Genomic DNA, 71,789 nt, shown 5'->3' with positions numbered 1-71,789 from the left:
AATTTCCCCATATTTTTGCCAGCACTAGTTATCTTTTGTCTTTGATAACAGCCCTTTGGCCAACTGTGCAGTGACATCTTATTTTGAGGTGAAAATGTTTTAATTTGCATCTCTGTGACAATTAGTGAGACTGAGTATCTTTTCATGTACCTGTTGGCCATTTATATGTCTTCTTTGAAGAAATGCCTATTTAAGCCCTTTAATTGAACCATTTGATTTTTTGCTAATGAGTTGTATGAGTGTGTATTTTGGATATCAATCCCTAGTCTGATATATGGTTTGCAGATATCTGCTCCCCTTCTGTATGCTGTCCTTTTATTTTCTTCTTTCCTTTACTGTATAGAAACTTTTCAGTTTGGTGTAGTTCCAGTGTGTCTAATGTTGCTTTTGTTCCTTGTGCTTGTCGTATCCAAAGAGTCGTTGCTAAGCCCAGGGTCATAAAGCTGTTCCCTGGGCTTTCTTCTAGGAGTTTTGTAGTTTCAGGTCTTACTTTTATATCTTTAATCAATTTGATGGATTTTGCGTATGGTGTAAGATAGGGGTACAGTTTCATTGCTTTGCATGAGGATATCCAGTTTTCCCAACGCTGTTTATTGAAGAGACCAACCCTTCCCCTGTGTGTGGTCTTGGCACTCCTGTATGATCAGTTGAATTTAAATGCATGGACCTATTTCTGGGCTCTAATTTCTCTTCCATTGGTCTTATATTTCTGTCAGTCTGCCCCTTTCCCTACATAACTACTCCCTTTTTTTTTTTTTTTTTTTTTTTTTTTGGCTGCACCCATGGCGTATGGGAGTTCCCGGGCCAGGGATCAAACCAGTGCCATAGCAGTGACCCAAGCCACTGCCCTGACAATGTTGGAGCCTTAACCTTCTGCACCACAAGAGAACTCCCCTAATTGACTGCTCTTGAAGAATCTCTAGGGATATTTTCTCAGATATCTCTAGATATATTCCTATCTTTAATTTTTAGTATGTTTTGTATTTGGGGATCTTTAAAGTTCAGAATCACTTAAATTTGGTTTGGGCTAATTAACCATCTTTTTTCTTTGTGAATTTTGCTTTAGTATATTGCTTAGAAAGACTATCAATATGTAAAATTTAAAATAAACATATGTTCTTTACATTCAAGTAGAGTTAAATTTCAACATTTAAATCATTACCTGTATTGAATATAATATTTGTATGAAAAAAGGTAGAATTTAGCTAGACTTTTGCATTGCTTCAAATCTCTTTATTAATTTCTTCTTGTAAATAATGTTCCTGGATATTATGTTTCAATGATTTGTCTAATACAAATATACTAGACCTAAAGCATGTTTAAATAGACTATAAAATATTTTCATATTATAAATTATATAATATAGTATGATATTATAAAATATTTTAATATATGGCCATATACATATTCCTTCCTTTATTTTTTCCTTTAATGTTCTTGGCATTTGCCGTCTCTTTTATTCACTTATATTAGAATCATTTCATCAAGTTTCAAACAGAACCATTGGGATTTTGCTCTAGAATTACATTAAGTGTTTTTAATAATTTGGTAAGGATTCATATTTTTATAATACTATTTCTGTAGTCATGAACTCAATGTGATAATTTTTGAAAAGGATTTTATAACATTTTATAATGGTTTTGGGTATTCCTAAGTAGAATAGTACACATTTCTTGATAATGTTTATTCCAAGGTTTTTGCATTTTAATGATAATGTGGAATTTATTTTTGACAATTTTCTTTGTATATAGGAGAGATATTGATTTTTTTACATCTATTATAAACCCATCAAATTTCTTAGCTTTAATAACTATTCTTTTGTAATGATAACTTTATATTCTCCATTTAAATATTTTGCCTTATTTATTCTTCTTGTCACAATGCATTGACCAGAATTGTCAAAACTAGTAGTGGTCTTAAAACCCCAGCATTATCTTTAGATGGTCCTTGGGATATTTGTGACTCCCCTCAAATATATGCAAAATTGTGTACGTATATTTGGGGATCAGAAAGAGTTCATAGCTTTTATCAGGGTATAAAAATATTTCATAATCCCCAAATTTTCAGAACAATTGCTGTAATATTATACTCTTACCCTCACAATTGACTATCATTTTAATACATATTCACTTTGTATTAAGAAAGTACTATTTTATTTGGAGTTATTAAGACTTTGGTTGAATTTTTTAAAACTAAGGATAGATGCTCAATTCATCAATATTTTCAGGATCTGCTGAGGTTGACATATATTCCTCAATTGAATTTTTGATGGAATTAATTAAAATTATAAGCCGTATTTGCATCCTGGAATAAATAGGCTCTACAGAAGTAGTTTGGGATTAGCGAGATCTCCTTTTACTTGGTATTTTTGCACTTGAGTTCATAAATAAGATTCATCATTGGGATTTTTGTGTGCATATTATATTTGCAATTTTTGAAAAGAAGAATGTATAATTGTCATAATATAAATCGGGAAATACTGCATCTTTTCTTTGTTCTGAATCACAATATTTATCTGTTCCGTGAAGCAGTGAATTACTTCATGCATTAAAATATTCCAGCTGATGGCCCTTTTCGTATACTTTTATAAAATTACTTCAGCCACTCATATTTATCCTAAAACATATTAATAGAAAATTATCAACTTTAAATTATCATTTTAAAATAGTATTTATTAATGTTAAGTGTACTATTTTAATTGAAAATTTTTTCTTCTCTTTCTAAGGTTATCTTTAATTTCACATTCCTATTATTGCATATTTTTGTTTTATCCGGGCATTTCTTTATTTGATTTCCCAATTTTTTATCCCTACTTTTTAATTTTTCCAAGGATTGACTTTTAAAGTTTACAGTTTTAAGTTTTAAATTTTATTTCTGGCTTTTAACTCTATTTCCTCATTTGTGTCTATTTTCTAAGTTGATTGGAAAACCAAGTTAATTTTTTCATTATTTTTTATGTGATAATAATAAAAGTCATAATTTTCCCCTCAAAATTTTAAAACCTGAATCTACTGTATTTAGTCATGTGTGTTGTCAGCAGAAATCTGATCTTCTTGTGAGTTTTTTATTCCATCTTTGAGATGTAATTGGCATTTAACATTCTTTAAGTTTAAGATATGCAACAATTGATTTGATACACATATATGTTGTTATTGCTCTTATTATAGTTGCTATTGAGTTGTATGAGTTCCTCGTGTATTTTGGATATTAACCCCTTATCAAATATATGGTTTGGAAATATTTTCTCCCATTAGGTATCTTGCCTTCTCATTTTGTCGATGGCTTCCTCTGCTGGGCAAAAGCAGTTTGGTGCAGCCCCCTTCATATTTTTACTTCTGTTGTTTGTGCTTTTAGTGTCATATCCAAAAAATATTGTTGCTATGACCAGTCTCAAGATTTTTTTCCTACATTTTGTTCTAGGAATTTTACAGTTTTAGGTAATACATTTAAGTTTTAATCCATTTGGAGTTAGTTTTTTGAGTTGTGTAAGAGAGAGTCCTTGTGTTTTTGTACATAGCCTGAAAAATCCTTTGGTTGTGGCTTGTGTGGTTTTACTTTTTCATTTTTATTTGTTTTCTATCTGAATGGTTAAAGGGAATTTTCCCTATTCTCAACTTTAAAAGAAAAATGACATGAAGATCAGGACATAGTGTTATATTTCCATTTATTTTGTTGTGTGCTGAGGAATACTCTCAGTTCAATTGTTAGCTCAGTGATTTTTTTCCTAGTGTTGTGTTCTTGATAATATTTTCATAATTTCATATAGTACCCTAGACATTTTGCCCATCTTTTGGCCAAGTTCATAGTCATCCCTGTTGCCTAGAAAAGCCTTCATAGACTGTTATTAGGTTTCCTATTATATGAGACCTAAGATACTATATATTTCTTATATCATGATGTGAGACCTAAGATACTATATATTTCTCATATCATGACCTACATTGTGATTGAATATAATTGACTAAATATCTCTTTCATTAGAGTCTGAGCTTAAAGGGAGCAATCAACTGTCATACCTTAGTGCCTCAGTAGAAGTGGGATGTTGTAGTTCCTGCTGTGGCTCAGCAAGTTAAGGACCTTGGAGTTAAGGACGTTGTCTCTGTGAGGATGCAGCTTCGCTCCCTGGTGTTGTTCAGTGGGTTAGTGGTCTGGCATTGCCTCAAGCTGCAGCAAGGTCACAGATACAGCTCAGATCTGGTTTGCCATGGCTATGGTGTAGGCCTGCACCTGCAGCTCTGATTCAGCACTTAGGCTGGGAACTTCCACATGCCACAGGTGCAGCCATAAAAAGAAAAAAAAATAGAAGTGGGATATTGAATTTTTTCATATCACTTAAGATTTCATCTATTTCATATAAACCACGTTAAGTTGTTTATTCATAATTGTTTTCCTTTGAATATTCACTCTACGGTTCCTCATATTTTTCACAGAATTTTTGTGGGAATCTGTATATTTCTTTATATATTTATTTTTAATTTACCCACTCTTGAAAGAAAAGCAGTTGGAATCTCCTGGGACACACTCGCTATCTCCTTAGTGGTACCACAGAACTCCTCTCAGATCTTAATTGTGAAAGCAAGTGAACATGATGGGTCCTGACTGTCCATTGTCAAAGTTTTGTTGGACTGAGGAGAAAGCTCCTAAGGTCGTTGCCTCATAACCTGATTAGGCAGGAAGGAATAAGTATTATATGACCTGAAATACTCCTCAGTTCTTACATTAAAGGGGGGTGCCTTAAAACTACCACATTCTGTAGGAATCTTTCCCGTGACTACATGCCATTTGCTCTCTTGCTTGTACTCTGGTCACCTCAGTACAAAATATGATACAGAAGCTCATGTTTTCCACTGTACACCACCTCACATTGTTTCAGGACTACAGTCCCGACATGCATACGAAAATTCTGGCAGCAGATGGGATGGATAATCACCATGAATCTTTGAAGGTGGATATATAACAGGTAAAAATGGAAAAATTCTATTTCTTTTACTTCTGACTCCACTCCATTGCCTCAGGACCCCTTTCACATAGCCCCACCTCAAAAGTATTAAATATTCAGCAGAAAATGAGTGTATGTGACAGAGAGAGAGAGAGAGAGAGAGAGAGAGAGAGAGAGAGAATATGAGCGATTTGTTTTAGCAACTATGGTAACAAAGTAGAAAATGGATCATAAAGAATACTAGTAAGAAAGGATGAGCCATTGCCCATTTCAGGCCATTCTTCCTTGTGTTTTTATCAGTAGACCACACAAGGCCCTTCCTCTCCCACTGAGATCCTGATCTTGCCTCTTTCACTAACACTGCGAAGGAGTCTGAAAAACAAATCCAGAATCTGACCCTTCCAATTAAGAATCTCGCTCCATGACCACAGCTGGGGATTCCTTCCCGTACCGTTTCTATGGCTGAAGGCAACTGGACAAGCGTTGGTGCATTTATCCTCACGAGTTTCTCTTCCCTCCCTCCTGGAGTACAGTCCTTTCTCTTCCTGACATTTCTGTCCGTCTACCTGGTCACCCTGATGGGGAACGGCCTCATCATCCTGGTTACCTGGGCTGACCCCATGCTGCACAGCCCCATGTACTTCTTCCTCAGGAACTTGTCCTTCTTGGAGATTGGCTTCAACCTGGTCATTGTGCCCAAGATGCTGGGGACCCTGATGGCCCAGGACACAGCCATCTCCTTTCTTGGCTGTGCCGCTCAGATGTATTTCTTCTTCTTCTTTGGGGTTTCGGAATGCTTCCTCCTGGCCACCATGGCCTATGACCGCTATGTAGCCATCTGCCATCCCTTGCGCTACCCGGTCATCATGAACCCAAGGACACGGGCCAAACTGGCTGTTGCCTCCTGGTTTCCAGGCGTTCCTGTAGCTACGGTGCAGACCACGTGGCTCTTCAGCTTTCCATTCTGTGGCACCAACAAGGTGAACCACTTCTTCTGTGACAGCCCAGCGGTGCTCAGGCTGGTCTGTGCAGACACAGCATTCTTTGAGATCTATGCAATTGTTGGAACCGTTCTCGTTGTCATGATACCCTGCCTGCTGATCCTTTGCTCCTACACTCGCATTGCCGCTGCCATCGTCAGGATTCCGTCGGCCAAAGGGAGGCACAAAGCCTTCTCTACCTGCTCCTCCCACCTTCTTGTTGTCTCCCTTTTCTATGTATCTTCAAGCCTCACCTACTTCCGGCCCAAGTCCACTAATTCCCCTGAAAGCAAGAAGGTGCTGTCCCTGTCCTACACTGTTGTGACCCCCATGTTGAACCCCATCATCTACAGCCTGAGAAATAATGAGGTCAAGAATGCTCTTGGCCGGACCTTCCGTAAAACGTTAGGCATCAGAAACTGCATTCTATAGACATGCTGAGGGACAACTAAAGTTTATTAAATGTGGAACTACCAGTTCCATGTTTGGGATTCATCTCTGCCTCTCTTCCCATCTCCATAGCACCAAACCCCAGCTGCTGAAATGGCTATCGCAAAGCCCAGTTGAGAGAAAACAACACAGACGAGGATTGGATGCATCATCGCATGTGCCAGATGCTCTGCTTGCTTATTATACACTTATATTCTTCATTTGTTCACTTGAAATCTTGGCACTTCTGTGACCCACACATTTCAGATGTTTGCTGTGTTAATACGCACCAATGTAACATGCATTGAGAACAGTATGAAACTTCTTGTAAGGGGGACTTTGGGACACAAAATCATCTTGTCACCTTATCTGGTTTTGGACAAAGCCAGTGGGGGATGGGCTGGGGGGAAGGCTAGAGTCCCACCTCCAAAAAATTCTTCTCATTCATTCACTTCATTTTGCATGCCTCTGAGGCAGTGTTGGCTCAAATTTGTTGGTATTTAGGATGGGTACAGAAGCGTGGATCACCAATACCAGTGACTTTTCCTTTATAACCCCAACATCCTTAGTCAACTCCTTTCAGTCTTTTTTCCCCAGGTAGAATCATCTGAGTTTCCAAATTTCTCTCTCTTAGTTCTGTTTTCAGGTTCTTAAGCTTTGTTGAAGTAATTTCAGATTTTCAAACATAATTTCGATTATGGCACTGCTTTCCTCAAGGCTTCCAGTGGATCCCAGCTACTCCAGCAGAAGTCTTATTAACAGCTCTGTTATGGTTTGCTGAGTGCCTTTTAATTTTAAAACTTTGTGTTTGTTGATGTGAAAGTGCAAAGACCATAAAACGCAATTACTGCCTTCAGAAGTTTATCATTTCATCAACAATAGAAATTAGGAAAGAAAAAAAACTGTAAACTCCTGGAGTAACAAAATAATAGTACATCAAGGGACCTCGCCTGTTTTCATATTCCACTCTGCCATTTACTAGCTAGGTGACCATGGGAACGTGAATTAAACTGTTTTTGCCTCCTTCTTCCTCTGTAAAATGATGCAAATAATAATAGCATCTATCTTAGAGGTTTGTTTTTAAGAGTAAATGTTGCAAGATAGCACTAAGCATATTGTAGATCCATATATAGGTGTTTGCTCTTAGCAATTACCTCATCTGAGTCCCTCATTCGATAGCTAAGGAAAGCAAGTTTCAAAGACATTTGATCATAGGTAATTGAAGCAAATTTCAGGTGCCTTGAATCTCAATTTTCTACTTTTTTTTCAGTACCATGCAATGCATGCCTAATTAATCAATTAACTCAGATTCAGAGTAAAAGAATATTTTTAAAAGAGCAGATGGAGTTCCCGTCGTGGCACAGTGGTTAACGAATCTGACTAGGAACCATGAGGTTGCAGTTTCGATCCCTGGCCTTGCTCAGTGGGTTAAGGATCCAGCGTTGCCGTGTGCTGTGGTGTACGTTGCAGACGCGGCTTGGATCCCGCGTTGCTGTGTCTCTGGCATGGGCCGGTGGCTACGGCTCCGATTCGACCCCTAGCCTGGGAACCTCCATACGCCTTGGAAGCAGCCCTAGAAAAGGCAAAAAATAAAATAAAAATAAATAAAAGAACAGAATGGGGAAGACCTGCATAGGCATTAGCATATGGGAAAAAGATGGGGGGAACATGGCTTGAATCCAGTGCTACTATGTTCAACCCACTGCAGTAGAGACTAGATGAAATGGTTAAATCACTAAAACAGACACCAAACAGGATTATCTGTGCAGTTCATTGGTGAGATAGAAATACATGCATATAATTAGGGTCCTGAGTGATAATACATGCAAAGTGATTAGAGTAGTAAGGAACAGGAGTGGAAGATAAAGTAGAGGCAGAGGTTTTGAGCTGTGTGCAGAGATGGAGTCTAGGACAAAGAAGCAGTGTTTCAAAAATGAAGAGGCCAAATTACTATAATGGATCCAATAATATCGGGTGTGCACCAGGAGTCAGCAAGCTCCGTCTGCAAAGGGACAGATAATTAATACTTTAAGCTTTGTAGGGCAATTGTACAGGTAGTTACAAAACAAAGATAAAATTTTTCAAAGATTTTATTGGTGGGCTTTAAAATGTAATATTGAATACCGTTTCTTGTAATACCGTTCTTCTACTAATGACATTCCTTTTTGGGGGACAGCATTTCACTTAACTGAGATGCAGTCATCAAAATCAGTTACAGGTGTTCACGTGTCAATGCTACTCTGTAACGAGATTTTACACGTTGCGTCTTTGAAAAATGTCTTTTCACACAAGTGTATGCTGCCAGACACTGTTATCACCTACAATTTAATATTGCATGTTCATTTTTTTGGACTACATTTATACATTCTCTTAGATTCTTCTAATATTTGTTTTTAGCATGTCCCTCATTGCAGATGAATCATCTTCAACTGTAGGTTAGATAGGAGCTCTAATTTCCCAGTTAAACATATCTCGAAATGTGGAAATCTTTACTATTGTGTCAAGGTCTAAAAACACTTGCGGAACTCCACCTTGAACTCAGAATATATATTTGCCGTAAATGTGTATAAGAATGGAGATCTTGCTTCTTTAATTTTTGACAGCATGGGAAGGATATAAAACACTTGGCTTGTAAGTCAAACGACATCATCAAAATGATCTCACTGCAGAATAAGTTTCCCACATCTGTTTCGCTTTGTCATTTTTGCTTGAATAAGAAACAATATCCTATCGGCACTGAAAGATTATTTCCACAGTCATTTATTATCCCAAGATTGAGAAAATCTCTTCCTGCTCAGAAAAAGTTTAATCTTGTCCCTGCACTCAAAAAAATTGCAATAAAATTTACCAATGCTGAGGTATCAAACCGCTCTGTGGTAGGGCAATTTGGGATATTCAGCTTCTATTTCTGATGAAAATTTATGGAACTGATAGCTCTATCCACAAAAGTGAATTCAGTTTACTGCTGACACTACTAGTTTAATAATAAATGATAGATTCATATACTTTCCTTTAATTACCTGATGATGAACAAGTCAATGAACACGCATAGGTTTTAAATAATTTACGTATTCACAAACTGTAAATTTTCTAACTAAGCCTTTTTCTGCCCCCCTTATATTTTTACCACGATCTGTTGCAACACATCTCAGCAGATTCCACATCGAGTTCTACTGCATTAATATCCTCTCAGCAGCCCTGAATATGTTTGGATGGTCAGGCACTCAAGATGGCTGTTCTCTTGCTCTCTGTACATCCTCTGCTGGCCCAGCGCCTGCTTCACAGACCCCTACTCACATGAGCGACCTTCCTGCGAACTCGCCCCAGGCCCCAGCTAGTGATCGTTTTACATCCAAGGGGCAGTGAGGGGCGTGCTTCTCTGCCCTTTTCCCTGGTAATTGCCGAGCCATCCAGTTCCCCTTTAACTGGTGACCTCCCCCTGCCCTCTGAGCTGCGCCCGCCGCCCTGTCCTGCTGCTCAGTGGTGCCCAAGGTGAGGACTCTCCAGGACCTTGCTTCAGAAACGTGAGCGCCCCTGATCCCTTAAACCCTTGCCGTCTCTGTCGCTGACCCTGGGCTCTTTCTTCAGTCTTGAAGTGGGGCAAGGACGAGGCTTGCAGACCTGCAGCTGCCACCCCCCCAGTTGTTCTGGCCTCCTGCTGCTCCAAACAGGGATTAAGCCTTTAGTCACTTCAAATTCAGTGTTAACTCTGAATAACAACTGAGTAGGACCAGTAACACCGGTCAGTTCCTCCGGAGCCCCAGAAAACCCCTTGTAATCACGTGCCTTATTTTTTTAACCGACTGGCATTGATATTGCTCCCAACATCTTCAGCTCCTCAAGGATCAGTTCTTCTCAAAATGCTCACGGTCATAAAAGCAAGATTATTTTCTCAGGACACATTTGTTTTGATTGTTCCAATCAAGATGCTTTAATCAACAGGTCATTGGTAAAAGGCTTTCCTTGTTTAGCTAACAAATGAGCCACCTGGAAATTTAATTTGTTTGCAGCCTCACTTTAATTTTTTCTTTTTAGTAAAGACATTCTGCTATGATGAGAGTTCGTTAAATTTTCAAATTTCTCTGACTCTGAGTTGGAAATATTCCAGCGAGTACCTAGTCTAGTGATGTCTGCATATATTGTACACTTTTGGCACAGCTTGAGTGTTGCTGAGTTATAAACCCAGTGATTTACCATTTAATTGGGTTTCAGAATATTCTACATTCCTTGTTCTTTAAAATGTGATGTTTGATGTGTTTGATGTCAATTTTTTCCTCATTTTGACTTGATGGATGTGCCCTGGCAAAAAAAATACATAAGTAAATGTTACAGGATACACGTCGCCCAAGATGCTGTCGAGTGATAACTGTATCACTGTGCTTTTTAAAATATTTTATATTTATTTTTTACAAGAATAATTCACTCTTAGCAGACAGGACCATGAACATACTTTCTTATAATTTGACAACAGCTACAAAAATTATTGACCAATTGAACTGTGACCACTACTCGCCTATGTTCACCTGTCTTGGCTCCTAGAAACTTTTTTTCCCCAGTTTTACTAAGATGGAATTGACATATAACATTGTGTAAGTTTAAAGTGTACCAGGTAAGGATTTAATACTGTATATGTTATGAAATGATTACCGTGATAAGTTTGATTAACATGTATCCCTCACACAGATACAATTTTATTCTTGTGTATGAAGCTGGTTTTTAGTGCCCCAAGCAGCAGGTGCAAGTACTGCTAATATGTGAACGTCATACAGCTGTGCAGCTTTGCTGTTACCAAGTGGCCAGATATGTAAATGATGAGCATGGCTGTGTTGCAATAAAACTTTATTTCTAGTTGCTAGAATTTGAATTTTAAATGCTTTTCATATGCCAAAGAATATTATTCTTATTTAGATTTTTTTTTTTTGTCTTTTTTTTTTGTATGTTTTCTAGGGCGGCTCCCATGGCATGTGGAGGTTCCCAGGCTAGGGGTAGAATCGGAGCTGTAATCACGGGCTTACGCCACAGCCACAGCAATGCAGGATTTGAGCCACGTCTGTGACCTACACAGCTCACGGCAACGCCAGATCCTTAAGCCACTGAGCGAGGCCAAGGATCAAACCCCCAACCTCATGTTTCCTAGTCAGATTCTTTAACCACTGAGCCACGACGGGAATTCCCTTATTTTGATTTTTTTTTAACCAGTTAAAAAACCATGAAAATCATTCTTAACTCATGAACTACATAAGACCAGTGGAGGGCTAAATTTGGCCCATAGACAGTAATTTGCCAGACCTGGGTAGGAGCACAAGTCCTGAAGTGGAAATGCTTGGGTTTCATCCTGCTTCTGTCTTGTAACTACTCTGTGCTATTGGGCAAGTTACTCGGCATCTCTGTTGCTGTGTCTCCTCTTCTGTAAAGTGAAGATCATCATAACACCTCTTTCACATCTTGGCTGAAAGTATTAACTGAGTGAATACATGTACATGACTAAAAACAAGGCTGGCACCTGGTAATTTCTGTAGAAAAGTTAAGCGTTTTAATGCTGCTGATGGCAGTGGCAGTGATCTGATGACAATGATGAAAGTAAAAAACTAACGTAGAAGGGAAAACTGGAGGGCCGTACGGGTGGGGGGGTCAACGGGAGTTGCATCTTGAAAGGCCTTCTATGCCAAGGTGTCTGCACACTATTTTGTGAACTGTACAGATTAACTGGAGGGGTTTCAGTATGAAGAAACAATCAAATCTGTACTTTGGGACATGACTTTGATAGTGGCATGGAGAATGAGTTGTTTATAAACCACAGTCTTGGCACAACACAAAATTACTTCTTGGCATATGAACGTTCCCTGACTAGCGGTTGAATCAGAATGGCAGCTTCAGGAGTTCTGTCCTGGCTCAGTGGTCAACAAACCCGACTAGCAACCATGAGGATGCAGGTTCGATCACTGGCCTTGCTCAGTGGGTTAAGGATCCAGCGATACCGTGAGCTGTGGTGTAGGTCACAGACACAGCTTGGATCCTGAGTTGCTGTGGCTGTGGTATAGGCCAGTGGCTACAGCTCTGATTCTATACCTAGCCTGGGAAACTCCATATGCCATAGGTGCCGCCCTAAAAAGACAAAAAGACAACAATAACAACAACAAAAAAGAACAGTAGCTTCAGGCCTACACCACAGCTGCAGCAACACCAGATCTGAGCCAGATCTGTGACTTATGTTGCAGCCCATGGCAACACCAGATCCTTAACCCAGTGAATGAGGCCAGAGATTGAACCTGCATCCTCACAGAAACAACATCAGGCTCTTAACCCACTGAGCCACAGTGGGAACTCCCTCAAATTTACTTCTTAATCTCAGAATCTGGAGTCCTCCATTGAAATGGGTCACCAGAACAGGCAGTAAGCAGAGCTGACAGCTCAGCAAAAACCACTGCTGCTCTGGGTGACAGCCACGCCTGTAAGCCCACGGGCCAGCAGGGACTTGAGCTTCACAGCTGGCCCGCTTGCCAACACCAGCTCATTCAGAGGTTGGGTCTGCTGCCTGAGTTCATTAGCCCCCTCCCCGGAGCTGATCCTGTCTATTCACCAGCCCCCAGGAGGGGCCACTGGGAGCCTCCCTCAGCTGTGCTCCCTGAGCAGCAGCATGTCTCATTAACAACTTTTTAATGAGATCCAGCCTGTGACTGCTCATTAATTGGCTGGTTAGTCTGCAGCCCCAGGGGTGGAAGAGCATAGAAGCCAATGAGAACAGAGCTGAGCCTAAGTGGAGCTGCAGGGGAGGGAGTGGGAACTGACTTTCTAGCAGAGTTTCCAGGCTTTTGCCCCTGGGTCTCCAGGGTCCCCTGCAGCTCTCGGTGCCTCTGATGCTGCAGGTGGAGATCTGGAGGGACCAGGGATGGAGGGGGGAGGCATTACAACAAGGTCCAGTGAGTCCAGTCTTGGCCCAGCTCTTGGTCTAGAGAGACCCTTGAGGAAGTCGAAGGCTCTTCCGGTTTCCTTTGATGCTTGTGTCAAAGGCCTTCTGCTCTCGCAACTGTTCCTCACGTGCCTTCCATAGTCTTGGATCCCTTTGCTGGTCCCTCCAGGCCCAAGTGCCGACTCTGGGGGTTATTTTCCAAGTCCTTTCAAACTGTACGCATCCCGGGTGCTCAGTTGCTGGCCCTCCTCTCTGCTCCTTGTGGACCGTCTCAGAAGCTCTCTCCTTTTTCAAGCTCTCAGCAGGCACCCCCGTGGAGATGAGACTTGGGTGGTGGCTGACATCTCCCACTAGGAGTCTGACTAACTCCTCCTGATGGCTCTCCCAGCCTCCGGTCCTGCTGCAGACTTTGCCATAGACCTCATTCTCATTCCTCCTTCTTACCATCTCCGGAGTTCTTTCTAAGGGCACCTGTGACGGTCCATCGTCATCGTGTTTAAAATCCTTACAATTCACCCTCTTCTTTAGAATGAAACTAATGTTCTTACCATGTCATACAAGCCCTCTTACAAGCTCAGTTCTAGATTATCTTTCCAATTTTAGATCTTGCCATACCTCAACCATTTCGAACTATTTTCTTTCTCCTATGCCATATACTTTTAGTTTTTCTAGTCTTTTTAATCCCCTAAAGAATTTAAAATCTAAAAAATCTGGATTCGAATCCTGTGCCTGCAATTTACCAGTTGTGCAAATACATGCAAATTACTCTAAATTTCTACGCTGCTTCCTCATCTATGATGGTGATAATACCTACCTCATGGTATTGATGGAGATGAAAATGATATTAAAGAAAGTTACTATGAAAGTGTTAAAGCCAGTTAGTCTGTGGCAACACCCAAGGCAACCACTTCCACTTGTAAAACTTTGCAGTTCGTTCTATTCTTTAGTATTTTGGGGGATTTAAAGTAAGACATCAGTTATGCAGAATTTCGTTTAGTTTCCAACTAATTATCATGTAGGTAAATTATGAGGTTCTCTCCTTTTCCTCGAGAACAGGGTAAAGAAAGGAGTTCACATGTCTTTAGGTCTGATGTGAGGTCCCTATTTGTACATACGTCATGATTTACTCCTCGCCAGTGTCACCAGGAGGTACCCAACAGGACAGAGGGACAGCCCGGACGCGTCCATGCTTAGGGATGGATCCAGCTCTCTGTGATCTCACACACCATGTTCTTTTCAATATAGCTTGATTTCCCTAAAGTTCAAAGGCACAAACTATAAAGACCTGGAAGAACAAAGAAAGAATGATATCTAACATGGAAGGCCAAGAGGCTTCAGAAGGATCATAGGAGAAAACTACTTTAAGGCTAACGTGTGTGTGTGTGTGTGTGTGTGTGTGTGTGTGTGTGTAATAGCGAAGTATTTCTTTGGGATCATTGAAAGGACTATTACGGTTCTTTTTAGTACCTAAACAAAGCTGCCTGGAATAGAATAAGTCTGCAACAAGAGATGGACAGTTTTATTACATCTTTACTCAGTTTGTCCACAATTCCTGCCTCTCATCCCCTACTCTCCATACCAAGAAAACGTCTACGTATCATTTAAGATTAAACTCTAGTGCTTTCCCTTCTATCAATCTCTCCTGATTCCTCTAAGCAAGTCCAAGTTCCCTCTCCTTGGAACACATGTGGCATTTTGCACATATCACTGGTAAGCACGAAAGACTTTGCAATTGTATTTTTCATGTGCAGAGAGGACACAGCAAACACTTTATCACGCACAGTTGTGCTTCTGAGGCCTAGTCCAGTACCTGGAATATAGTAGGTACTTAACAAATGAATGAATGACTGACCCCAGGTTGTTGCCCTAGCCCTTGCCTCTCACTGAAATGTGAGTTCCACATTTCCAGCTGCCTCTGGGACAGGTCCGCAGAGCTGTCAGAGCATGTATCTAACGCCTTGCTCCAAGATGATCTCAAAATATTAAAAAATGGTTTTTCTTTTCACTTATCCACCGTTTTGACCTCACCATTTGTTGACATATTCTTTCATTTAATCAGACTGAATCAGAATATTCTGATCTGATTCTGTGAATCCGAATATTCACAGACTGCATCTTGGTGTAAAAATGAACCAGGAGCTCCCCTCTCGGAGCTCCTGGCTGTGAGACAGACACATACGCAAACAGCTGTGAATAAAGTCAGTGCTGGGCAGAGTGCGGTACCAATTACAGTTCTGTGCTTCCGCGAAGGCTGTCCTGGAAGTGTTCCGCCAGTCTCCTAACCCTGCTCGTTCTTCCTCAGCACAGCTCTTCTTGCTCAAACCTGGGCTCGATTCCTGTTTTCACTGCCACTAACCCCGCATTTTATGACACTAGCCAGGCACTCGTTTCTGAAGTGTCCTCATGACAATCTCCTCACTGTTCGCTGCTTCCCGGCTCACTTCCCAATCTTCCTTTACCCTGACTGCTAAGTCCTGAATTTACAGGGATGAACCAAACAGAGTCCCTGCCCTCAGGGATGTCAAAGTCCAGTGGAGAGGAGAGATGTTAGGGAAAGATGGGCACAAATAAATAAATATAATTGCAAGTCGATATCATTGCTCTAAAGGAACATAGGGCTCTGGAGAAAAAATAAAAGGAGAGAGTCCTGATTTGTGTTCATGATTCAGAGAAGACCTCACTGAGGAAGTGACACCTAAATTGCTCTCGGAAGATGGTGTAGGAGTTGACCAGGTAAAAACAAAAAGGAAAAATACGCAAAGCAAAAGAAGTAGTATATGCAAAGCTGCTAGGTCGGTCATTGCAGAGACAGGGTGGGTGGAAGTGACAGTACGGATGCCGTCATCACAGAGTCGGTGAAATGCCCCTTCCCTTCTTTGATGACAGCCTTCAAACCCCAGGTCAAGCAGCATCTTGACGGAGCCTTAGTATTTATGACATTTGCCGGTGCAGGGCGTATCTTCTGTACTTCATATTCCACTTCCGTCGCGCAACAGATACCGGGCGTTTTATACGTCAGAACTAGGATGGAATAGTTTTCTCCAGGTTATGAGATTCAGAATCAGTGGAAGAAATTAGAAAGGTAGTTTTCTTCCTTTTTTTAAATTGAAGTATAGTTGGTTGACAGTTTTTTGTTTGTTTCATATACATTTCACCTGAAAATAAATTATACATATATTTTGATTCTTTCTCAGGTTCTTTTCCATTTTGGGTCATATTGAATATAGTTCCCTGTGCTGTACAGTAGGAGATTGTTTTGTTTATCCATTTTATATAGTGTGTGTTTCTGTTAAATCCAGACTCCTAATCTAAGCCGCTCCCCCTTTTCCCTTTGGAAACAAACTGTAAATTTGTTTTCTATGTCTGTGAGCCTGTATCTGTTTTGTAAGTAAGTTCACGTTTGTCATTTTTTTTTTAGATTTCATATTAGGTGATTGATGTATTTGTTTTTGTCTGACTTACTTCATTTAGTCTGGTAACCTCTAGGTCCATCCGTGTTGCTACAAATGACATTATTCTCTTTTATGGCTGAGTAGTGTTCCATTATTTATACACACACTAAGTAACACACACACACACTCTCCACATCTTCTTTATCCACCTGTTGATGGATGCATAGGTTGCTTCCATGTGTTGGCTATTGTAAATAGTGCTGCTACAAATATTGGTGTAAATGTATCTTAGAATTAGGGTTTTCACCTTTTTTGGAATATGCCCAGGATTGTTTTTGCTGGATCGTATAGTGACTCTCTTTTTAAATTTTAAGGAACCTTCATACTGTTCTCCATAGTTAATTGCACCAATTTACATTCCCCCAACCGTGTAGCAAGGGGGTCCCTCCAAAATTACAGTTTTCTTTTTAGATAGCTTTCCATTTCCTTAAAGAAAAAAATCCAAAATTTGCACATGACAGAAATTCACCAGAGTCCTTCCTCCAGAGATGGAGATTAATTGCCCTCCCTTGCAGTGGGTTGGACTCTTAGTAACTTTCTTCTATGGAATGGGCCACGACAAGGGAATAGTGACAAGTCATGTTCATGTCCTGCACACTCTGGTGTGATGTGATGGACGAGCACATCACCCTGGTCATATGCTTTATGTTCCCTCTTTTTGATAGACATCATGGTCTATTCTGTATCTGCACACTCTGGTGTGATGTGATGGGACGAGCACATCTCCCTGGGTCATATGCTCTGATAACATGGGTCCTGCACACTCTGGTGTGATGTGATGGGACGAGCACATCTCCCTGGGTCATATGCTCTGATAACATGGGTCCTGCACACTCTGGTGTGATGTGATGGGACGAGCACATCACCCTGGTCATATGCTCTGATAACATGGGTCCTGCACACTCTGGTGTGATGTGATGGGATGAGCACATCTCCCTGGGTCATATGCTCTGATAACATGGGTCCTGCACACTCTGGTGTGATGTGATGGGATGAGCACATCTCCCTGGGTCATATGCTCTGATAACATAGGCCCCGCCTCACCAAAAAAAGGGGGAGGTCCAATCGTGGGAAAACAATAGAAGAGCCTTAATTGAGGGACATTCTGCGAACACCTGACTAGTTACTCTCAAAAGTGCCAAGGTCATGAACTATAACGGAACACTGAGGAAACATCACAGATTGGAAACAATGAGGATATCTGACGACTAAGTGGGATAGAATATTCTGGAATGAATCTTAGTCCAGAAACAAGACAGTTGTGGGTAAAGCAATCTAATTCAGAAAAGCCCTGCAATTTAGTTAACAGTATTGTACCAATGTTAATTTTTTAGTTCTGACAAATGAACCTGGCCATGTAAAATGTTAAAACTAGTGGAAAATGCGTGGAGTGTAAAAAATAATTCTTACTGTCTTTGACTCTTTTATAAATCTAAAATTATTTCAAAACAAAATGTTTTCAGTAAAAAATTGAATCATTATGAAGTTTTGTCAACCAAAAGTAGATGTCCCTCTCAATACTAATCTGTCACCCAAATTTATTGCCTCGAGGCAGCAATTGTTGACTTTTTGTATCTCCTTACAGAAATGTTCTAATAAGTAATTTGATTTATATATTTTCAAATTTCTGTTCATAAAATATATGCAGTTTATATGGTTTATGTGGTATAATGTGTATATCACGGGTTTTTTGGGGTTTTTTTTTTGTCTTTTTTTTTTGTCTTTTTGCCATTTCTTGGGCCGCTTCCGCAGCATATGGAGGTTCCCAGGCTAGGGGTTGAATTGGAGCTGTAGCCGCCAGCCTACACCAGAGCCACAGCAATGCTGGATCCGAGCCGCGTCTGCAACCTACACCACAGCTCATGGCAACGCCGGATTGTTAACCCACTGAGCAAGGGCAGGGATCGAACCCGCAACCTCATGGTTCCTAGTCGACTCGTTAACCACTGCGCCACGACGGGAACTCCTATATCACGGTTTTTTATGTAAACTTAAAATTGCCGAGCATCACACGTCAGAGTTCTAGTGCTGGGATTAGACTGAGGTCATGCAGGTTCCAAAAATGCTGTGCTTTTCTCTGCACTATACGACATTCCCAGAGCATGGCTTTCCTTTCTTGAACTTCATCCTACTGGCGTCTGACATTCCTTAGGGCCCAGAGAACAGTGGAGTCAAGAAAGGTCAGTCTCTTGGGGGAGGGAAGGGAGAGGAACTGAGATGAACCCAGGATCACCTGGGGGGAAAGACAGCTGCCAGCCCTTCACCTGGCCCCGAGGACAAAAGAGGCACAGCTGGGACTAAATCTCCTAAGGCGGGACCGGGAGCCTGGCCAATCCACCCAGGATGCTCCCTGATGCCTGACACAGAGAAGGCAGCAGTGGCCTGGCTGCAGGTCCAGCCAGTAACGGCTCTTCCAGGACAGGGAGTGCGACCTCCTGGTTCCTCCTCTGGCTCTTCTGGCAACAGAGCCAAGCTTCCCCAAACACCGAGGGCGTGCATGAAGCACAGGGGTCAGGCAGAGCGGAAGGAGGCCGCTGTCCCCACTGGGCACAGGTAAGGCTCTTAGCAAGGCCGACTAACCAGGGCCCCTCCCGGGTTCAGGTGATCACGGGGACGAGGTTTGGCAGGGTTTTGTTGGACGTGTAATTCTGTTCCTTTCCACTCGGGGAAGATCTCATCAGTCTTCTCCTCCCTGGGCCCCAGTTTCTCCCCTCTGTGTCATAGGAGAAGTGAGATCTGGGACCACAAGCAGCCTGAGATTACCCAGGGTAACTTTTTTCCCGTTATGTCCTCTAAAGCTTTCTGTGTCAGAAAAAGTTCTGTCCCTGCTGCTGTGACAGGACATATTCCCTCAAGTCCTGATTTTCCTCTGGCTAACTCAGGGAAGACCTGCCTCAGTGGACCATTCTTGAGGCAGAGCACATCAGAGCACACTGCTTCTCGAGGACAATTCTAGAAGAGTGGGTTCCTTCTTGGGACAGTCAGTCGAATGATTAGCAGAGGGATGTTCCTGCAGAAACTCTAGAGGGACTGACAAGGAGCCTGTGGACCAGCCCTGGGCTACCAGGTTCTGCAGTGTCTCCCACCCTCAAGTTGGGCTGCTGGCCACCACCTCAGCCACAGCAATGAGGGATCCAAGCCACATCTGCGACCTACACCACAGCTCACGGCAACGCTGGATCCTCAACCCACTGAACAAGGCCAGGGATCAAACCTGCAACCTCATGGTTCCTAGTCGTATTCGTTTCACTGGGCCATGATGGGAACTCCTGGAATTAATTTTTATTTGGACTTTTTTGTATCTATACTCACAAGCAAGATTGGTCCATGGGGAATTTTACATGTATTGTCTTTTCAAATTCTGAAAAAAAGACACATGTTATTGTCATAATTACAAATTATAAATGGATAAGCATTTTAAAATTATTATTTGTGGGAGTTCCTGTTGTGGCTCAGTGGAAAGGAACCTGGCTAGTATCCATGAGGATGCAGGTTCAATCCCTGGCCTTGCTCAGTGGGTTAAGAATCCGACGTTGCTTTGAGTTGTGGTGTAGGTCACAGATGCAGCTTGGATCCTGTGTTGCTGTGGCTGTGGCTGTGGCTTGCAGCTGTGGCTCTGATTCCACCCCTAGCCTGGGAACTTCCACATGCTGCAGGTTTGGCCCTAAATAAAAAGGCAAAAAAAATTAATGTTTACAAGATATGTCTTTTTTTTTAACTTTCAAGCTACTTATATAATTGTATTTAGTATGAATGTTTGTAAACAGTATATAGTTGGTTTTTTTAACTCTCTTTGTCAAGTTTTGTCCTTTAATTGTGTATTTAGAACTTTTGTATCTAATGCAATTGTAGATATGCTAAGAGCTTATGTCTGCCATTTTGTTTTTTTGTTTTCTCTTTTTCATTTCTCTGTTTTCTTTTTGTTTAGGTTACTTGAACATTTGTATGATTCCATTTTTATTTACCTATAAAGTTTTTGAATATATCTCTTTGTATGGGTTTTTTAGTGTCTACTGTAGGTACTGCACTATGTATACCTAATTTTTTGCAATCTGCTGATGTGGTCATCTCCCCAGTTTGAGGGATTATAAAACCTTACCTTCCTTTACATCCTTTGACCTCCCCTATTTATGATTCTCTTCAATATTTCTTCTACATATATTTAAGCCATATAAGTGTTATGAATTTGTTTCAACCACCAACCATAATTTAGAAAACTTGAGAGAAGAAAAAAGTCTATTATATTTACCCATATTTTTGCTTACCATTTTGCCAGGACATTTTGAGTATTTATTACGAGACTCTGAATCTTATTTAAACCCGCCGTCTTAGCTGGCTTCCTTTAACACTGCTCCTGCAGAGAAGGGGAATGGGAGGGCCGCTTCATTGCTGCCAAGAGAAGGCGGACGTCCAGGCTCCCCGCAGTGTCTCCAGTATCATCAAGACAGGGTGGGATGGGAGACTTCCTCTTTGCTCTGCGGGGATGAACGTCCTGGCTCCCCACTAGGCCTTCTCTAATACCACCCCAGCAGGTGGGTTGGGAACCTGTTATAGCTGCTGAGGGGAAAATCTAAGTTTCCCCGTGAAGCTTTACTGCTGTGAGTGGAGGTGGGACCACAGTTTTTCCTTCAGTGTTGGCTGGAGTAGACGGGCTATTGTCTAAAAGTCTTGCTAGACTGGCATTTTCTTGGTCCTTTGACGAATGAGAGCAGACTTCTGTGCAGGACCTTTTGTCTATGCCTCTTGGCATTTCAGTGTTGCATCTGCAGCTCTAAATTGGGGGTGCGTGAGGCCAAAAGAAAACCCAGTGAACTCAGGTACCTAGCTGGTAGCTAGCTGGTCTACCTTCTCTTCTCCATTTCTTGCTATCTTATGTTTCTTTCATAAATAATGTGCAGGGTTTTTAGCTATACTTAGTAGGAAGAATAAGGAAAAGCAAATCTACCCTATCTCCTAGACCCAGAATTTCCTGATTTATTCTTTCCTGTATGGTTGAGCCAGAGTTTTTGTTTGGCTATGGTTTACAAGGTGTGCTTTTAATTGTTTTGTTTTGCTTTTATCATTTTCAAGATTGGCTACTTAATAGAATTTTTCCTTATCCTCAATATTTTTTAAAAAATTATTAATATAAAGACACATGCTTGTGAGAATCTTTTAATATTTATTTTGTTTGTATTTAGGGACGCTTTCAGTGCAAGTCATGTCTTCCTTTAGGTCAGAGATGTTTCTTCTTCTGGGTCTTCTTTGAATGTTGTTTTTCTTCTGTCCTTTGTTACATTATTCTGGAATGCCTATTAAATTGATTTTTATTTCCTGCACTTTACTTCATAATTCTTCTACGTTATTTTTGTCTCTTCAGTAACTTAAACATAGTTTCTCCAATGTGTATTCTAAATCACTAGTTCACTTTCCCTAAGTTTCTAGTACTGGGCTCTGTAACCTCTTCATTTGATATCCCGATTTCTGCCCAGGTGGTCTTTTCTGACCTAAGACTGTCATCTTCATGACTGCTTATTTGATTTTTAAAATCTTACAAGGGATTTATTGAGGATATATATTAAAACAATTCAGTTCTCTCCAGCTTTTCGCAGACTCTGTTTTGAGAAGGGGAACAACGACTCTACTGTCTTAGATTCACCCCATCAATCGAAGCCGTGGTGCCTTCATATCTCACATGACTTCTCTGTTGCTTATTTTGAAACACATAGGGCTGGCTTGTCTAGTAATGACACTGGGAGAGTTTCTAATTGAGATGCTGTATTTGCTGCATCATTGATCCATTTATTATTTTTTAAAAATGTGTTTTGTTTTTCTGAAGTTGAGTTAAAAGCTGTAATTGGCTTTTCTAATTTTTAATGATTCAGAGAAACCTTAGATCAGTATGATTTGGTAAGACTGATTTTCTCTTCCTGCATAGATGTTTTGGAATTTTATTTTAAATATAACCTAGAAATTCAAATTATTCACCATGATCTGACTAGTATTTGGTCTCTCTTCATTATTTAGCCACTCTATTGCTTGAAAATGGATTTTAGGTGAAAACAGATAGCATTGAAGAATGCGAGTGCCACCTGGTCTTGCCGATCCCAGGCATACAGCTTCTGACACCTCCCAGCCCCACCCGCTACCATCCGTTCTCTTAACAGTGTCAGCGTGATCTTTCTACAGGGCTTGTATGACAGTGTCACTCCCCTGCTTCAAATGTGCAGGTGGCGCTCTTTCTATAGGACAAGGTCTGAATTCCTCAGCACAGAATCAAAGTCCTTGGACCTAGTGTATCCACAACATTGATCATGTCCTTGTTTCTCTTTTATTTGTGTCAATTCTGGGGTTGTTCACTGTTCCTAATAACGTCTTACTTCTGTCATTAAACTTGTTTTGCTCTTTCTGTAGTTCTCTAACCATATCTAATTCCTTTTTCATTTATCCCAGCCTCTTTGGCCCATATCGTTTTCCAACTTCATCTCATAATGTCCCCATTAGAATTCATTACATTAAATGTAGCAAAATAACAGAAGAGCCTTTTGATAATTGGTTACAAATTAGAAACAAATGATGTCAACGCTGCTGTCTCCTTTCTTCTCTCTTCACTGCGATTTTGTAAAACTTCCAGTTGAAATTCTCTTCAGTATTTATAAGATAATCTTCAGATCAAGTCAGAGCAGTTCAGTGAAGTAGTTTAATAGAAATCAGAGGACTTTGGAATCCAATAGATGTGGTTTGAATTCCAGATAAGCACTTTAATTGTTTCATAACTTCTCAGAGATCCGTTTCCTCACCTGTAAAATGCACGTACACAAGGACAACGTACAGGTGTGATTTAACACAATGTATGCTAGCTCCTTATTCACCTCCTAAATTCTAGCCAGACAAACAAGATTTGTGAAGGGTAGAAAAGTTATCCTAATTACAAATATACTTCTAAAGTTCTGATAAATTCACACATGTGTGTTCTATAATAAAATCATGAACACTGGATTTGTTTCTCAAAAGTATAGATGTTTTCAGGAATATCTCTGTCTCCCAGAACAGGCCCTGTGGTGACCCCTTGAGGGGCACATGGCTCTCACTAGGCATGGCCTCTTTGTATGGATTAAGGGACAGATAGAGACATATCAGTCCTTCCAAAAGCTAACGTAGGTCCATTTCAGGGCATAGGCTGTGGCCATTCTTCCTTGTGTTTTTATCAGTAGACCACACAAGGCCCTTCCTCTCCCACTGAGATCCTGATCTTGCCTCTTTCACTAACACTGCGAAGGAGTCTGAAAAACAAATCCAGAATCTGACTCTTCCAGTTAAGAATCTCGCTCCATCACCACAGCTGGGGATTCCTTCCCGTACCGTTTCTATGGCTGAAGGCAACTGGACAAGAGTTGGTGCATTTATCCTCACGAGTTTCTCTTCCCTCCCTCCTGGAGTACAGTCCTTTCTCTTCCTGACATTTCTGTCCGTCTACCTGGTCACCCTGATGGGGAACGGCCTCATCATCCTGGTTACCTGGGCTGACCCCATGCTGCACAGCCCCATGTACTTCTTCCTCAGGAACTTGTCCTTCTTGGAGATTGGCTTCAACCTGGTCATTGTGCCCAAGATGCTGGGGACCCTGATGGCCCAGGACACAGCCATCTCCTTTCTTGGCTGTGCCGCTCAGATGTATTTCTTCTTCTTCTTTGGGGTTTCGGAATGCTTCCTCCTGGCCACCATGGCCTATGACCGCTATGTAGCCATCTGCCATCCCTTGCGCTACCCGGTCATCATGAACCCAAGGACACGGGCCAGACTGGCTGTTGCTCCTGGTTTCCAGGCGTTCCTGTAGCTACGGTGCAGACCACGTGGCTCTTCAGCTTTCCATTCTGTGGCACCAACAAGGTGAACCACTTCTTCTGTGACAGCCCAGCGGTGCTCAGGCTGGTCTGTGCAGACACAGCATTCTTTGAGATCTATGCAATTGTTGGAACCGTTCTCGTTGTCATGATACCCTGCCTGCTGATCCTTTGCTCCTACACTCGCATTGCCGCTGCCATCGTCAGGATTCCGTCGGCCAAAGGGAGGCACAAAGCCTTCTCTACCTGCTCCTCCCACCTTCTTGTTGTCTCCCTTTTCTATGTATCTTCAAGCCTCACCTACTTCCGGCCCAAGTCCACTAATTCCCCTGAAAGCAAGAAGGTGCTGTCCCTGTCCTACACTGTTGTGACCCCCATGTTGAACCCCATCATCTATAGCCTGAGAAATAATGAGGTCAAGAATGCTCTTGGCCGGACCTTCCGCAAGGCCCTAGACCTTAGAAGCTGCATCCCATAGACATTAAGAAATAAGACCAAAGTTTATTAAATGAAGGACAGTCTGTTTCATATTTGGGACTCCTCTGCCTTGTTTCCCATCTTCACTGTGATGAAACCCAGCTGCTGAAATGACTATTGCAAAACTCAACGGGGGAAAAAAAAAAATCCAGGATAGAGGTGGTTTAGGGTGGTTTAGTCCCAACACTACCACCTAGAAACTTCCTTTGCTTGCTTATTGTAGACTTGCACTGTTTTTCTTATTGGCATTTCAACACTTCTGTGGCCCAGCAATTCCAGAGAGTAACATTCCTGTGTCCACACTGTGAACAGAATAAAACTGCTTTTAATCTTAACGTGGGAACACACGTAGTAAAGGAAGCAAAACTCATGAAAAATCACCTTTTCGCTTTGTCTTTCTTTGGGCAAATCTGACTCCATTCATCAGAGAGGAAACCCTGTGAGTCCTCCCAGTGCATAGCTCTCCTCACTGCCTTATTTTACTTCTCATGCCCTTGAGGCAGTGTTAGTTTTGGTAGCTCACTGGTATGTGGTATGGATCTAGGAAAGTGGATCCATAATTCCCATACCTATACCTTTAGAACCCCAACCATCCTTTTATTCCTCATTCTGTTTTTCTCAGGAGCAATGACCTGAGGTTCCCCTGGCTCTCTCTCTAGCCTCTATTCAGGTCTTTACACCTTGTTGTAGGAATACAATTTCAATCATGGTACTGCTTTCATCAAAGATTAAGATGGATCCAGCTAACTCCAACATAGCTCTTCTTTAACCACAAAAAAATTCCTCATTCTTTTTATAACTTCATATGACTCTATTTTCTAGATTTACCATAATTTATATGAGCCTTTTATATTTACAAAAAATAACTTTATGCCTATGCTTTTAAAAATTTCTGCCAGTGTATCTGACACACAGAAATCTGGGAATTGCCTTTACCTGGCAAAGTGTATGTACACACGTAGTGTGGCTATATCGGCGAATTTCCTCCAAGCGTACTGTACCATGCTGTACTCCCAGTAGCAATATATGAGGGTTCTTGTTTCCCCACAGCCACATCAACAATATTTGTCATCAGTCATTTGGAATTTTGCTTATATAATAGGTTAAAAATCATAATTAGATTTTAATTTGAAAGAAATAAATTTGAAAAATACAGAGGAAATAGGCATGCATTCCATTTAGACTTCTGAGTTCATAGTTTAGATGATTAGCAGTTGAGGATGTCTTGTACTATATTTCCTCTACCTGAAAGGTTCTTTTGAGCTTCATGTTAACCAGATCCATTTCTTTCATGGCCCCACCCCAGTCTCTCAAGCAGCATAAATTATTCTCTCCTACATGCATCTATTCCAAATTTGTCAAAAGATAAGTTCATTTCTGTATATAATATACTGTAATTGTTTCTGCATTCCCCCATTGTACCTGTAACTCCTTGAAAATGAGAGCTGCACAGGTGTTTAATATGACACAAGTGTTCCTGAAAACCATCTCTTCTGCAAAATTCACACTAAAAATACGACGGGGAGAGAGGGTTAGGGCAGACCACTCAAAATACATGTGACATTGAGGTCAGAGTAGTAACAGAAAGAATAGTTGGAACCTGGAGAGACAACAGAGATGGTCTAGGCACACAGCTCAGTGATGCTAGCGATCATTCAACAAGCATGATAACATAGGACGAAATTGCCAACAGTGGAGGGGGAGGGAGTGGGATGGATGGAGAATTTGGGGTTAATAGGTGCAAACTATTGCCTTTGCAATGGATAACAATGAGATCCTGCTCTATAGCACTGGGAGCTGTATCTAGTCACTTATGATGATGGCACATGATAATGTGAGAAAAAGAATGTATACATGTATGTGTGACTGGGTCACTTTGCTGTACAGCAGAAAATGGACAGAACACTGTAAACCAGCTATAATGGAAACAAAAATAATTATTGTCTTAAAAAGCAATTCTATGTAGAAAAAGGATGTTTGGTGCTGAAGCAGTGCAGATGGGTGCGATGCTCTGAATCAGTGGGGAAGCCCTTATAAGGCCAGGGGAGTCAGGACCACTTTTCAGGAGCCACCAGCTGCACAGAGCAAGTGGTACCCCTCTCTGTGGATGGAGCCTTAGGTAAAATAATGCTTTTAAAGTGTTCTTAAAAGCAGCTAGTAGAGCTCCTGACATTGGACTCGGGACATTGACTTCAGTGTGGTTATTATTACGGGACTCAATCTATCCTGGTTTACTTTGCCCAACAAAAATGTTATATTACAATGAAATCAGTCTCCGTTTTTTTCAGTAGTATGTGAAAGGTGAATAACTGAATGGGTAATATATCTAAAGCTTTGGGGTTGCTGCTTCTAATAACTATTAAATTATAATCCATATCCCTCATATGCATCATTATGTCCAGGGAAATGGTACTTTTGCAGCTACATCATTTTTTCTCGTTATCTATTCATTACAGCTGCAAATTCTCATTTTTATATAATAGATTTCATTGACATTTGTCTTCCCCTCTAAACTGTATGTGCCATGAGGCCAGGGACAATACCTATAAAATTTACTGCTGAAACTCCAGTGCCTGACTCACGTTAGATATCTGATAAACTTCTGTTGAGTGAATAAACTAACATGCAGATTGGACCTTGTGCACGTGTTCTTTGGCCACTGGAGCCTAAAATAACAGTTGCTCCTCCCCTAAATGCTAGTAAGCAGGACTTGAGAGTGAGGATGAGTGAAAAGGGGCAGAGAGAAGTCATGTAGCCATTTCTGCCCTCACACTGTGTTTGGTTGTAACCCCAGCACACGTGTGTGCTAACAGGGATTTATATTATATGCTAAACAATGACAGGGGTTATCAAGGGGAACAATAAATAGTTGTCTTTTTTAATCCAGTGAGTCGCCTCTGTTACCAACTGCAAGGTGAAGGTGCCTTCCTCATCAATTAAAATGGAAAATCTCCAGTTACAGGTGGAGGGTGAGGCAGAACATCAGTATTTCAAATATGCCCTGTGGCAAAACTCAAGCACATGTGTGCATGTACCGTGCCACATACCAAGCCAACAACGAATAAGTCAGATCTGGCGACTGCTTTCCATGAGAAACATGCAACCAAATGTGTTTTTGAAACACTGTACGGAATGTTCAGAGATGCGTTAGAGTCTTCAGATTAAGCGCTAACCAGCTGGATGAAATTTTATCTCCCAGTATGGGCAGCATCTTACTCTCTGAACTTCAATTCCTATTCCAGAAGGGCAAGGATTTTGCAATTGTTAGATTTTCTCATCTTAACCACACGTTAATAGCCTCCCCACCCAAAACATCCCCTACCCACTGCTTATGGTTTTCATTAATATCCTCCACTTGGCTTCAGCATGATTATTGAGTGCTTCTCTCCATGCCTGAACACCTCTCTTGAGTCCAGCTCAGAAACAGCCTAAGAACCAACCCAGTGAGAACCTGAAATGAGGGGAGTTGTGAAAGAACATTGCGTGAAAGAACCATCGTCATCTTAGACACCTGCACTCCCATAGTCACTGTAACACTTTTCACAGTAGCCAAGACGTAGAAACAAAGTGTCCATCAACAAATTAACAGATAAAGAAAACGGAATACACACACACACACACACAATGAGGTGTTAGTCAGCCACAAAAAGAAGGAAACCCTGCCACTTGAGACAATGTGATGGAACTTGAGGTCATTGTGTTAAATGAGATGTCAGATAGATAAAGACAAATCCTGTATAATTTCACTTACACCTGGAATCAGGAAAAAATGAACTCAGAGTAGAATGGTTGCCAGGGCCTGGGCTTGGGCGATGTTGGTCAAAGAGTACAAACTCAGTTTTAAATCAGTTCTGGGGATCAAATGTACAGCGAAGTACCTCCAGTTAGGAATACTGGATGATATACTTGAAAGTTGCTAAGAGAGCAAATCTTAAATGTTTTCACCACAAAAAAGCAAATTATGTGAGATGATGGATGTGCTAAGTAACCCTGTTGTGGCAGTCACGTCACAATACAACATGTATCAAATCATCACATTACACACCCTAAATGTACACAGCATTACATGCCAGTTATATCTCAACACAGCTGGAATAAAGTAAAGAATACAGCTGCTCCCTAGTCTCTCGGACGGAGACCTTGGAGAATAGACAGACCGCTGAGTTTTGTCTTTCTCTTGTAGCCTCACGAGTGCTGGAGAAGTTGGAGCTGCCGTCACATCCTTCCTCCAGTTACAGGGTTGTAGAATCTCCATGAATTTTTGCACCCCTGAGAACCCTTCAAAATTCCCCTCTGTCAGAAAATGAACCTTTGACTTCAGCTGAGCAAGAGGAGGCATTGAGGGAATCACTTCCCTACGGTGAACAGCAGGGACCAAAACAGTCCTGAGACCCAGCCTGGAATCCTCTAGAGGGGTTGGCACAGGCCCAGCCCAGAGCTCCTCTGGAGGGACTAATGCCGCACAGTTCGGAGCTCTTTTACAGACTGGCCTGGCCACTGCCCAGGCTTCACCCGGGGTGTCTGACACAGCCCCGCACACAGCTCTGCTGAGAATGTGACAAGCACGACCCAGCGTTCAGCAGCATGTGGACCAGGACAAGCACTGCCCGGAGTGTCTCTGGAATGACCGCACAGACCCCATCCAGGAAGTTTCCAAAATGCTTTGCACAGACAGAGCCATGATTTAAGGCTCCCCTGGAGTCACTCATTCTGACATAGTCAAAAGCTGCTCTAGAGCAGCTGACAAAACCCAGGGCTTCTCTGGAACGTGATGCAGGCAAGTCTCGCTCACAGGAAGTAAGTAAAGGGGGCCCAGACCTGAAACCTCTAGTAAAGAGGATGAGGGCTCGACATGAAAAAATGTATCCTCTCTGACACATTTCTGAGAGATGAGCAAGGGGGTCAGGTCTCAAGTGAAAAACATGGAGTTTTGTAGGACCTGACAAACAGAAGTGGGACAGAGGGACCCGGGCAAGGATAGAAGCCCGTGATAAGACGTGCATGGTGCTTTAGCATGTTCAGAGTGCCTGCACATCTATCATCATCTCATTCCACACCCACAGCCACCTGTCAGATGAGTGGGGCATTTATAATAGTTGTCATTTTATAGCTGGAAAGAAGTATGACTCAAAATAGTGTCGTGTCGGTAGCTCTGTGTCTCTCAGATAAAACAAACAATAACCAGAACTTTAACTCCAAATGTACGGCTCCAAAGTCCTTGCCATCATAGCCACGTGGTCTCAAACGATCACGCGTATGGTAGATTCACAAAGTCCTCTTAAGTGTGTTCACTAGCTCTTCCGTGTTAAACAGAAGTAGAATCTCCACGATGTTGTGTCTGGAAGGGAACCATCTGGGTAGAGACGTGGCTGGCCAGGCCACCCCAGCAAGCATCCCCATGATGCCCCATTCCCACAAAGGTTCTCTCTTCCCCCTCTCCTATTTAGCAGGAGAAAACAAAACTAAAAACAAAAGAGAAAAGGGAAAGATATGAAAGAGGAGGGAAGGCTAGATCAAAAGAAAGAAATACAAAGAGAAGAAAGAAATAACAAAAGAAAGAAATACAAAGATATGAGAGGGAGGCAGATGGCAAATCATGAACTCATACTGTGGTCTGAGCAGCCTTAGGGTCCTAAGAAGAGGCACTGGGGGGGGGGGGCTGTTATAGGGAGGAGAAAAGTGAAAGCAAGTAGGGCTTTGAGCCCCTTTCCTACCCTTATTCATCCACATTGGACTGAGGTCCCTGAAAGATTTGGTTTTAAGGAAAAGAGAAGAGCCACCTCTGCTTTAAAAGTCAGAAAATCTACCCTTTTGCATATGCAAATTCCCTTGGCTTCATTAAGGAGAGATTCTCATTAATAAATACTGTATTCGGGGCCTGAAAACCTTTTCTTTCCTATCCTTTTGTCACATGCTGTCTAGTGTCTAAGTCACATCATCAGGTAGGGTGTCACTAGGAAATTCTCAAACTATGCTGCATTTTTCCTCTGGTTTCAACTGTGATAGGTCTCAGCTACACTTCATTGGATTGCTCTCTGTCTGTCTAACACGGCTTTACCAAAGGTTGGATTGAGAGGTTTTTTGAAAAAATAGTAGTATCAATAATAATAGCTATAATGACAGTAAGAATTCAAGTGTTTATTGTGTTTTATAATTCTAAACTTATTTCTTTATCTCTTGCCAGGCAAAAATCTAAAGTATTGTGAAGAGGATTTTGGTAAATACTTAAAAAATAATAGTGATTTTTTGACTCTATCATGGAATCCCTAAGAATCGCATGACAAAGAACTTCATTAACTTTTTAAGATACTAGTATGTTAAGCCAATTAACTGATGGCGTTAAGATAAATGTTAATTTGTAATTCAGCAAACATTTATGTTACTTTGTGGGTTCAGGGCAACGTAATGTGGATATAGTGATGGATACCATTCGATTTGTGGCTTCAAAGAGTGCGCAACGTGCAGGAGAGGACACATATAAAAGTAATTACGACACAAAACCATTGCTGTAATAAGGGTATTTTAAAACCAATGGAAGAACACCACAGAGAGAGTAATTATACCCAGGTGGGGGATGGGCATGGTCAGAAATGGTTTCATAAGGAAACTGAGGTTAGATTTGAATTAAAGATTGAGGACCGATACAAGTTATCTACATTTCACTGAGGCATCTGAGAACTCTTTCAGAGGCTTTGTTGCTACATTAAAGAGATATGTTTCAGATGACAGTGCAGATAACTGTTTATACCCAGCCCATGTCTGAAATAATTTAAAGTCTCTGATAGAAAAAAATAGTTTTGCTATTTGCCCAAATAGTAGAGGCTAAAAACTGATGTCAAGCCATTTGGCTATATGGCTTAAGAGATGTGCCCCAGGCTCTTGGCTCTGTCTTAAGAAGTATTTCAATTAAATATTTGAGAGAAGTGGATATCCATGGCACAGTGAGTGGTGAAAAGCTGTTAGAATAAAATTGTAAAAATAGCTGCTCAGCACATAGCAAAAAATTTAGCAGAATAAATACACCATGGAAAATAAAACCTGATGTACCACCTATGAAACACACACACACACACACACACACACACATCTTATTAGACTGTAGGCTCAGCTAGAGATTCAATAGTGTGATTAAACTGCTGTGAAAATTGCTATACCTTAGGCTGCATTAATCACTAAGCACTTGGAGTTAAGCATGCTGCTAGGTGGTACAAAAGATACAGTGATGAATGGATACGTTTCTACTCACGGTGTTGCGTATATAATAAATACATGCATACATACACAATTATAAAAATGCTCAAATAGAGGCTTCTACAAAGTGTTTTAAGAAAGTAAAAGAATAATCCCTTAATCTGGCCAAGGGAGGACAGGGAAACTTTACAAAGAAAATGATGTTTCAACTGAGACTTGCAAGATGAGCACACAGTGATACATAATGGCAGGAAGTGATTTCTGAGAATAGAAAAGCATATACATGCATGCAATGAGGAGTGAGAGAATGTGTGCACAGAACGGGAAGTGTTTTGGTACGATCAGGGCATCAGCTGTGTAGGATTGCAAATTGGAATAAGCAACTGTCAGAGAAAAAGACCTTGCCAGAGGGTTTGGTGTTCCAGGGACAGTAGGGAGCCACCGAAAGATGGTCAGCAGGTGAGTAAAGTAACCAGATCGGAGTTGCTGTCAGAGCGCACCCAAGACAAGGATGGTTTGGAGAGAATGAGCTGGAATCAGGTTCCTACGATACTCCAGGCCAGAGAAAAGGAGAGCCAGAACCTAAAGGCAGTGGTGATAGGAATGAAAAAGGTGACACTGAGTCAGGGTTTAGGAAGAAAAATAATCAAGTTTGTAGAGGGGAGGTGAAGGATTTTTATCCCAGTTCCTGGGTTATACAGCCAGGTGGTATCCTTTCATGAAGTGAGGAAGATAAAGGCGGGGGCGTAGGGTGTGTGTGGAGGAAGCTGATGAGCCTAATTCATGACTCTTATCAGTGTTGAAGTCTAAGGCTGTATTGTTGATGTGTATCATCTTTTGTGTTACATTCCTAGCCAATGGGGCTTACTGTGCCTGCACTCTGTCTGTAGAGATATTTCCCTGATTAGTTTCCATATCTTCTTCATTCTTCATTCATCACTCAATAACGGTTGACTGGGCGTCTACCTTGCAAGGCATTGGGATCACAGGGTGGCTAACACAAGTTCTGCTCTCAAGGAGTGTACCACCTAGAATGTGAGATGCAGACATATATTCATGGTTCTTTTAAGATAAGGACTGTGAAAGTATATTTCAGCTCTCCGATGGTGCTAACACCTTGAAACTTTCTGCCCCTCTATAAGTCATCTTGCTTTTTTCTCCTTCGCTACCATCCTATGCCAAACCTTCCAGCCTAGTCTCACCTAAGCTCAATTCATTCCCCTTCTCAGAGAGTGGGTGAAAGTGCCACCTTGTTGTCAAACTCCTGCCCTGGAGTCACACTGCCTAGGAAGCATACCCCGATGCCAACACTTGCTGGCTGCCTAACTTTGGGACAATTACTCCGTTTCTCTGTGCCTCAGAGTCCTTGGCTGGAAAGTGGATCTAATAATAGTCCCTACATCTTCTGGTAGTTGTGAGACAAACATAATACTTGCAAAACACTCAAGGTGCTGTCTGGTACTGACCTGGTGCTCAATAAATGTTCATTCTTACTATGAAAATAAGTAAGGTATCAAAAGTTTTCATAAAGAAGTGATGCCCAGCTTGAGGTTTTTAAAATGAATAAGGATGAGCAACATTTTTAAATAACTTTCTCATTATTTTTTCTCTTTACCCCCCTTTCCTTCACCACCCTGACTTCACATCTTTCACTTGCTCAGCCCTTACGCAAATATCATCTTCTCAGTGAAGCCATCTGTGACCTCCCTGCACCCCCAATCCTATCTTCTCCACTGCTTTATTCTTCTGCATTATTTTTTAAAGTATAGTTGGTTTACAGTGTTGTGCCAATTTCTACTGTATGGCACAGTCTCTCTGTCTCTCTCACACACAAACACACACATACATTCTTTTTCTTATACTATCTTCCATCATGTTCTCTCTCAAGAGACTGAATATAGTTCCCTGAGCTCTATGGTAGGACCTTATTTTTTGTCCATTCTAAATGTAATGCATCTACCTACCCCAAACTCACAGTCCATCCCACTCCCCCCCCATAGGCCTTGGCAGCCACAAGCCTGTTCTGCATGTCTGTGAGTCTGTTTCTGTTAGTAGAAAGGTTCATTTGTACAATATTTTAGATTCCACATATAGGTGATATCATATGGTATTTGTCTTTCTCTTTCCGACTTACTTCTCTTAGCACGAGAATCTCTAATTGCATCCATATTGCTGCAAATGGCATTATTTTGTTCTTTTTTATGGGTGAGTAGTATTTCACTGTATATATGTACCACATCTTCTTAACCCATTCACCTGTCGATGGACATTTAGGTTGTTTACATTCCTTGGCTATTGTGAGTATTGCTGTGATGAACACAGAGATGCATGTGTCTTTTTGAATTATAGTTTTGTCCAGATATATGCCCCAATCAAAAAATGAGCAGAAGACCTCCATAGACATTTCTCGAAAGAAGACATATGGATAGCTAATAGGGACATGAAAAGAAGCTCAACATTATTCTTATCCCCATCTAACAGTCTATACATTCTACTTACATAATTAACTTTAAATCTGTCTTCCCTCTAGAGGGTGGGTTCCATGAGGGCAGAGATTTGTTTTATTTACTGATGTATTATCTTCAGTATTGAGAATAATGTCTGGCACACAAAAGCAATGCTTATTGAATAAACAATTTTTTTTCTCAGTGATTGAAAAGCGAGGTCTACAGTGAGTTTGGGCAATGGGTTAGATAAAGTGGGTTTTGGAAGGTAGATCTGACATTATATCATAAGAACTATAATGGCTAGCATTCATTGAACATGTGTTATGTACCAGTCACCATGCTAAATTCTTTAGATTTATTGCTTCATTTACGTTTATCGTCATTACAGAGACTTTCAGGGTCCCAGTTGTGAAGCTTAGTTGTTGATGCATTGATGAAGCTTTCTGATCCTTTTTCATAGAATTTAACATTATTAGTTATAGTTGCATGCTTGAGTTGGCTTTTGTTAATACGTAAAATTAGGTTTTGTATTTTTTGAGAGTCAAGACCCAAGTCAACCAGTAGGAGTTTACATAACACACTTAGAGTCTCTCTCTGCCTGACACTGTCTAGAGCCTGCCTTCCCTTGGTTTCAGCACATGGAGCCTCGAAGACAATACTTAGTCCAGGGATCAAGATAAACCCGTTTCTATATTACGTGTCTTCCAACTATGATTGTCTGAGGTTAGAGATGAAGTTTTCCTCAATTTCTGAAATCTTCCCAAGTATGAGCTGCTGCAGAGTGAACACCTGCAGGGCTCCTGCTCGGGAACACTGGTGCTCCTTGGCTCACTTTCCTCGACTTCCTCCTTCCCACCCTTTTGCAGGAAACATGCCCTGGCCCACCTCACCACCTTTCTGTGCCTTAGGACCTCTCTCCAGAAAAGCGTGGCCTGGCTGCTTCTTTTAGCACCACTGACGGTGGAGGAGAGATGGGGACCCGCACAAGAGGGAAGCTGTGACCTTGACCGTCCTCCCTGGGGCCAAGTCAGGACATGCGTGTGATACATAGGGTGCACCTCAGTTCCGTCTAAAAAAAAGTTAGCATTTGTCAAAAAACCTGTGAATCCCGTAGCCAGACTTGTTTTTTACATTTGAGGAAGCAGAGTGTTTGAATGTTAACAACTACAATAAGAAGGATGAAGAATGAGGCCACAGGACGTTCCCTTTCTGAGGGTATGATAGAGGTTTAAATAATATGTGGGAACTTCCACCTTCCAGGAGTACGGATGCCCAGTGAGATCCTGGGCAGAAGAATCATGTGGGGAAACTGGACAATTGTCAGCGAGTTTGTTCTTGTGAGTTTCTCAGCCCTGTCCTCTGAGATCCAAGCTCTGTTGTTTCTCCTTTTTTTGATCATTTACCTGGTCACCCTGACGGGAAATGTCCTCATCATCCTGGTCACTACTGCTGACTCTGCCCTGCACAGCCCCATGTACTTCTTCCTCAGGAACTTGTCCTTCTGGAGATTGGCTTCAACCTGGTCATTGTGCCCAAGGTGCTGGGGACCCTGATCACCCAGGACACAGCCATCTCCTTCCTCGGCTGTGCCGCTCAGATGTATTTCTTCTTCTTCTTTGGAGCTGCTGAGTGCTGCCTCCTGGCCACCATGGCATACGACCGCTACGTGGCCATCTGCGACCCTTTGCGCTACCCGGTCATCATGGGTCGCAGGGCTTGTGCCCAGCTGGCAGCTGCCTCTTGGGTCTCAGGGTTTCCAGTGGCCACTGTGCAGACCACATGGATTTTCAGCTTCCCTTTTTGTGGCCCCAACAGGGTGAACCACTTCTTCTGCGACAGCCCCCCCGTCATTGCCCTGGTCTGTGCTGACACCTCCGTGTTCGAGCTGGAGGCCCTGACAGCCACTGTCCTATTCATCCTCTTCCCTTTCTTGTGGATCCTGGGGTCCTATGTCCGCATCCTCTCCGCCGTCTTCAGGATGCCCGCAGCGGAGGGGAAGCACCGGGCCTTCTCCACCTGCTCCTCCCACCTGCTGGTGGTCTCTCTCTTCTACAGCACTGCCATCCTCACCTACTTCCGGCCCCGGTCCAGCACCTCCCCCGAGGGCAAGAAGCTGCTGTCCCTGTCCTACACGGTGCTGACGCCCATGCTGAACCCCATCATCTACAGCTTAAGGAACAGCGAGGTGAAGGCTGCACTGAGACGAGTCGTCCTCAGGGCCCTGGGCCCTCGGAAACTGTGACGGGCTTGGAAACCAAGGGGCAGCACTCCAGGACAAGGCGAAGAAAAGCAAGTTTCTCCAGTACGTATTTGCCCTCCACTCTTTCCAGGTGCCACCGTGTACCCACTGGGGTGTGGGCTTTCCACGGGCATCCGTTTGTGAATGGAAAGCAGGCGTGATGAACGAAGGTGCTTCCGTAGGCCCCGTGTTCTCTGAGACTGTGCTCCCAGTGTCTCTGAGGTTGCTACTGGTTTGCACCATTAGCAGCCTCTCTGAAAGTTGACAACTTCACAAAAAGTTGTCATTTTTTGGTTTTAATTTTTCTTGACCTTCTCCATCCATGTCATTTTATATTTTTCTGCCTTACTCTCTTTTTGTCCAAAACTTCTACTTATGACTCTCACTGAGCTTTTGTTTATGCGCTAAATGAGAATAATGACAATAAACAGGAGAGTTTGTTTTATTCTTGCACTCATTTCTTCAACAGCTTTTGAGTTTAAACTCAAACTTTCAAAAATTCAAAACTCAAATTCAAAATTTCACACATTTTTATTCAGCATTCAGCATGTGTCAAACCTTATTTAGACCCTAAAATACACTGGTGCATAAAACAGACAATTGTCTTGCCTCATGGAATTATATTCTGGTGAGAAGGACAGAAAATCAAAAGATACTTTAAATCTTCCGCTGTCTCGTCACGTATACATGTTTAGGGGGCTATCAGTTGAGAGCTTCCTCTGCTACCATAACCGGTGCCTTATCTGGAGGAAGACTACTTCACACCAATGACTGCCTCAGTCTCAAATTGTGCACCTCGGATATGAGAGTTGCTTGATAGGAAGGGTGTGAAAGAATCCCAAATTGACTATATGTGGACAAAGTATGGGAAACTGCTGTGAATAACCCCAAACTTTTTGTCTCCTAGATTTTTTTTGATAATGCTATTGTGATTGGATGAAATCACCTGTCCTTTGTAAGCTTGCATGTCCCTCAAGCAATTTAGCAGCCCCTGTGTAGGGTTTTGTCCATGAATATTGTTCAACTCTGGACTCTGGACAAAGAGCAGACTCGGATGTGGGCGCCATAGCTTTGTGTAAATCGTTCATGCGCATTTACTGACAGTGAGCAGAGTAAAGTAGTTTTTACTTCCCAGGCCCGTCCTCTCCTCAAACGCCACAAACAGCTCTAACTCTGTGTGCCAGGGAGGTACCCGCACCCATTCAGGCTCCCATGTGGGGTATCCTACAGCTCTCACGCACCAGAAGGGCAGCACGTTCTGAAATATCACCATAAGAATTTGCAAATAAAAAGGCAGGTCATGAGGTTCTGTTCACATGACGGCACTCACACGACTCGGTCCATTAGCACTATGATAAAAATTCGAGCCAGCTTTCGTGAATTTGCACATTAATTTTACTTGACCTCAGTATGGTAGGTAGACTCTTGGCCCCGAAAGATGTCCCCATCCCAGTCCCCCAAATCCATGGGCACGTTATTGTACACGGTAAAAAGGCCTTTGTAGACATGATGAAATCCTTCAGATGAGGAGGTTATTTGGGTTTTTTTTAATACAGTAACAGGAAATCAAAACATATGTAGAGAATGAGCTGGAAATGTTTATTCCCACGGCTTCCTTGCCTCCAAATATCTAAGTCCCAGCTCCTGTCGGTGGCTTTCCATGTACGGCTACCCTCCCCAAGTTTCAGCTGCCTCCCTTTGATCCTTCAGGCCTAGGATTGGTAATAGCTTCTCACTCTCGCTCCCCTTGGATGTCGCTATTTGTTGTTGGTTTCCAAACCCCTCTGTTTACCCTTATAAAGATGGGCCCCAGTAGATCATGTCTCTAACAATAGTGTGAGAGGTGACAGCAGAGTTCAGATGTTCTGCGTTTTCATACCATGCTCCTCACTCCCCCTCAGACGCACGTGCAGGTGCACATACGCATGCGTGGAGCCCCAGCCCATGTCAGGTGGTTATGTACTGTTGGTCAGTTTATCGGTTATTTGAGGATGCAAAGATATTCATGAATAACCAAAAGATAGAGGAGTTGGAATAGGATCTGAAATAGATAGTGATATGATTTTTTAAAAGATAGATTTTACCGGCTCCAGGATTTATGATTTATGAAGCAGGAATATTTCTCAGGGGACTTTCTGAAATCCCGACTAGAAGGAAGCAAACCCTCCTTCCTAATGTTTCATGCATTATTGTCCTTCTACAAAGAAAGGGCTCGATAAAGGGTGGAGAGTCGGTCCACAGATGAAAATTGTACCATATTGCAGTCCTGCTCGGGGACCTACTCAGCAAGCCTCACAAGGCTGCAGCCAGCAGGGTCTCACTGTCAGTGGAAAGTTGCAAGCCTGCATGGGACATTCCTTGTGGCCACTTTCCTCAGAGCCCCCTTCACATCCTTATTCCTCAGGCTGTAGATGAGGGGGTTAAGCATGGGGGTCACTATGGCATAGAACACAGACACCAGCTTCTCCTGTTCTTTGGAAGACTTTGGTGTCATGTAGGTGGCGATTGCTGACCCGTAAAAAAGGATGACCACCACGAGGTGGGAGCCACAGGTAGAGAATGCCTTGAGCCTCCCCGAGGCTGACTGCATCCTGACCACCGTCGCTATGATGCGGCCGTAAGACACCAGGATTAGGGAAACAGGTACGAGGAGAATCACAACCCCCATGAGGAAAATGGCCATCTCCGAAGCGCGGGTGTCTGTGGACGCCAGGATCACCAGTGCAGGGGCCTCACAAAAGAAATGAGCCACGTTACGGCTGCCCCGGTAAGGGAGCCTTAGTGTGAAGGCGGCGTCCACCACAGACACCAGAATGCCGCTCGCCCACGACCCTGCGGCCAGCTGGACGCACCGCCTCCATGTCATGATGCTAGGGTAATGCAAAGGGTGACAGATGGCCACATACCGGTCATAGGACATCTCCGCCAGGAGGGCACACTGTGTACCCCCAAAAATGAGGAAGAAGAGAAGCTGCGCTGCACAGCGTGTGAAGGAAATCACTTTCTTCCTGGACATCAGGTGGACGAGGGCCTGAGGGACGATGTTGGTGGAGAAGCAGAGGTCAGCCAGAGATAAATTGCATAGAAAGAAGTACATGGGTGTGTGGAGGCGAGAGTCGGCCAGAACAAGGGACACGAGAAGTACGTTTCCAAGCACGGTGAGCAGGTAGACGGCCAGGAATAAGAGGAATAGCAGCTGCTGGGTGCGCTGGTCATCAGAGAGTCCCAGAAGGAGGAATTCGGTCACCTGGGTCTGATTTGTCCGTCTCATAGTTTGTCCCTTAGTATAAAGTCACTACACATTAAACGTGGGTGTGCATAGCCCATACAATTATATAATTCCGAGGTGGAGGGCCTAGGAATTGCCCCCAGTCACGGCCAATCATTTCAAGAATCGCTTGTACAAGGTTTTTTCAAGGATGATCGTGCTGCTTTATTTGGAACGTTTTCAATATTGTGAAATTTCATACTTTCGAAGATGATGCATCCACTTCTGCTATCTGGCAAACATATGATAGATCAAAAGTATCTTCTTTTGAATATCACACTTCTAGTAATAAAACAATAGGTTGAAGTCAATCCATTTAATTCCTCTGATTTCTATTGGTGATAAAGTCATGCATCCTGCTAGCGATGGTTTCGGGACCTACATTCAAACAAAGAAATTTTAAATTTCAGCTCAAGTACAAATAAAGAAGGAGCATTCACATCTAAATTGAAGAACCCCCTGAATTCCATGTTCAGCATTTCTAGGCTAAAGGAATTCCCAGGAGTTTTCTCAAAAAGACCTAATTACATTCCATGGAATCTAATAACAGGGCCTTAGGCATCTGAATGGGTCTGTGAGTCAGAAATGATGAAAGATTTCAGTTCATCACTGAAATAAGTGAGCAAGTAAAGCACCAATAGGAGCATCGTCTCTCTACCTGATGATCGTAAGTGGCAGCCTCGTCTGACCACAGGCCCCTTTCCAGCCCTTTTCCCTGCCCCACACCAGGACACACTGCATTTTAAACCTCACTGGGTTTTGTTCAGTGTAATCTCTCTGTTCAGATGCCCGCCATGTGCAGTTAGCATCATTTCCCCGAGCAGTCAACACACTTCAAACATTCCATCACCTTATCTCCTAAGCAAACCTCGTTGGCCAAGCACGTGCTTGGTAAAGGGGATACAGATAGAAAACCCAGCTGCCGAGGCCAAAGCATCTCAGACAAGTGGACACACACTGTAGTCGTGTTTCATCCCCAGGGCCAGCGTGGTCCTTGGTGAAGACTCGTAGCAAACAGTGGTTTAGTGAATGAACAATGGGGCCAACTGAGTCTGCTGCGTCCTCTAACGATTTCGTCAATCAGACTTTAGAATTGCTTCCAAGGGGAAATATGGCCTACAGTCAAAATAACTGATGTGAAAATAAGCTTTGAAAATACAAGCTAATCCAGGATGGGTACATTTCAAATTAACACTGCTTTATAGGACGTTATCACCCACTTGGTTCTTAGAGTCTCCGGGTAACGGTTCAGCTCAGGTCCTTTAGACTCCTTTCTCTGCCCCCAGCTCACACCCTTCCCAGAACAGAAATCAATGCTCTGTGCCACTCGTGTGTCTAGAGCTCGGGGAAAAAGGAAATGGTGAACAAATGCTCTTTCTGGGGGTTGACGAGAAGGGATATTGAGCGTAAGACTAAGTACGTGTCCCAAAGTTCTAAGTGATGCCTACAATCCGCGGTTAATTTATAGCAGGAGCAGCTACAGGTCATTTCTGATTTCTAAGCCTTTTCACCTGCTACCGGTTTTTCAAGGTTCCGTTTAGGAAAAGTATTATTCTGGACCCTTTTCCTTTCCGACCCACACATCTCCTCCATCCCCACTCCACCTCCCGCAACACTCACAGACATAGACACACACAAAAACACACACGTTCTCAAACGTCCAGCCTACCCTGGATACATAGTGTACCTACAGCATCATGGCTCGTAACAAACCAAATTGAAAATATTTTCTTTGTGACTGTAAGATGTTCGAGGGCAGGGACCTCATCTGAGTCATCTTTCTTTACAGCAAATAAGAGAAATCCTGGCACAGAGGAAGTGTCTAATGCATGTTTTTCGAGCTGATTTGACCTGAGCCAAAGTAACAGGAAACAGAGAGGTGAATGTGAGTCAGAGATGAGTGTGACGTGTGACCTGCCTGGTAGAGGGGCTTTCGCTGACCCTGAGCAGGGGACATTAGAAGGTTACACCCTTGACCTGTCCTGCTTTGTTTTTAAAAGCATGTCCTTCTCCCGTGCAAGTGTGTGGGGGAACATGCTGCCCAGGTGGCTGTGACTCTGCCTCCAAGGTCAGCGAGCTTCTGTGAAGACGTTATGTTGACCGTCAGCCTTTCTCTCGTGTTACTCTGCCTTTTCTCCAGATTTAACACCAGCTTGTAAGTTCATTTCTCTGAAGATGGCGTATATTACTCGATGTGGAACGGAGTGATAGGATCACAGAGCCATGCACTGTCTAATCTGATATTTCCTTTAGGGGGAAGATGCCAAGGAAATCCATAGGAACCCAGAGAAAATACTAAATTTCTCTTCTCAGACCAAGATCTTTTGTGCTCGAAATCACCTCCTACTCTCCAAGCCGGTTGCTATCCTCCAACCCCAGATCAACATGGGCATAGGAATTCCCACCTGAAGGATCAGTATGGACCCATGGAAGTCCTGCTATGTCTTCGTCAGGTGAGACCCATAATTCTTCCTCACAAAGAATTTGACGTGGTGATGGTGGTTTGATATGGTAGATCCACTGTGGGAAAAAGCCCTGGTCAGATCAACAGCGAAAGACTTAGCGGCAAGAAGCAGACTGTTTGGACAAAACCAGTTGAATTTTTAAAATCAAATCTGTAAAGCGATTGAAACCAGATCCCTCCCAGTATATGCCAGCTTATCTCCTCTGCTCAAAGCATGCCTTCTCTTTTCTTCCCTCTAATAATCTTACCAGCGTTTTCTCATCTGGTGGAGAGAAAAGATCATATCAGCGTGTTAAAACCAGTGAGGACATCTCGCTGTTAAGGGGGAAATTGCCACAGGTGTATTGGCTGCAGGGGAAGAGCAGAGTCTAGGCTATCTTGTCATTAAGTCACCTTGCTCAGTGAAATCCCCAAAGTCAAGGGCAAGGGCAAGGCAGGAAGGGGAATCCCCACATCTCCTGTGTCCTCCTGCTCCATCTACCCAAAGGTCTTGCTGACTTTGGGGCACACTGTGCAACAACAGTCCGTTTAAGCGAGGTAACCATGGGATACGAGGAGCAGTCTCTGGAGCAGCTGGAGCGCCCAGGAGATTTCTGAGTCGTTCGGGTGGATCCTGAGCTGCATTTCCTCTCAGAAGTTTCCCAAATGGCCGAAGGAGGACGAAAATGACACGTACTAAGCCCTCGGATCTCCATTTATGAGCCTCGTCATCCGTTCTTACGTGCCTTCTCTTTGGAGAAGTGTTATGTTTTGCAGAAGTATTTGTATTCTGGAGGAAGAAATAATTAGGTTGCTACCCAGGTCTATCACATACTCTATGTAAGATTTGGAGGAATTTTATAATTTGTAGAATGCAAATACTGTGTGCCTCAGAAAATGTTTAGATTCTCTAATTATTAACAGTTGTGCCGAGACCCGCTCAGCAGGATGGGGCTGAAGAACGGGTGCTATGAAACTTAAGGAAAAAAGTTAACATAAAACAAGACACAGAGACCTTTATCTTAATTAAAGGTGGGAACCGGGGGACTCAAGGTCTCAGGGACCAAGAGCTCCGCCTCAAGAAACCACACTGCTTTTATTGTGCTCTTTAGGCTTATGTCAAGTGAGGAGGGGGTTGTAGGTGCAGGATATAGGTTTTTTTTTTAATTATTTTAAAAGTCACCTAACGGGTTGCTGATTAAGCTTTTATTCTGACCTTTAGGCATTTAACAATCATTAGCATTTGAGGAAGCTTGGTGTGAGCTATCTATGCATAGCATTCTAGAGAATCACCATTGTGCTTCTGTAGCAACCTGGCGTGCTTAGGTTTGCACCTCGGTTCTCCTTGCTAATGCATATCCTGCTAACGACCCCTCATAAACCCCTTGGGGCCATGAGGCTCATCTTCCTCTTATTCTTTAGAGGACAGAGCATGCTTGTGCAAACGGCGTGCCTAGACCAAAGCATTAAGTCCTCACTCAGCTGACCCTATGAATAACTTATGCCTTTAGGTCTTTATTCTTAAGCTTAAGTCCTTCACCAGCACTGCGACTGCTTTTCAAGCAGGAACATGGGGTCAAATAAAGCAGGACAAGATGGAGTTTTCAGCAAAGAGGCTAAGAAAATATTGTAGAAACATGTCTCATGACAATTTAACCCTATTTCTTTATTATTTGTGTTTATTTACACATATTATTATTTTAATAACTTAACGGTAAGCTATAGACATGATGCCCTGAATATATAAGGAGCTGCTACAAATTAATTAGAAAAGTCAGAAAATTCCAGTTGTTAAAATGGGCAAAAGACTTGAACATGCACTTACAATGTAAGAAATACAAATAGCAGAGTTCCCTGGTGGCTCAGCCGTTTAAGGATCCAGCATCGTCACTGCTATGGTTCTGGTCACTGCTATGGCATGAGTTCCATCCCTGGCCAGGGAATTTATGCATGCCACACATGCTGCCAAAGAAAAAAATATAAATAGCTAAAAAGTAATTTCTTCCTTAATATATACCATAGAGAGATGAGTTTTGATATCCAACACGCAATATGTACCAGGGTGTTATAATAGCTTTATTCATAATAGCCCAGTGTGGAAGCAATATACATTTCTTTTTTTTTAATCTTCTTGTCTTTTTAGGCCATACCTGCTGCGTATGGAGGTTCCCAGGCTAGAGGTCCAATTGGCCTCCACCGTAGCAATGCAGGATCCAAGCCGCATCTGTGACTTGACCACAGCTCACGGCAATGATGGATCTTTAACCCACTGAGCAAGGACAGGGATTGAACCCACATTCTCATGGCTACTAACTAGTTGGGTTTGTTATAGGAACTCCCAATGTAAATTTCTATGAACAACAGAAAGGATAAATTGTGGTACAAACAATGGAATATTATTAAACAACTTTTTAAAAATGAACTGTCGTACATAGAACACATAGACAAAATTCACAGAATGGTGGTTACTAAAGAAGCCAGACACACAAAGAGGTACATAGTGTGTGCTTCCCTTTATTTGAAGCACAAGAACAGACGAAACTAATTGCTGCTTGTAGAATTCCAGATAATAGTTACCTTTGAGGGAGTGTTAACTTGCGATGTGCTGTGAATATTTTATATTCTGACCTACGTAATGGCTGTGCAGGTGTACGGGTATGTAAAACTTCTCGGGTTTTACTTAAGATTGGTGCACATTACCGTGTTAAGTACCCCTCACTAAAAGAGAGCTGAGAGGGATAGAGAAGAGAGAGGAGCTGCTGGGGGCAGAGGCAAATCCAAAAATAAAACAGGAAATCAATGAAATAGACAATAATTAGATTATTATTAGTGATTAGATTATCAAAATCCCAAACTGACTCTTTGTAAAGATTACTAAAATAGCCAAAGTTCTGTCCAAAATTATTTTTAAGAATGAAAACAGTAACGTGGGGGATTCCAAAAGGCCATCCCTCTGAAGAAATTAAAAAAAAAAAAAGGGCAAATACTGTCTGGAAAACAAACAAACACAGCTTTATCTGGACTGAAAAATGTCAAAAGTTTACAACAAACAATTGACTGCGTAATCAAGAAAAAGACAGCCTGAAGCCGATTAAGACAGCATTGCGCTGTTTTAACTTACTCTTGCCAAGAAAGTGAAAAGACAGCCCCAGGAGTGGGAGAAAGTATTTGCAAACCCCACAGCTGCTGAGACAGGAGGGAGGCAAGAAGGAGAGAGGGAGGGAGGGGTGGAAAGACGGAAGGAAAGAAGGCAGGAAGGAAGGCAGGCAGGCAGGAAGGCAGGCAGGCAGGCAGGCAGGCAGGCAGGCAGGCAGGCAGGCAGGCAGGCAGCAGGCAGGCAAGAGTGCAGACCAGCAAGGGTGTGGAGAAATGGACCCCCCTGCACTGCTGCTGGGACTGTAAACTGGTGCAGGTGCTCTGAGAACAGGTTGGCAACTCCTCGGTAAGTCCAGAGCTGCCATGTGTCTCAGCGATTCCACTCCCAGGTGTGTGTCCCAAGAGAACTGAAAACGGTGACCAGACGAAAGCTTGTGCTTGCACGGTCACAGCAGCGCTGTTCAAAACAGCCTCTTAGAAGTAGAGACAACCCAGTGGCCACCAACCGAGGACTGAATAAGCAACGTGTTATATCCATGAGCGAACTATCACTCAGCCATAAAACGGAGTGAGGTACTGACATGTGCTGCAACGTGGAAGGGCACAGCAGCATGTTTTTTTTTTTTTTTTTTTTTTTTTTTTTTTTTTTTGAGAGTTACGTTTTATTTGGGGGCAAAATGAGGACGTAAATCCGGGAGGCAGCATCTCGAGTAACCCTGAGAAAACTGCTCTGAGGAGCCCATGAATTTTTTGCATATTCTAAATGCAAGACTCTCATCAGCCATAAGTTTGCAAACATTTTCTCCTATTCTGTGGGAGAAAGAACCATTTTGGGGAAAGAACTACGAATCCCTTACCCCACTCCTTAAATCAGAAATAAATTCTGGATGTATTGAGATGTAAATGAAGCCATATATGTAAGCAAAAATATGACAATTTTAGAAAAATATTTTTTTAAAAACCATAATCTTTTAAAACATAATCAGGAGCCTTTTAAATATTAACACAGGAGTTCCCGTCATGGCGCAGTGGTTAACGAATCCGACTAGGAACCATGAGGTTGCAGGTTCGATCCCTGCCCTTGCTCAGTGGGTTAAGGATCCGGCGTTGCTGTGAGCTGTGGTGTAGGTTGCAGACATGGCTTGGATCCCGTGTTGCTGTGGCTCTGGCGTAGGCCGGCGGCTACAGCTCCGATTCAACCCCTAGCCTGGGAATCTCCATGTGCCATGGGAGCGGCCCAAAGAAATAGCAAAAAGACAAAAATAAATAAATAAATAAATTTAAAAAATAAATATTAACACAAAAATCAGAAATCATGAGTGGTAAAGACTGATTGAGTTGACTGGATTAAATTACAAAAAATATAAAAATCCATAAAGTCAACTAACAAAATGGAAAAAACCTTATTTTCAAGGTAAAATCAAAGAGCCAATTTTTCATAATAGCCATGGGTTTTACAAAGCAGTAAAAGAGAGTTGAATAGCTCAATAAAAGAAAATGAGTAAATAATCCCTTCACAGAAAAAGAAATTGAAAAATGATCAATAAACATATGATACTATGTTCATATAATAAAGTATCTTATAAAATAACACAGTGTAAAGTATCTTACAATAAAATAACAATGAGGGTTTTTTTTTTTAACTAACATTTGCAAAGTCGAAGAGTATGACAACACCAACTGTTTGCAAAGGTGTGAGTAAATAGGAACATTAATGCAGTTTTTATGAGTGTAAATTAATGCACCTGACAATATCTACTGATATTTTAAAGGAACATACCTTTAGACCCCAGAATTAAACCCCAGGAAATTTATTCTTCAAACACATTTGATAAGGACATATATGTATATTCTAAGGTGGTCACCGTGGTCATGTTTTTAATGTCTAAAGATTGGAAATAACCCAAATGTCCATTAATACGAATATGGTTAAATAAATCATGGTATATTTATACCATGGAGCATCATCCATTTATTTTTAATGAGTTCCATTTATGCGTTCTGTGAAACCGCAACAAAACTACAAATACTGTGTAAGCCAAACCGCAAAGCCAGAAAAACTGTAGAGTTCAAATTAATAGCATTTCCTTAACGGGACAGACGACGTTTTGCTGGAGCTGAGTTGCGCCTTGAATTGTGGCTGGAGGACTGACAGCTTCAGGGCACATGCCCGCACATCGCACAGCTCCAGTGTCCTCTGAGGACTCGGTTCTTCCACCGATTTTCTCTTCGGCATTTGGCCTTTGGATAATATGCGCGCATCATTTGGATCGAAAACTCACCTTAACTTTTTTGGACATTAGCTTGAGAGAACTGTAGGAGTGGTCCCTTTTCCCGTGGCCAAAGTAGTCTTAATAATTCTGCAACTGTTTTATTCTACCAATCTGCCCTTTGACGGTGGATTCTCCCACCAAAGAAAAGCTTTATATACAGCTGTACTGCAGCAGCACACCCTGTTGTCATGTTGATATCAGGACAGGGCTAACCAAGTGAAACTCTGCCACTGAAGAGGGTCGCGTGGCACCAAGACACCGTAAACTGAAATGACAATGCAAGCCCCTCGGCCAAGGTGCATTACTCAGTTAGGTAGCTGGCATCTGCATAAACCAATATTCACTCATTTTCATTTCTGTTCAGTTACCGGGTAAATGAGAACGCAGGTGTTGATGACGTATGAGCCTCTGAGACTTGATGGGCTGACATCCTTTGAATGACGTTGGTATAGGGCTTGAGAAAGAGGTGCTTTGGCCTGTGATCTCAGATGTAAGACAGGCGCCCTAGGGTGTCTCAGAGGATGGAAAGGTAATAAACTTGAAGGTTCTGGAAGCTCCAGGGAACGACCTGCGTTCATCCCTCTCAGGACCTCCCCTTAAATAGTCCCTCTGGTCAGAGCTGGGACCTGAGAGAATTGGAGTTTGTGCCTTGAATTAAGGAAGGAGGACGGGTTTGCATGGAGTCCCATCATCGGCTGGCTGTGGGGCAGGCGTGGGAGACCCTGCCTGGAAGCCTAGCGGCTGCTGGGGACACCCCTCAGGAGTGGGGGTGCAGGCTGCAGGAGTCACTCCCTGGGGTGCTCAATCCTGGCTGCCTTACCTGTGGCGCCTGAGCCGTTTTCCTGCTTTATCTCTGTCCTCAGGTGAAGACGCGCCGGGGTCGGTAGGACTCGGCAGGACTGGCTGGAGGCTGGGAGGTGAGCGAGCTGCTGGGGAAGCTGAACTTGATCATTCGCCCTCTTACCTCAGTTTTTCTTTCTCGCTCAACTCCTAGAGACCGTCCTATCCCCACTCTTCCCGAATCCAGTGCCCCGTCCTCTCGGACCTTCTCCCTCAGGGAGAGGCCCGCTCCGTCCATTTTCCCGGGGAAAGGCAGCTCTGCCTGGTCCTCCCTGCCCTCCGCTCTCAGCCCGTCGCTGTCTGCCCGCAGCTTGCCTTCCTCCCACCGTCCCCCCTGGAGCAGGCAGGGAGCTGGAAGGACGCCAGGGGTGTTGCTCTGAGGAACCCCGTCAGGAGCTTCTGGCCTGTGAGCACCCTCTGGGTCTAGGAGGGCAAAGGGGCCCGGACCAGACAGGACACCGGCTGAGCCTCCCTTCCCCCGGGTGGGTTAGAGCAGACGGAGGAGAGTGGTCCAGGTCCAGTCGGTGCTGGATTCACACCGGTCCCCGTGCTCCATGTCCTCCCCGGGCAAGTCAGGCAGGATGGCTTCGGCTTCCACTGGCTCAGTACCCACTCCGTGACTCCTTTTGTTGTGGGTAGGATTTGGTGGCCATGCGAGTAGGTATATAAGAATATTAAATATGCAGGTGCCTGCATCTCTGGCATGTGCATGGCTGCGTGTTTGTTGAGACCCTGCTTGCGAAGCTGACCGAGGAAGTATATGTGGCGTGTGTTGTGTGTGTGTAACAAGGCATCATTCTGGTGTCTCCAGTTGTGTGCACGTGAGAGAAGGTTCCTGAGAGAAGATAGCAGGAAAGGCCGTATTGGTTACAAAGTGACCAGGGGCTCAGAGGGAGGAAGGGTCACTGCCTGTCATTTTGGTTTGGGGAAAAGATCACAGACTCTGGCTGTGTCCCTTCTTTCTGTGCTTCTCCACTCTCTGGAGTCCTGTCCACTGTGGTCAGCTTCCCCGGACTGCTTTCTTCGAACTTTTGGTCTCATTGTTTTATTTTTCCCAGCCATTTTCTCTCTGTAGTAAAGAGACACCGTTGTTGAATGAATTAGTAAAGCTGACAGAGTATATTATGAAATATTTAGAGTCTGAAAGAATAATTATCACTGGCCTTCTTTGGAATAGAGAGATACCGCATTTCATCTTGTTTGGCTCCTTTGCCGCTTATTTATGACTCAACTCTCCTCTCCTTTCTAGATCCTAAACCACCTTCTTCCCCAACCAACATATTCACATGCATGTGCCTTAAATATACAAATCCTCCCTGGAACAGATGGCGAGAGAGCCACTCTTTATGTGTACGTACAGTTTCCATCTGGATTTTTGGTTTTGTGGTGTGTAAAATGTTTATCGATGTAGGAGTTCCCTGGTGGCCTAGTGTGGAAGGACCTGGTGGTGTCACTGCTGTGGCCCAGGCCACTGCCGTGGCGAGGGTTCACTCCCTGGCCTGGGAACTTCAGCGTGCCATGGATGTGGCCAAAGAGAGTTCATCAGTGTGGTGAGACTGTCCTTTAAAGGAGTCACTGGGGGAGAAGCACCCACACATGCCCATACATGGTATTTTGCTGCATGTTTTTAACTCAGCAGAAAGAATTCTTTCTGTGGAAGATGTCGACACAGCCATTTCTCTCCTCCCCAAAGCAGCCACCCGCTCTGGCTCCAGTGTTTGATGCTCTGGGCATACCTGGCACTGGAATGGAGGCTGCGACTGGCCTCTGGGGCCCTGCTGCAGGACACCAGACAGACTTGAATGACTCTGGATGTCACAGAGTGGGAATTGGAGCCAGGTCCCTTTCCTCGCAGGGTGGTCCTCTGCCCTCTGTTCATTTCTTCATGCAGATAGCCCTTTGTCAGGTGGTGAATGGTGCAGGCTCCAGAGCCAGACTGCCTGGGCTCAAATGCCAGCTCTGTCACTTGTCAGCTGTGTGACTGTGGACAAGCCACTTTTTTTTTTTTTTTTTTTTTGAGAGGGGCAGAATGGGGCATATGCCTTTATTAGTGACCATGGATGAAGGGCCGTGGGTTACCAGGCAAAGTGTGGATAGATCATTCGAATCAAAGTGAAAGAGATGGACACAACTTTGTAAATCAACTATAGTTTGACAGTCTTTTCTAAAAATCCAAATGAGCAGGATTTTGTAAGCTGAAGGGTTACACGAGCAGAGGGACCTGGGATTCTGGAAATCTGTGGATCCCAGGGCTGCTGGGGAAGACATGGCAGGAGCTCGCCTTTCTTGTGAGTTTGCAGACTGTTATCCAATGCACATGTTCACAGAAACGGCTGGTGTCCGTTCACGTTGCCTGCAGGCTGTCTGGTTCCATAAAATAATTCCCGAGAGAACTGTATCACGGTGCAGTTTAGGTCAGTGCTCAGGAACACTTTCCTTATTATAACCGTCATAAGGAACCGGTATTTACAGAAAGGAAGAAATACACAATATACAACTCATGGAAAATACACTCTCAGAGTATTCGAGGTTTAAGGCCCACAGGCAAAGGGATTAGTATAGAGGTCAAGTCACTCTGTCATCCCATAGTTTGTTACCGTCTGTTACCCACAACGTTAGATAACGCGGGAGAGTTTGATCGTGGTGGCAGGATAACCCTTCATTAATTACACATCGGGTTTACCATGTTATAAACTATTCATATTTTTAAATTAACATATAGTATATTATCTAAATAAGCCCTTTGGCAAGTACCGATGGAAACTTACTGCCATCATGGCTGTTAGTGCTGTTGATGATCAGTATGTGCGGGTCAGAGGACACAGCAGTGCCCAGGTCACACCTGGACAAGAGAACGGACCAAAGAAAGGGACAGATGGCCAGGTCACCTGACAAGAACGACAAAGAAAGGGACAGATGTTGCCCAGGTCACACCTGGACAAGAACGGACGAAAAAAGATGCCAACACTGGACAAGAGAACGGACCAAAGAAAGGGACAGATGTTGCCCAGGTCACACCTGGACAAGGAACGGACCAAAGAAAGGGACAGATGTTGCCCAGGTCACACCTGGACAAGGAACGGACCAAAGAAAGGGGCAGATGTTGCTCTGAAGCTGACAGTGCTGAGAGTAGGTAAGTTATTCTCTGTGGAATTTCAGAAAAAGTTGCGGGAGAGGAAATGGTTCTTCGATAAACTGTGGGGACTGTACATCTCTAGGATTTATTCATCCTGTAACTAATCACTCGCATCTTTGACTGATCTCTCTCCATTTCCTCCTCCTCACAGCCCCTGAGACCTCCGCACCACGTTCTGCCTCTGCGGGTTTGACTTATTTCAGATTCCTCGTGTAAGTGCTATCACATTTATATGTATTTGGACTTCTCTGTCTGGTTGATGTCATTTAGCATAATGCCCTCCGAGTTTATCCACGTTGTCACAAGTAGCAGGATTTCCTTCTTTCTAAAGAGTGAATAATGTTCCACTGTATGTATAGTCAACATTTTAAAATCTTTTTTTTATTGTAGTTGATTTACAATATTTTATTCAGGCATACAACATAGTGACTCAGTGTTTTCATAGATGACACGCCATTTAAATTTACTATGGAATATTGGCTATATTCTCTGTGCTGTGAAATATAGTCTTATGGTTTATTTTATACACAGTAGTTGGTGCCTCTTCATCTCCTACCCCCGCCTTGCCCCTCCCCCACCCTCTCCCCTCTGGTAACCGCGAGTTTGTTCTCTGTATCTGTGAGTCTGTTCAGTTTTACTTTATTCACTCACTCGTTTTATTTATTAGATTCCACATATAAATGAAACCATAAAGTATTTATCTTTGTCTGGCTTATTTCACTTAGTATAATGCGCTCAGCGTCCATCCACGTTAGTGCAAATGGCAGCATTTCATTTTTTATGGCTGAGTAATAATCCTTTGTTTTGTACAAGGATTGTTACCAACACTTGTTATCTTCTGGGTTTCTTTCTTCTTTTTTTTTTAATAATAGGCATCCTAACAAGGGTGAGGTAACCCTTGTGGTTTAGATTTACGTTTTGATGATCATTAGTGACATTTAGCACTTTTCCAGGTTCCTGTTGGCTATTTGTATGTCTTCTTGGAGAAGAGTCTCTTCAGTTTCTTTGTCCATATTTTGATTGTGATGTTTGCTTTTTGGACATTGGGCTGTATGAGTTATCCATGTGTTTCAGATACTAACTTTTTATCTGATGCATGGTTTGCAGATGTTGTCTCCCATTCCATAGGTTGCTTTTTCGTGTTGTTAATTGTCTCCTTTGGAATGCAGAGGCTTTTTAGTTTGATGTGGTTTCACTTGTCTATTTTTTTGTTTTTGTTGCTTTTGTTTTTGGTGTCATATCCAAGAAATCATTGCCAAGACTAATGTCCAGAAGTTTTCTCCTTATATTTTCTGCTGTGAGTTAAGTCTTTAATCCACTTTGAGTTGATGTTTGTATATGGTGTGAGATAAAGGCCCAATTTCATGCTTTTGTCAGTGCATGTCCAGTTTTCCCAGCAGCATTTACTGATGAGACCACCCTTTCCCCAGTCAGTATTCTCGGCACCTTCTTGGCCATACAGGTGTGGGTTTATTTCTGGGATCTCTATTGTGTTGCCTTGCTTTTATGTATTTTTAAACTATTATTTCATTGTGTGATGTGACAGACATATTTTCTTATAAATACTTTCTGCAACTTAGAGTATTTATTTAGAATGGACTCCTCGAATTGGATTTAGAATTTGGGACAATATCTGAGGGTATTAGATGATATTAGACTTAAGGGATTCAGGAACTCCTTATACTCCTCATACTCCTCTATTCTTGGTTATTTCTTCCCTTAGAGTCCTACAAAAGAAACATGAATAATGGAAAATAATCACCACTTTTTATTAGTTGGGCCAGTCGCTAACATCACTCAAATCCAGAGCTGTGATAAGCATGCGTTGGGCTGCTTGGTCTGGTCTAAAGTCTCTAGGAACCTCAGCCTCCCTTGTGGCTTAAATCCATATTGTATCATCATTCTACCCTCCGGCTGGTAACATGTTACAGTAGAAGGAAGCAATGATGAGCACACTTGGAAACTATTCAAAAACGAGAGCAAGAGCAAGTAAACTCCTTAAGGGGCCTTGCTCACCTTCTCAGTTCAGCTCCAGAAGAGAGCGAAGAAACAGAACCGTGCATGACCTTGGAAAGCCCAGTAGCCCACCCAGCGGTAAACGTGGACCGGTCAGCGTCCTAGAATGTTACCCATCAGATTCGTACTCCTCCAAGGGGAGAAAGGACTGGCAAAAAAGGAATTTCTCCCTTGCCCATACTATTGAGAACTGAATCAAAGCATATGAGTGTTCGAGTCATTTAATGTATTGGCAAAATTGCTTTCCAGAAATATCGTACTAACTTTCCTACTCTCATTATACAAAAATGTGTCTTTCTCTGCACCCGCATTACACGTTACACAGCTAATGGATTCTGCCGTTAGTTTGTGTGATTCAACCTCTCTGTGCCTCAGTTTTCTCACCTGTAAAAGAAGACGGTATCTACCTCATAATGTTATCTGGACAAAATAATCATATAAAACCTTAAAGGAATGCCTGGCATGTGTTCAATGCCCAGTAAAAACTGGCTATTGGGGGTTCCTATTGTGAAGCAGCAGAAACAATCCGACTAGCATCCATGAGGGTGCAGGTTTGATCCCTGGTCTCGTCCAGTGGGTCAGGGACCCAGCCTTGCTGTGAGGTGTGCTGTAGTTCACAGACTTGGTTAGGATCCCACGTTGCTGTGGCTGCGGTGTAGGCGGGCAGCTGTAGCTCTGATTTGACCCCTAGCCTGGCAGCTTCCATATACCACGGGTGCAGCCCTTAAAAAAAAAAAAAAAACTAGTTATTTTTGTTGCGACTATTGCTATTAAAATCTTAGCTAATGTCCCAGATGAAAAGTCTCATTGTCATAATTGCACTTCATTATAGCAATACTGAATATTTTTCTTATATTAGTAGCTGTTTGCGTTTCTTCTTTGTAAATAGTCCCTTTGTGTCCTTGGCCCCATTATTTCATTATTCAACAATTTTCATAGCGTTTGATATGGAATCTTAATGAATTTTAACTTGTGTCCTGTATCTCCCTGAAACATTGTCCTCTGTTTGTAGTTTATCTTTTTTTTAATTTTACTCATTGTTATTATTGCTCAAAAACCTTTCAACTTATTTTGTAAACTCTACACGTTTTCCTTCTTGTTTTCTTAGAAGGCTTTGTGATTTTTCAAGTCTGATCCTGTCTCTATATCACAGCAATTTTAACCTATTTTTCCCCTTTTTTGTAATGTTTTAACTTTAATATTTTATTATTTAATCCAAATGGAATGGTCCTTAGTGTTGATATGCCAAGGCTTTATTTATTTTTAAACCCAAGAAAAGTTTTTTGTTTTAAGAGGTCAGATTAGATTTGATGCTTAAAAACAGTTTTACATTTTTCAAGCATATGCTATAATTCAATATGTAGGGTTTTTATCAGATGGTGGTATAGTCCTAAGAGTATATGTCATTTCCTAACAATAAGTGTGCAGTCACTTCGTAAAATCCACATGATATCCTCATAGCAGAATTAGCCCAGAAGGCTTTAATAGCATCATATTCTATCTATAAATAAATGACACTGGGGAAAGGAAACTGGGGGGGGGATGAAGTGGATTTAAATTAAAACCAATAATAAGAATAAAAATACTCAGAATCCATTAGAACAATCTGGGTGCAAAAAATCTAGACGTAGTGAATTAGGTTTTAAAGGTGAGCTCTAAATGAGCCTCTGCTTCAGGACTTGATGTCATTCACGCAAAGTTTGTTCTTTTTGTTTGAGCCCAACAGGTAAACAAGCGTAAGTCTCAATGGGAGAAGAAAACCACAGCTTCGTGGCCGAGTTTGTCTTCCTGGCCTTTCTCAGGACGTGCAGACCCAGCGCCTGCTGTTCACTCTTTTCCTCACCATTTATCTGCTGACCGTGCTGGGAAACCTGCTCATCATCATTCTCATCTTCCTGGATCCTCGACTTCACACGCCCATGTACTTTTTCTTAGAAACCTGTCTTTCGCAGACCTCTGTTTCTCTACCAGCGTCGTCCCCCAGGTATTGGTCCACTTCCTGGTGAAGAGGAAAACCATTTCTTTTTCGGGGTGTATGGCCCAGATAATGGTCTTCCTTCTGGTTGGGTGTGCCGAGTGCGCGCTGCTGGCGGTCATGTCCTATGACCGCTACGTGGCCGTCTGCAAGCCCCTGCGCTACGCCGCCGTCATGACCCGACAAGCGTGTCTCCAGCTGGCCGTGGGGTCCTGGGCCAGTGGCGCCCTGGTGTCTCTGGTGGACACCACCTTTACTTTCCAACTTCCCTATCAAGGACGGAACGTGGTCAATCACTACTTTTGTGAGCCCCCTGCCCTCCTGAAGCTGGCTTCAGCAGACACCCACGAGGCCGAGACGGCCATCGCTGCAATGGGCGTGGCCATCCTCCTGGCTCCGGTGTCCCTCATCCTTGTCTCCTACGGGAACATCATCTCCACTGTGGTCCAGATGCCGTCTGGGGCGGGGAGGCTCAAAGCTTTCTCCACCTGTGGCTCCCATCTCACTGTCGTTGTCCTCTTCTACGGCTCGGGAATATTCGCCTACATGCGGCCAAACGCCAGGACCACAAAAGAGCAGGATAAGACGATCTCTGTGTTCTACACAGTGGTCACCCCAATGTTGAACCCCATCATTTATAGCCTGAGGAACAAGGAGGTCAAAGGAGCTCTCAGGAAACTCGCTGGAAGAAAGTCCTTTTCTCAGAGGCGGTGACCTCCAGGTCTGATTTTAAGGTAACGTTCTTAAAAGAGGAGCAGGCGTTCAGTCGACACTTGTGAATTAGGTCATTTCAAGGAGATGCGTAAAAGTAAGGGACTTGGTCCAGAACCTGTGAATACACCACCCTAAACACAGGGAAGAAATAAAAGGATGAAAAGTGAGGTTACTGCTTGATGATGAAAGTATTAAGTACTCTTTTGAAGGAGATTTTGGTTCATTCAGCTGATGTGGACGTATTTTAAATATGATCACCCTTAAATCTAAGAGGTTTGTTTAAGCTGAATTATCCTGAGATAACATCTGAGGTGTAAACTAACATTAAAGACATTTCAGTTTGGATGTCCCAGTGGTACAAATCTTGAAATCGTCTCTGATCAAAATCATCAGTATATTTGGAAGTCTTTATCACTGGGGTCATTCATGTCCCAGAGCATTTCAGCCTGAGAAAGGGTACTAGAGGCCAAGTTCATGATGTTCTTTCCTGAAAGCTCCAGAAAATGAGTTTTTGGTATCATCTCCCCCAAATCCACATAAGCACAGACTACCCGAGTGAAAAGGGATTTCAGCATCTAACCCAAACTTGTGAGCTTCCTCCAATGATCTCAGCCATTCCTTCCCACGGTCATATCTTAAATACTGCCACGACCTATTTAAATACGACCTAGCCTTGCCACCCCCCCGTCCAAATGCTGGACGCAGGGAATCCTGAGCAAACTAAAATTATTGCTGTTTGGGGGCACTAAGTGTTGAGATGCAGCAATGGATAACTGAAACTCTGAGAGTCATGCGCCACCCCATTCAAAGAGATGCCTGTGGGGCTTTTTCACATTCGGGAGAAAAACTCCTACCTCTCCTGCCTTGGACAGTGAAAGCGCCAAGAAGCTCCTAGAGAAAATTTTAATAGCACAAAATCATAAAAAGTTGATCAGAGTTTTTAGTTGCAGTCACAGAAACTGACGATGCATGATTTAAGCTAAAAGGAACAACTAGTGAATAACGGCAGTTTGGATCCCGCAACCTGAACTACCCAAATCATGATCACGCGGGGCGGGGGGCAGGGGGCGGGAGGGGGTTGGAGGGGCGGGGGGTGTCTGATGAGGACGTCACTGCCATTCAGCACTAGATGGCGCTCTTTACACTGTCTGCATCGTCCATGGAGCCGGGCTGCTGGAGCTGCTACTTCCCTCGCTGAGCCTGGGAATTGGAATGTTCCTGTTCCCTTTCCCGCTGATAGAAAAAGAGAAGAAACTGCTGACAACATTGCTTCAGCCAAAGGATCCGGGCGGACGTCACCAGTGTTAAACCCTGTTCACGTAGGTTCCCTTGAGATGATGTGATGGAAATAGGACTTTGTCTCTGTGACCCCGCCCCAAACCCCTAACCTAAGTCTGATCATGCGAAAAACATCAAATTGTCATACATGGGCTTCCTGTAAAAAATGCAGCCTGTTCTCCTCCAAACCGTAAAAGTCATCAAAAACAACCCCGAGAAACTGTCACAGCCAGGAGGAGCCTCGGGAGACACGATAACCAAATGAAATGTGGCATCCTGGGTGGGATCCTGGATCCGAAAGAGGACGTGAGTTTTCAGAACACAAAACAAAGACAGAACCTAAGGAATCCAAACAAAATATGAACTTTAGTTAAAAATAAAGTATCAGACGTTCCCATTGTGGCTCAGCAGAAACGAATCCGACTAGTAACTGTGAGGACACAGGTTCGATCCCTGGCCTCGCTCAGTGGGTTAAGGATCCAGTGTTGCCTTGAGCTGTGGTGTAGGTTGCAGATGGCGCTCGGATCTGGTGTGGCTGTGGCTGTGGGGTAGGCCGGCGGCTATGGCTCTGATTCAACCCCTGGCCTGGGAACCTCCATATCCCTCAGGTCTGGCCCTAAAAAGACATGATGATAATAGTAGTAATGTATCAATCTTATTTTCCTAATTGTAGCAAATGTGCCACAATAATGTCAGATGTCCATAACAGGGAAAAGTGGTGGGGGGGGGTATATGGGAACTTAGCATACACTATCTTGTCAATTTTCCTGCAAATCTAAAACTGACCTAAAAAATAAAGCCTATTTTAGAAAGAAAACAAATATTTGATATCCTCGCTTTTTCATGTCATTAGGTCTTAATTCAATTACATCTTAATTGACTAGAGTGGGTGCATCTAATTGATCAAGTCCAAGTTGAATGCCTTGCCTTAGCTTCACTGGAGACAAAGAAAGTGAATATCAGGTGCTTCTACGGAGAGAGACAGGCTTTAACTGCCCAGAAGACTATAATTACAGAAAGGCTGTTCGAATGATCAGAAGCCCGAAACTGACAAATATCCATAGCACATGGACCATGAAACTAAATCACTCCTATTTGTGTTGTGAATATGTACGAATTCCAGACTGAACAGTGCAACTCACAATCTGTATAATACAGCATTGTGAGGGTGTGTGAACACAGAACTGTGGGTGAAGAAATACAATAGCTTAGCATAGAGAATGCTTCTGTTGGTTATAAAGACAGTCCTCATTTAATTGCATTTACTAATGTATTTTCATTTGGTAGCACAGCGTTGCCGCATATTAAACTCTCAATAAAAAATGGCGGAATGAACATGTAAGGAACAGTTTTGGCTTAAGTCAGGTCAAGTTTTCTATTTTTTTTCTTAAATTCAGAGAAGAATCTGCACCAAGTAATTCTAAGCGTCTTACGGATCTAGTCCCAGATGGCTTTGCGATGGAAGTCACATATTGAGAGAAATGTTTTAAAGTCGTGCCATTAGACACTAGGCCGACCTTTAGTGAGGTGACCGCAAACTGAAAATGACCCTTGTTCAGCTAGAGCGCAGTGGCCAGGCTTCTGTGGATGTTTGAAGACACAGGATCAGAAAGCTCATGTCTACAAGAGGTGTGGGAGGAAGGGTGGTCATTCTGCCTCCTGCTTGGCACCTTTTCCATTTCCCTGCACTCCTTTTTATTATTATTAAACTTTTAGTTTTGATGTAATTGTAGATTCACATGCAGTTATAAGAGATCTTATGTATCCAATATCCAGTTTTCCAATGGTAGCATTTTTTCTTTTTCTTTTTCTTTTTCTAGGGCCGCTTCTGCGGCATATGGAGGTTCCCAGGCTAGGGGTCTAATGGGAGCTGTAGCCACCGGCCTACGCCACAGCCACAGCATCGTGGGATCCTTAACCCACTGAGCGAGGCCAGGGATCAAACCCGTAGCCTCATGGTTTCTAGTTGGATTCGTTCACCACTGAGCCATGACGGGAACTCCCTCAATGGTAGCATCTTATAAAAACATTTTGCAGTGCTGTGATCAGGATGTTGACATGGATACAGTTTAAAAAAAGGGACAGTTTTATCATCACAAGGATTCTTCCTTGCTATTCTTTTACAGCTACAGCTAACTCACTCCCCAACTCCCATCCCTGACCACTGAAATCACTAAATTTTTCTCCATTTTTATAATTTTGTCATTTCAAGAATGTTCCATAAACGGAATCATAGAGTTTGTGATATTTGGGGGTTGACTTTTTTCATTCAACATCACTTCCCCAATATTTATCCAAGTGTTATTTGCATCAATAGTTCTTTCCTTTTTTTTTTTTTTTTTTTGCTGAGTAATATTCCCTGGTACAGGTGTACCACATTCATTTGATCATTTGACATCGGAGAATGGATCTCTGCATTTCTCTGCACTCGTAATTGGCTAAAAACTATGTCTGAGCCTGTTTATTGGCAATACTTACAAGTTAAAATTTGAATTTTTGCCTAGCTAGTTGAAAGTGACTTTTATAAAGGTCAACCCCATCACAAACAATTCATGGCACACACCCTTCCCCTAATATTGGAAAATATCTTTCCAAAATTCTGGCATATCTTACTAATGGCCCTTTGAATCTTGAAGCATCCCATGAGGAGCAGTGGGACAGGTGCAAAGTGATCTGAGCCTGAAGCTCAGCTTTGCTGCCTTTTAGTTTCTGTAAATTGGGTGATGATAACCTGTTTCTTAGAGTCCTGTGGTATGAGTGAGATGCTATTTAAAAATTTGCTTATGAAAGTAATGAGTACAGACGAGGTTGGCCAAAACAAACAAAAAAAAACGTGTTTCCTGTCATGCTCTACCCTGCGTTGAAAGCTCCCTGACTTACTAGTTTGAGTTCTTCCTCTGGGGCCCAGTCTTAGAGGCCCCCACCTTCTATTGTTTTCTCTTTTTCTCTCTGCAGTCTCATCGCAATTGCCCCCCCCCAGTCCCAGTATCAACTACCATCTCCCCGTTATTGACACAAATATTACAAGTGGCCCCAGACACCTCTAAGCCCCTGAACTTATACCCAGTTGCCTACTTACAATGCTTCTTGATGTCACAAAGTATCTCAGAAAGAATAAGACAAAACCCGACCCGTGATCTTCTGCAAGACTTTTTGAACTGCAGATGCAAAACTGAATGAATGAGCGAATCCTTAAAAACCGTGTTAAACCGTGTTACGTACCAGACGATAACTTTTCGAAATTATTTCACTGAATTTTGAGTCCAGGAAAATGGGGGAGGAGAGCGGGTGGCGGGGAGACGGTAGGATTTTGGCCACTTCTAGAGGGAACTGGAGCTGGACACGTCCTTCTCCCACCTGCCCTGGGCCTGGCCAGGCATCCTTGGCCCCAAGTCAGGCTCTAGTCAGGGAAGGGGGCGGGGCCTGGACGGGGCGGGGCCTGGACGGGGGCGGGACCGGAGGGGCCGCGGGGGCCTCTGGGGACGCCTTGCCCGGCTGGTGCGCGTGCGCGGAGCCCCGCCCGCCCTGGGAACTTGAGAGGCGCCGGTCGGCGTGGAGTGTGGCCGCGTCGCCTCCTCCAGGCGTGGGCGCCGGCGCGGGTTCCTGTCCCCAGCCTGGACGGCGACTTCTGTGGCGCCTCTGAACTGGCTCCGGGGCGCGACGGGAGCCCTGCTCAGCGGGAGGTGAGGACGCGGGGCTCCGCTGCAGGGCGTCCACGTGGAGCGCGCGGCTTCCCCTCGGCTTGTTCGCTGCCTGCGTCCAGTCCCGGCTGGAGGCGCGAGCCGCCGAGGCTGGAGGCGCGGGCTGCGGGAAGTTCGTGCGCGGGCGAGGAGAGGCGGGCGGGCGGTAGGGTTCTAGGTCCAGGGCTGTCGTCGCATCGGTGGTTCTGTGAGAGGGCGGCCCCCGGGTGGCTCCGTCTGCTCAGTAGGTTTGGGAATGACTCGGATGCCTGCCTCATGGACGTGCCAGGTGTGACTGGACCGATCACCTGGAGGAGAAATTGGAGAGACGTGCATTCCAACTCGCCTTGCTTTTCCAGTCCTTCCCGACCCCTCCACCGGACGTCGGAACCTCCAGGCACCCTTATTTCAGACACCCATTTGCAAACTGCTTAAGGCTCTTGATCAGAGCTAGGATTCTCCTTATCTCAGGCCACCGCTTTAAACAACCCTTTTCACAGACAGATGCTCCCTTTTCCCGTAATTAGCACCTTGAAGCTGTGAAATCCTGGTTATTTAGCGCTAGATTCCTGCAACCTGGGCGTTGCTGCACGCCCCTCCCCCTTCCGTAGTACGGGGCTCAGCATGTTGGCTTCGTGCTAAGCCCTACCGTCCTCCTCGGAGGGGTCTAGTCTGTAGTTTAGAGTTTAAACTGTGACAGTTCTTGACCTTGTTTTTTTCAGTAGTCATCGCTTACAGAGCGCTTAGGCTTCGTGCAGTCACGGCCACACCGTGGACCTTCTATCCTTGTTCCTGCTTTGGAGTCTTTAATGCCAGCGTGTAATCAACATCTCTGACCTCTCCTCCTAGCTCTGTCGTTACTTGCATGGAGTAACTGATTAATTTGCTTTTAACCTATGAACTTCTTGTATGTTCTATTGCTTTTTCTTTGAGTTGAACGTTTAATTCATCTCATTCTTGTTTAATTAGGCGAAGGCAAATCCTTACCTGGATAGTAGTAGAGCTTGAGCTATGCTCTACAGATTTTGAAGTTACGGCATTTTTAGTGTTTTTGCTTTGTTTTTAGAAGGAAAAGTTAAGTTTCAAAATTAGTTGAGACTTTTTTTTTTCTATTTTTGTTTCTCTTTGGTGTTAAATTCTGGTTTTCATTCTGGTAAGAAATGTGGTTTATACTGCTTATATTTACTTTTTGTTTATTGAGAAGTTGATTGGTAGCTTAATAAATAGCAGTGTAGAAACTGCATTCTCTCTGGCTTTATATATCAGACTAAGCAGATTATTCATACCCACTGTGTTGTTAATTTTATCGGCGTGGAACCGCCTTGAGGTGGCTTAGGCCAGCAGCTGTAGCTCTCATTGGATCCCTAGCCTGTGAACTTCCATGTGCCTGGGGTGCGGCCCTAGATAGCAAAAGAAAGGAAGAAAGAAATACTTCTCTGGGTTAAATCGGGGCATAAAAAGACAGGTAGGGTGGCAGACTTGATTTTTATCACGGAAGTTCTCCTGTGCTATTGTTTTTCCTTTTGCCATATGCGTGGATCACTGATTTGAATTTTTTTCATCATGAACTTTTTTCTTCCTTTTTACTTCCACGTTTTGGGTGGTCCTTCCCGGTTTTTCTGTCGTGTTTAATGGCGTCCCTTCTGGTCTTTACTGTTCCAATCAGGATTTGAAGTCTGCTAATCCACTTTGATACTCAGCTTCATCTCATCCTGTTTTACCATTGGCTTCCTAATTCTCTCCTATTACCATGTATCCTTTTGAATCTGCAGACATCGGGCAAGTGTCTGCTAATTTTTTAAGCAAAATTTTAATTTTAGGAACAGTATGAAATTTGCAGTAAAAGTTGAGAAGCTGATACAGAGTTTCCAGATATCTCTAAGCATCTCCCGTCCCTGACAAACAGTGGGGTACATTTGTTCCACTTAACAAAATGATGTTAACACAACCAAGTCCATACAGATTCTGTTTCTTTAGTTTTTGCCTAATCTCTTTCTTCAGATCTCAGCCGGGATGCCTTATTTGTTTTATCCTCACAGGCTCCTCTGGGCTGTAATAGTTTCTCAGACTTGTTTTTAATGACCCTTACACTTTGGAGGAGGATTGCCAGGTATTTCAGAGGAAGCTGAATTAGAGAATTTGTGTGCTGTTTCTGTCCTGATTGAGCTGGGGTGATGGGTTTAGGGGACGAGGACGACAGAAAAAGAGCTGTTTCCACCGCGCCCCCTCAGGGGTGCGTGCTGTCACAGCATTTATCACTCTTGCTGTTAATCGGGTCACCGGCTGAGAGAGGTTGTCAGATTTCTCCGATGTCCCACCCAGTCGTAGCACAGCTGCGGAAGGAAATCAGTCAGGTCACAGAGCCCGCGCTCGGGGGGTGGACAGCCCTCCGCCTCCCGGAGGGCTGACTGTGTAAATGATTTGGACTTCTTCTCGTGAGAGAGTTGTCTCTTTCCCCCTGTTTATTTATTTCAGTTTAATTTTTAAAATTTATTTTTTTTTAGCCGTACCCGTGGTATATGGAAGCCCACGGGCCAGGGATCAAATACGAGCCGCAGCTGTGGCGATGCCTGATCCTTAACCCACAGCAGGAACTCCAGTTTTTATTTCACACTGGATTGTAGTTGGTTTACAGTGTCGTTAGTTTCAGTCACACATACCCATTCTTTTTCAGATTCTTTTTCCCGTATAGCCTGTTACAGAACACGGAGTAGAGGGCCCTGTGCTAGGTCCTCTGTTGGTTATCTCGTCTCTGTGTAGTAGTGTGTCTATGCCAGTCTCAAAATTCCGATTTATCCCTCTCTTCCCCCCACCCCACCTTTCCCCTTGGGTAACCACAAGCTTGATTTCCAAATCTGTTTGTTTCTGTTTTATAAATGAGTTCTATCATTTTTATTAGATTCCACATATAAGTGATATATTTGTCCTCTGGCTGACTGACTTCACTTAGTATGATAATCTCTAGGTCCATCCATGTTGCTGCAAATGGCATTACTTCCTTTTTATGGCTGAGTAATATTCCACTGTGTACATGCACCACATCTTTTTTATCTAGTCCTCAGTAGATGGGCATTTAGGTTGCCTCCATGCCTTGGCTTTTGTAAGTAGTGCTGCGGTGAACATTGGAGGTATGTTTCTTTTTGAATTTCGGTTTTCTCCAGATAAATGCCAGGCGTGGGATTGCTGGATTATATAGTAGTTCTATTTTTAGTTTTTTTGTTTTTTTTAAGGGACCTCCATACTGTCCTCCACAGTGGTTGTGCCAATTTACATTTCCACCGAGAGTGTAAGAAGCTTCCCTTTTCCCCATCCCCTCTCCAGTGTTTCTTGTTTGTAGACTTTTTGATGATGGCCGTTCTGACCAGTGTGAAGGGATAACTCATGATAGTTTCATTTCTCCAATAATTAGTGAGGTTGAGCATCTTTTCATGTGCCTAGTAGCCATCTGTCTGTCTTCTTTGGAGAAATGTCTCTTTAGAGATTCTTCCCATTTTTTGATTGTTTTTTGGATGTAGAGCTTCATGAGATGTTTGTGTATTTTGCAGATTAATCTCTTGTCAGTCTCTCCACTTGCAAATGTTTTCTCCCAGCTTTTCATTTTTCTTTTTGTTTTGTTTATGGCTTCCTTTGCTGTGTAAAAGCTTTTACATTTATTTTATTTTATTTATTTATTTTTTTTTTGTCTTTTTGCTATTTCTTGGGCCACTCCCATGGCATATGGAAGTTCCCAGGCTAGGGGTCGAATCGGAGCTGTAGCTGCCGGCCTACACCAGAGCCACAGCAACATGGGATCCGAGCCACATCTGCAACCTACACCACAACTCACGGCAACACCGGATCGTTAACCCACTGAGCAAGGGCAGGGACCGAACCCGCAACCTCATGGTTCCTAGTCGGGTTCGTTAACCACTGTGCCATGACGGGAACTCCAAAGCTTTTAAATTTAATTAGGTCTCATTTATTTATTTTTGTTTTTATTTTCATTACTCTGGGAGATGGATCCAATAAGATATTGCTGTGATTTATGTCAGAGTGTTCTGCCTGTGTTTTATTCTAAGAGTTTTATAGTATCTGGTCTTACATTTAGGTCTTTAATCCATTTTGAGTTTAAATACACATTTTGTTTATGGTGTAAGAGAATGTTCTGATTTTATTTTACCTGCAGCTGTCCAGTTTTCCCAGCTGTACCACTTATTGAAGAGATTATCTTTTCTCCATTGTATATTCTTGCCTCTTTTATCATAGACTAGTTGACCATAGGTGCGGGGGTTTTTTTCTGGGCTTTCTATCCTGTTCCACTGGTCTATATTTCTGTTTTTGTACTAATATCATACTATTTTGATGACTGTAGCTTTGTAGTATAGTCTGAAGTCTGGGAGCCTGAGTTCCCCCAGCTGTTCTTCTCCCGCCCCCCAGATTGGTTTGGCTGATCAGGGTCTTTTGTGTTTCCATTTAAAATTTTTTTCTTCCTAGTTCTGTGAAATATACCATTGGTAATTTGATAGGGATTGCATATTTAAATTATTTGGAATTCCTCTCATGGGAGATTTGTTTTTCTCCTTCATTTATTGGTTGATTGGCTCAATCATGTATTATCAGTGTGGCTTATGGGTATTTATTTTATAGTTTGGGTGGTCATCCAGTTGCTTGTATTGTTCCAGCTTTGGCCATTGGGATCTCTTTCACCTTGGTTCCTGTATGCCTTTAACGTGCTGCATTGAATGTGTTTTTGGTTTTTTGGTTTTGACCATTTCTTTACTTTCTGGTCCTTCAAGATGTTTCAGGCTCATCTTGTATATTTCCTGCCCCAGTCTCAGAATCAACTGTTTCTCCATGGAGCCTTGGTTCCTTTTACTGAAGAATGATTTGAGAAACCAAGGTCTGAGGAAAGCTTTCCTAGTGGCCTAGAAGGTTAAGGACCTGGCATTGTCATTGCTGTGGCTTGGGTTCAGTTATGGCCAAGGAACTTACACATGCCATGGGTGTGGCCAAAAAGAAAGAAAGGGAGGGAGGAAGGAAGGAAGATAAGCAGGTCTGGAGCTAGGTATTCTTGTTGGGGGTCCTTTGTTCTAAGCCTGCTCGTCTGAGAGTCTGACATCAGGGAAACAGATTGTGTATACCAACCCCTGTATATTCCTGTATCTGTAAATATGTCCATATGTAACTGTCTTTACCTGTACTAAGCTAAACACAAGTTCATGCTGATGTCTCCACCTCTGATTTATTACCGCATGGACCATTCTCGCCTCCTTCCCTTGGTTATCCTAGACTCCTCCTCAGACACAGAGAAACCACAAGCTGCAGTGCATTTACTTACACTCAGTCTCAGCAGGCGTGTAGCAGTATCCGAATTGTTAACCGATACCTCCATGGAAAGTGACTTTGTCAACTGGAATACATTTTCTTTTGCTTTTAGTCTGTGGTTTCCTCTCATCTCCAAACTTTTTTTTTCTTCTGAATGTCATATTCTAAAATGTTCTTTTGCCCTAACTCTTTACTACTGTGCATTTTTCCTTCCACTACACTCTTTTCAAAGGCCTTCATATATCCATCCCTGACTCTCTTTACTAATCCTTATTTGAATGTTGCATGATCAGTTCAGGGGGACATCCCCCAACAGATGAGGTCAGGAAATAACTTTTATTATTATTATTTAATAGTTATTTCCCCAATACAATTTTTTTTCTACTGTACAGCATGGTGACCCAGTTACGCATACATGTACACATTCTATTTTTGCACGTTATCATGCTCCCCATCATAAGGGACTAGACATAGTTCCCAGTGCTACACAGCAGGATCCCATTGCTTATCCATTCAAAAGCAGTAGTTTGCATCTATTCACCCCAAGCTCCAAATATCCCTTTGGCAACCACAAGTCTATTCTGCAAGTGCATGATTTTCTTTTCTGTGGAAAGGTTCATTTGTGCCTAAGATTAGATTCCAGATATAAGTGATATCATATGGTATTTTTTTTTTTTTATTTTTTTTATTTTCCCACTGTACAGCAAGGGGATCAGTTACCCTTACATGTATACATTACATTTTTTCCCCCACCCTTTGTTCCATTGCAACATGAGTATCTAGACAAAGTTCTCAATGCTATTCAGCAGGATCTCCCTGTAAATCTGTTCTGTTGTGTCTGATAAGCCCAGCTCCCGATCCCTCCCACTCCCTCCCCCTCCCTCATATGGTATCTTTCTCTTTGTGACTTACTTCACTCAGTATGAGAGTCTCTAGTTCCATCCGTGTTGCTGCAAATGGCATTATGTCATTCTTTTTAATGGCTGATATATTCCATTGTGTATATATATACGATCTTCTTGATCCAATCTCTGTCGATGGACATTTGGGTTGTTTCCATGTCTTGGCTATTGTGAATAGTGCTGCAATGAACATGCGGGTGCATGTGTCTTTTTTAAGGAAGGTTTTGTCCAGGTTTGTGCCCAAGAGTGGGATGCTGGGTCATATGGTAGTTCTATGTATAGATTTCTAAGGTATCTCCAGACTGTTCTCCATGGTGGCTGTACCAATTTACATTCCCACCACAGTGCGGAGGGTTCCCTTTTCTCCACACCCCCTCCAGCACTTGTTATTTGTGGACTTATTAATGATGGCCATTCTGACAGGTGTGAGGTGGTATCTCATGGTAGTTTTGATTTGCATTTCTCTAATAATCAGGGATGTTGAGCATCTTTTCCTGTGTTTGTTGGCCATCTGTACATCTTCCCTGGGAAAATGTCTATTCAGGTCTTTTGCCCATTTTTCAATTGGGTTATTGGCTTTTTTTGCTGGTGAGTTGTATAAGTTGTTTTATATTCTAGAGGTTAAGCCTTGTCAGTTGCATCATTTGAAATGATTTTCTCCCTTCTGTAAGTTGTCTTTCTGTTTTCTTTTTGGTTTCCCTTCCTGTTCAAAAGCTTGTCAGTTTGATGAGGTCCCATTGGCTTATTTTTGCTTTTATTTCTGTTGCTTTGGGAGACTGACCTGAGAAGATATTCATAAGGTTGATGTCAGAGAATGTTTTGCCTCTGTTCTCTTCCAGGAGTTTGATGGTGTCTTGTCTTCTATTTAAGTCTTTCAGCCATTTAGAGTTTATTTTGTGCATGGTGTGAGGGTGTGTTCTAGTTTCATTGCTTTGCATGCAGCTGTCCAGGTTTCCCAGCAATGCTGCTGAAAAGACTGTCCTTTTCCCATTTTATGTTCTTGCTCCTTTGTCAAACATTAGCTGACCATAGGTGTCGGGTTTATTTCTGGGTTCTCTCTTCTGTTCCATGGGTCTATATGTTGTTTTGGTACCAGTACCACACTGTCTTGATGACTGTGGCTTTGTCATATTGCCTGAAGTCTGGGAGATTATGCCTCCTGCTTGGTTTTTGTTCCTCAGAATTGCTTTGGCAATTCTGGGTCTTTTGTGGTTCCATATAAATTTTTGGATTGTTTGTTGTAGTTCTGTGAAAAATGTCATGGGTAATTTGATAGGGATGCATTGAATCTGTAGATTGCTTTGGGTAGTATGGCCATTTTTACAATATTCTTCCAACCCAGGAACATGGAATATCTTTCCATTTCTTTACATCTTCTTTAATTTCCTTGATGAATGTTTTATAGTTCTCAGCATATAAGTCCTTTACCTCCTTGGTCAGGTATATTCCCAGGTATTTGTTTTTAAAAGGTATTTTTATATTCCTTTTCTAATATTTCATTGTTAGTATACGGAAATGAGACTGATTTCTGAATGTTAATCTTATATCCTGCTACTTTGCTGAATTTGTGATCAGTTCAAGTAATTTTTGGGTTGAGTCCTTAGGGTTTTCTATGTATATTATCATGTCATCTGCCTACAGTGACAGTTTTACCTCTTCTCCTCCTATTTGGATGCCTTTTATTTCTTTTGTTTGTCTGACTGCTGTGGCCAGGACTTCCAGTACTACATTGAATAACAGTGGTGAGAGTGGACATCCTTGTCTTGTTCCAGATTTTAGTGGGAAGGCTTTCAGCTTTTCTCCATTGAGTATTATATTTGCTGTGGCTTTGTCATAAATGGCTTTGATTATGTTAAGGGATGCTCCCTCTATACCCACTTTGGTAGAGTTTTGATCGTGAAGGGATGTTGGACTTTGTCAGATGCTTTTCCTGCATCTATGGAGAGGATCATGTGGCTTTTGACTTTCTTTTGTTAACGTGGTGTATGATGTTGATTGATTTGTGTATGTTGAACCTTCCTTGTGAACCTGGGATGAGTCCCACCTGGTTGTGGTGTATGATCTTTTTGATATGTTGTTGGATTCGGATGTCTAGATTTTGTTGAGAATTTTTGTGTCTATATTCATCAAAGATATTGGCCTGTAGTTTTCTTTTTTGGTGGTATCTTGTCTGGTTTTGGAATTAGGGTGATGGTGGCGTCATAGAATGTCTTTGGGAGCGTTCCCTCTTCAACTTTTTGGAAAAGTTTAAGGAGAATGGGTATAAGTTCCTTTTTATGTTTGGTAGAATTCACCTGTGAAGCCATCTGGTCTGGACTTTTATTTGTAGGGAGTGTTTTTATGACATATTCAATTTCATTTCTAGTGATCAGTCTGTTCAGTTGTCTCTTTCTTCTTGATTCAGTTTTGGCAGGCTCTAAGTCTCTAGAAAGTTGTCCATTTCTTCTAGGTTATCAAATTTGTTGGCATACAATTGTTGATAGTATTCTCATGGTTTTTTGTATTTCTGCAGTATCCGTTGTGAGTTCTCCTTTTTCATTTCTTATTTTGTTTATTTGGGTTTTTTCTCTCCTCTTCTTGGTGAGTCTAGCCAGAGGTTTGTCAATTTTGTTTACCTTTTCAAGGCACCAGCTCTTGGTTTGATTGATTTCTTTAGTTGTTTTTTTAATCTCTATTTTATTGATTTCCTATTTGATCTTTATAGGAAATAACTTTTGCACACAGATTTGTGGCCAGCTTGTAATATGTACTTAGAAGCAGATGCACTGTGTGTCTGTTTTAATCTGTTGAGTGCCAAGAAGTGAGTTGAATTTTAACCCCTATAATTCAATCAGATAGGTATTGTTATATTCATTTGACAGTGGAGAAAATAATTTGTTAATAATTGCTCAGGTCATATTTTTGCCTTTTTTCAGTGTCTCAGGTACCTGAATACCAGCTTTGGGTCTGAAGCCCTTGGAACTTTTCTCACTGGACATATATAGCGCACAGGTGTTTAGCCCAAGCCTGAGAATCATTGGAATCCTCTGGTGAGACAATTTGAACTGCGGTGGGAGTTCTGTCAAGGAAGATGCATCCTCTGACCAAGTTGATGGCCGTCTTGAAACCTCCAAACCTGGCTCCTCATGAAGAGAGTGAGGTCCTGAGAGCAGATGTGTCTTGGCAGCAGGAACCCATCCTGGTGATGGAGACAGATGACTCTGAGGCCTCTCGTCAGAAGTTCAGACATTTCCGGTGTTTGGAAGTATCTGGGCCTTACGAAGCCCTGAGCCAACTCTGGGAGCTCTGCCTTCGTTGGCTGAGACCAGAGATTCATACAAAGAAGCAGATCTGGAGCTCTTGGTGCTGGAGCAGTTCCTGACAGTTCTCCCTGAAGAAGTCAGGACTTGGGTGAATTTACAGCATCCGAAGAACAGCAGAGAAGTGGTGAGCCTCATAGGGGACGTGATTGATCTGCTAAAGGATGAAGGTGAGGATACAGAGAATCGGAGCTAGAACAGGTGATGCTTCCCGTGTGAAAAAAATTATTGATTGACGTATTTGATATACAATGTGATATTAACATATTAACAGGTACGTAGTATAGTGATTCACAATTTTTAAAGGTTTACTCCATTTATAGTTAATATAAAACATGGGGTATGGTAGTTCCTGTTGTGGCTCAGCAGTAATGAACTCGACTAGTATCCGTGAGGATGCCGCTCTGATCCCTGGCCTTGCTCAGTGGGTTAAGGATCCAGTGTTGCCGTGAGCTGTGGCGTCGGTCGCAGACGCAGCTTGGATCTGGTGTGGCTGTGACATAGGCTGTGGTGTAAGCTGGCAGCTGCAGCTCCCTTTTGATTCTTAGCTTGGGAGCTTACATGTGCCGCAGGAATGGCCCTAAAAAAATATGGTATATTGTGCATATATCCTTGTAGCTTAGTCTGTACAAAATAGTTTGTACCTCTTAATCTTCTATGTTGCCCCTCCCCCATTCC

The 71,789-nt window shown here is 42.8% G+C and overlaps 6 protein-coding genes across 6 annotated transcripts in view; 5 read left to right on the top strand and 1 right to left on the bottom strand.

The window, feature by feature from the left end:
* LOC100738533 (olfactory receptor 10A5) overlaps positions 1-7,715 on the top strand; it is a 15,477-nt gene extending 7,762 nt beyond the window's left edge. Inside the window, exons 3-4 of the mRNA XM_013979099.2 lie at positions 4,874-4,960; positions 5,240-7,715. Coding sequence (XP_013834553.2) covers positions 5,398-6,351 — 954 coding nt within the window. The 5' untranslated portion in view covers positions 4,874-4,960; positions 5,240-5,397 and the 3' untranslated portion in view covers positions 6,352-7,715. The remainder of the gene's footprint in view (positions 1-4,873; positions 4,961-5,239) is intronic.
* On the top strand, positions 20,376-26,759 carry LOC100738412 (olfactory receptor 10A2-like). The gene is given in 2 exon segments (XM_021062316.1): positions 20,376-24,494; positions 24,497-26,759. Coding segments are annotated over 2 exon segments (951 nt in total). The 5' UTR covers positions 20,376-24,058; the 3' UTR covers positions 25,012-26,759.
* LOC106504179 (olfactory receptor 10A4) lies at positions 34,553-42,537 on the top strand. Its single transcript, XM_021062315.1, is given in 3 exon segments — positions 34,553-36,148; positions 36,151-36,950; positions 42,409-42,537. Coding segments are annotated over 2 exon segments (972 nt in total). The 5' UTR covers positions 34,553-35,916; the 3' UTR covers positions 36,891-36,950; positions 42,409-42,537.
* On the bottom strand, positions 36,933-42,413 carry LOC100624726 (olfactory receptor 2D2). The gene has a single exon (XM_021062317.1). The coding sequence runs from the start codon at positions 40,156-40,158 to the stop codon at positions 39,211-39,213; it is 948 nt and encodes a 315-aa protein (XP_020917976.1). The 5' UTR covers positions 40,159-42,413; the 3' UTR covers positions 36,933-39,210.
* Positions 54,644-57,700, top strand: LOC100738306 (olfactory receptor 2D3). The gene is given in 3 exon segments (XM_013979100.2): positions 54,644-55,745; positions 55,748-55,888; positions 55,891-57,700. Coding segments are annotated over 3 exon segments (939 nt in total). The 5' UTR covers positions 54,644-55,705; the 3' UTR covers positions 56,649-57,700.
* The window catches only part of ZNF215 (zinc finger protein 215), a 21,952-nt gene continuing 21,016 nt past the window's right edge, over positions 70,854-71,789 (top strand). Inside the window, 2 exon segments of the mRNA XM_005653637.3 lie at positions 70,854-71,141; positions 71,144-71,281. Of these exon segments, the coding sequence (XP_005653694.2) occupies positions 70,883-71,141; positions 71,144-71,281 (397 nt within the window). The 5' untranslated portion in view covers positions 70,854-70,882.

Source organism: Sus scrofa, chromosome 9 (genome assembly GCF_000003025.6).
Source record: "Sus scrofa isolate TJ Tabasco breed Duroc chromosome 9, Sscrofa11.1, whole genome shotgun sequence".
Taxonomy (NCBI): Eukaryota; Metazoa; Chordata; class Mammalia; order Artiodactyla; family Suidae; genus Sus; species Sus scrofa.
Note: the sequence above shows the minus strand (reverse complement) of the source record. Positions and strands in the feature narration are given on the sequence as shown.

Excerpts from the sequence above, each read along its gene's own strand:
- LOC100624726 (XM_021062317.1), bottom strand. The coding sequence starts at position 40,158 with ATGAGACGGACAAATCAGACCCAGGTGACCGAATTCCTCCTTCTGGGA.